The following is a 72,089-nucleotide window of genomic DNA, read 5'->3' on the forward strand; positions in this document are numbered from 1 at the left end:
CAGAAAAGAAAAAATAGCTATTGTCCATGTCCCCAGGCACCAAAAAGCCTGTCTTTCAAAAGTCAAGAAAATAACCTAGCAAATCAGATAAGCTGGACCAGCTGCCGTTTCTCCTGGGAACTCAAAGAAATGTTATTCAAACCTTTTATAAAGAAAGTCCTATCCCACCTACATTAGAGGACTCATTAAAGACCCCAAGCCATGTATAGTATAGTCAAAGTTTATACCTGTATAGGAATTTATACCCTTAGCCAAACAAGTCTGGAGACTTGGTTGCCAAAAATCAAATATCTTCTGACTTCCTATTACCCTAGTAAGAATCCAAACTACCTCTCAAAGCAATCCAACATTCCTACGTACTTGGTTTATCTTCCACTTTCTCTTCCTTCAGAACTCATGATTTTCCAGTACAGGCTGCCCCTAGAGTTTCCAGGACATTGACACCAGCCTGAGGAGCCAGCCTAGTGCTTCTAACACACTGAAACCATAGTCCAAATAGGAAGAAAAGATGGACCTATCATACCCGAGTCAAGAAAGCACTGCCATCTCCGAAGTCATTGGTCATTATCCAAGAGAAAAACCTCCTCAAACTAAGGTTAAGAAAAGTTTAACTCTCTTTTATCTATTCTATTACCCTTTCTTTTTTCCTCATTATATTGCTGTCCTTGTTATGAATGTAACTAGGTCAGACTCATTCCAAATCATTACTTTCGATGCTTGCCTTGTCATGCCTTGTCAAAAGGATGAATACTGGCAAAGATATGTCTCTACTTAAGAAAAATACCTCTGCCCCTTCAGAGAAGCCACTGACCACCCCCCCACCTTGCTCGTGGTGGGGGTACCAAGGCACCCCAAGTTAGGAGATAAGTTCTCAATGGGCAGATGTCATCCTAACTACCAGAGCACACAGCGGGACCTCCCCATAAGGCTCTACTGACCTAAAATCTTACCTCTGCCTTACGAAAGGAACTACCCCCTCTAATGGTCAATTTGACCGTTGTAACCCAGTAACTATCTCTATTAATGCCCCTACCTCCACCAACCCTGCGCCCCCTTTAGAATGCCTGTATGGCTTAGGAGCAGAAGTCAATGGATATGACTACATAGGCTTCTTTAAAATTTGCTTTATTGACCCCCCCGCTTCTTCTTCTCCATCTGAACCTTCTACCCTACCTAACAACGTTAAAGTATATATTTTAGAAGTAAAAGATTTAAGACAAATCCTAACATTGAAACAGGATATCAAGATTTAAATGCCTGGTTGAAATGGATTCAATATTCCCACCACACGTTAAACAAAAGCAGTTGTTATGCTTGCGCGCACGGCAGCCCAGAGGCACAGATTGTCCCGTTTCCACTAGGATGGTCCTTCAATCAACCAGGCATAGGCTGTATAGTAGCTCTTTTCCAGGATAATACAGCCTGGGGCAACAAATCTCTCTTTCTGCTATATCCTGAAGTCCAACACCCTGCAGGTCAGTCCCTGAGGGCCATCCAGCTTCCGGTTCCCAACATCAATTTCACCTCATGTCTCTCACAACGGGGAAAATTTGGCGTTCCTTAGAAGCTTAATAGGATGCGGTGAGCTTAAGCCCTTCCAAGAGCTTACCCATCAGTCTCCCCTTAGTCATCTTCAAGCGTATGTATGGTGGTGTTGCGGTGCACCCTTACTGAATACCCTGCCAAGTAACTGGAGCAGCACTTGTGCTCTTGTCCAGTTGGCTATCCCTTTCACCCTGGCATTTCATCAACCAGAAAAAGAAAAACCACAACACCAAAAAATAAGAGAAGTCCCTATGGGTCTTTTGACTCTCAAGTTTACATAGATGCCATTGGAATCCCCCGGGGAGTGCCCAACAGGTTCAAAGCCTGAGACCAAATAGCTGCAGGATTTGAACCCATGTTTCCACGAATAACTATTAATAAAAATATAGCTTGGAGAGATTACATCTATTATAATCAGCAGCAGTTTATTAATTACACCAGGGATGCTATCAAAGGAATAGCTGACCAATTAAGGCCTACTAGCCAAATGGCTTAGGAAAACAGAATAGCTCTAGATATGTTATTAGCCAAAAAAAGTAGAGTTTGTGTTATGATTAAAACCCAACGTTGTAAATTCATCCCAAACAACACTGCCCCCGATGGGAGCATGACAAAGGACTTGCAGGGACTTACTGTTTTATCCAATGAATTAGCTAAAAATTCTGGAGTCAATGACCCCATTTCAGGATGGCTAGGAAAGTAGTTCGGTAAACAGAAAGGAATCGTGGTCCCAATTCTTATTTCCCTTGCAGTTGTAATAGGTGTACTCATTCCCGTCAGGTGTTGTGTCATACCATGCATCCATGGGCTAATACAAAGAATTGTACAAGCAGCACTTACTAAAGCCTCCCTTAGTTCTCCTCCACCTTATTCAAGTAAGCTTTTCCTTTTAGAAGATCAAATCAAACAGCAAATCCAAGACATGTTATAAAAGTTTGAAGAGAAAGAATCATAAGAAAATTAAAAGGGAGGAATTGTAAGATACGATAAATCTTTGAGTTTCTCTTCAAAGGAATTAGCCTGTTAACTTCCTTATCCTTTGTTCTCAAACTCAACTTTCTCGTTCTTCCTTGCCCCTTGTTTATTACCGTAAACAGCCTACCCACTTCCCATCAGTTCTAATCAATAACTAACATCTGTTCTTTTGGTTACCTGTACCCACTGTTCCCCCGAAACTGCACGTCTCACGTGCTCCACCTCTGTACCTCACGTCCCCCTTCCCTTCTCTATTTAGGAAAATATGTACAAGTAGCCAATTGGGTCAGCTCAGATTGTGCAGTACAACTCCAGCCCATGGGGGAGTGACACAGAGATAGGGACTGCATTAAGGATAAAAACCCTCTGGTCTCCTTTGTTCTCTGTGCACTTGTGATCTTGATTGACGTGAGTGGCACCCTTTTGCAAAAGTAAATTGCCTTGCCGAGAGCATTAAACTTTTGCCTGGGTGCTGTTTTTACTTCACTGCACCAAGCATTTTATATCCAACAGATCTCTGACAAATCTTTTATCAGTGCTTGGTACCAGCATGAGCTAATTTTATGGCTGAAACCAATATGACAATTTGCTGAGGTCTGGGAGCACCCCCTCCAGAGAATCCCTAATCTCCCAAAATTTGGTGAAGATCTAAAGTTTATTTTGCTGTGCAGCTCCCATTTTTGGAGTTTTACTTGCTTCCAACAAGGAAAGAAAGATTTTCTGCTTCCATGATGATGGAAGGCAGGTAACTCCTTTACCGGAGTTTGAGCTTGCTCCTAACAAGAAAGACAAATTTGAGTTTTTTCCTGCTTGTAGGATGGTAAAGCAGTCTTCAGCCTGAGACCCATCCCTAGGTAAATAGCTGAATTAGGGTTTTGTCCTGGCTAAATTTAAAAAGCACTTGGTCTTAATTTCTCTTTACCATTAGAGTGCTCAGTGATCATATTGTTGGGTTTTTGGTTGTGGTTTGTTCTGGTCTTTCTCCCATCAGATTTGTCCAACTCTACCTGACTTGGTTAAATCCGAGTGAGAATTCCAAATTATGGATAACAAAGCCTCTCTAATTTGGCTAGAATTCCTCGCAGCTGCAACAGAGGGAAGAAAAACACACAACAAAACAAAACAAAAAATACCATGCACTTGATTTCCATGTTTGCTTCCTGTCCTAAAAACCAAATCTTCTTTCATTTACTTTTCTTCCACCCTATACCTCCTTCCCCCTTTGCCATCTGCAGTACCGAAAAAAATCTAGAGAAGGCTTCTAATAACTTGAACCCCTTTAAAGAATTCAGAACAAAGCCACCACTAACCCTTTTTGGTGTGTTCTGTTTTCTTTGTGGAGTTTCAAGAGTCATGGGCAGACTCTTCTTAGGTCCAAAGCTCTTTTTTCCTGTATTGAATGACCTGACCTCTTTGGCTTTGGGTGTACCAGAGATGACCTTGTACTGTGAGAGGATTTGACCTTGGCATGTGTAATGGCAGATGAGAACTACAATGTTGGGGTGGCTGTGCACAGTTTACAGGAAGTGGTCTTGGCTGTTTTTTGTTTCCTCCTAGGAAGTTGTTGTTTAACAATCCTAATTCTAGTTCAGAGATGCATTCTAAAGGGTCTTCTCTATTGCTTTTTCTCTGAAAATTAATCTTGATTTGGTTTGTTGGTGTACATTTGCATGAGTAACTGAACTATTGTTCAATTCATAGGTAAATGAGACACTGAGTTTTCTCAGCTCAGAAGAGAAAGGGCATTTTGCTTCTCCCAGCCAAAAGGCACCCCTGGGTGACTGGGGGCCTCCTGGGAGTGTCTAGGGGGTTGGCCCCTTGTTGGGAGCTGAAAGCCTGAGGGTCGTGACCAGCACAGCATTCTACTGGAGGCTATATGATCAAACAGCAAACTGCTTATCATGAATGCAGGATGTGGGCAAACTCACATCTGCACCTGCCGCCAGAAGGTATGCTGAGGGCAATCACTCCCTGGCACCATGCTCCTTGAGGTTATCTACTGGGATATCTGGAGCCTACTGTTCAAAGAATGCAGTCATGCAGGCCTGCCCTAAGTAAAGCAGCTGACTGACAACCACCCTCTTCTCCCTATCTGCTTTACTCAATAAATATGAAGGGCTCTAGAAGCTCAGGGCCCTATTCACTAGAAGCAAGGAACCCCCTGACCCTTTCTTCCAAATATACACTTTTGTCTTTGTCTTTATTCCTGCATTTGTCCTCCTTTGTTCAGTCCACCAGGGTCCGCGGCAGCCCCTCACAACATGCAGTGGCCCTACAGGGAAATCCACAACAAAAATTAATTTTAAAAAAGGCAGCCAGGTGCAACGGCTCACACCTGTAATCCCAGCAATTTGGGAGGCTGAGGTGGGTGGATCACGAGGTCAGGAGTTTGAGATCAGCCTGGCCAATATGGTGAAACTCCTTGTATACTAAAAACAACAACAACAACAACAACAACAAATCCAAAAATTAGTCAGGCATTGTGGCATGCACCTGTAGTCCCAACTATTTGGAAGGATAAGGCAGAGGAATCACTTGAACCCGGGAGGCAGAGGCTGCAGTGAGCTGAGATCATGCCATTGCACTCCAGCCTGGGTGACAGAGACAAAAAAAGACTTGTCCAGGAAAAGCATGTAAGGACTGATCACCCAACATTTTGAGCCCTCACCTCGGGAGAGAGAAACTGAGACATATAAGGGGTAGAAACAACTCAGTGGTGACACACTGTGGAGTCCTGCCCATAAGCAGCATACATTGATCCACCATACAAAAACTGTAATCCAGGGCCAGGCACGGTGGTTCACACCTGTAATCCCAGCACTTTGGGAGGCCAAAGCAGGTGGATCACCTGAGGTCAGGAGTTCAAGACCAGCCTGACAAACATGGAGAAACCCCGTCTGTACTAAAAATACAAAATTAGCCGGGCATGATGGTGCATGCCTGTAATCCCAGCTACTCAGGAGGCTGAGGCAGGAGAATTGCTTGAACCCAGGAGGCAGAGGTTGTGGTGAGCTGAGATTGCGCCATTGCACTCCAGCCTGGGCAACAAGAATGAAACTCCATCTCAAAACAACAACAACAACAACAACAACAAAAAAACCCTAAGCCACAGCTCAGTTCTTCCTTTTAAGAAAAAAAGTAGGGCCAGGTGCAGTGGCTCACGCCTATAATCCCAGCACTTTGGGAGGCTGAGACGGATGGATCACCTGAGGTTGGGAGTTCGATACCAGCTTGACCAACATGGAGAAACCCTGTCTCTGCTAAAAATACAAAATTAGCCAGGCATGGTGGTGCATGCCTGTAATCCCAGTTACTTGGGAGGCTGAGGCAGAAGAATCACTTTGAACTGGGAGGCAAGAATGATTCAACATTTGCAAATTAATAAATGCCATATATCACTTCAACAGAATGAAGGACAAAAACCATTTGATCATCTAAATAGATGCAGAAAAAGCTTTTGATGAAAACTTCAACATCCCTGCATGATAAAAACTTTTAATAAATTGGGTATAGAAGGAAATAACTTTAATGTAATAATAGCTATATACAACAAACCCATAGCTAGCATCTTACTGAATGAGGAAAACCTCAAAGCTTTTCCTCCAAGAACTGAAACAAAAACAAGGATTCCCAGCCTTACCACTTTCACTCAACATAGTACTGGATGTCCCAGCTGGAGCAATTAGGCAAGACGAAGAAATAAATGGCATGCAAATTGGAAAGGAGGGCATTAAATTGTCCCTGTTTGCAGATGACATAATCTTATATATACAGAAAAACCTAAAGACTCTACCAAAAAAACTCTTAAAACTAATAAAGGAATTTGGTAAACTTGTAGGATACAAAGTTAATATATAAAAATCAGTAGCATTTCTATTCACAAACAGTGAGCAAGCTGAAAATAAATTAAGAAGGCAACCCCATTTAGCTATAAAAATAAGATAAAATGCCTAGGAATAAATTTAACCAAGGGAATAATAGACCTCTATAAGAAAAACTGTAAAACAATGATGAAAAAAATTAGAGGGTACAAACAAATGAAAAAACATCCCATGCTTATGGATTGGAATTATTAATATTGTTCAAATGACAATACTACCCAAAGTAACCTACAGATTCAATGCAATTCTTATTAAAATACCAATGACATTCTTAACAGAAATAGAAAAAAAAATTCTAAAATTCATTATGAACTAGAAAAGACCCTGAAGAGCCAAAGCAATTCTGAGGAAAAAATAATAAAACTGGAGGTGCCAAACTACCAGATCTCAAATTTTGCTACAAGATATAGTAACAAAAACAGCATGACACTGGCATAAAAATAGAAATATAGACTAGTGAAACAGAATAGAGAATCCAGAAATTAATCCACATACCCACAGCCAGCTGATTTTTGACAAAGCTGCCAAGAAGAGTCATTGGGAAAAGAACAGTCTTTTCAATAAATGGTACTGTGAAAACCAGATATCCATATGCAGAAGCATGAAACTAGACCCCCACCTCTCACCTTAAAAATCAACTCAAAACAGATGAAAGACTTAAATGTAAGACCCTAAATGATAAAACTATTATTAATAGAAAAAAAAATAGGGGAAACATTTCAGGACATTGGTATGGGAAAAGATTTTATGAATAAAACATTAAAAGCACAAACAACAAAAACAAAAGTAAACAAATGGGATTATATCTAACTAAAAATTTTCTGCACAACAAATGAAACAGAGAGTGAAAAGAAAATGTACGGGATAGGAGAAAATGTCTGCAAACTGCTTATCTGACAAGGGATTAACATCCAGAATACATAAGGCACCAAACATTTTAACAGCAAAAAACCCAAACAATCTGATTTTTAAATGGACAAATAATATGAACAAACATTTCTCAAAAGACAACATGCAAATGGCCAAAAAATATTTGAAAAAAAAAAAGTTCAACATCACCCATCATGAGGGAAATGCAAATCAAAACCACAATAAAGTATCATCTCACTCCTGTTAAGAGGACTATTATTAAAAAGACAAACAGTAACAAATGCTGGAGAGGATGCAGATAATTGAATTTAAGATTATCCATTTTGACCAACTGCTATCCCCAAGCAACTGCAGCTAGAAGAACAACATAGAAATCCTTTTTGAGAGAGAGAGAGAGAAAAAAAAAAACAACCTTCAACACAGGACTAAAGAATTATTGGCTGGGCGCGGTGGCTCACGCCTGTAATCCTAGCACTTTGGGAGGCTGACGCAGGTGGAACAGTTGAGCCCAGGAGTTCAAGACCAGTCTGGGCAACATGACAAAACCTTGTCTTTACAAAAAATGCAAAAAAAAAAAAAAAAAAAAAAAATGCAGGTATGGTGGCACCTCTAGTCCCAGCTACTAGAAGGCTGAGGCAGGAGAATCACTTAAATCCAGGAGGTAGAGGTTGCAGTGAGCAGAGGTTGAATCGTTGCACTCCAGCCTGGGTGACAAAAAATTTAAAAAAAAAAAGGATTCCCACAGATAAAAGTCCAAGGGGAAAAAAATAAATGAGTTCATAGAAAAAAATTACAGGCCAGGCATAGTAGCTCACGCTTGTAATCCCAGCACTTTGGGGGTTGAAGTGGGCAGATCACCTGAGGTCAGGAGTTCGAGACCAGCCTGGCCAACATGGTGAAACCCCATGTCTACCAAAAATATAAAAATTAGCTGGGCATGGTGGTGGGTGCCTGTAATCCCAGCTACTTGAGAGGCTGAGGCAGGAGAATCACTTGAACCCTGGAGGCAGAGGTTGCAGTGAGCCAGGATTGTGCCACTGCATAAGACTCCATCTCAAATATAAAAAAAAGAGTAGAATAGTGAGGTTACCAGAAGCTAGGGACAGTAGGGAAGATGGGAAAATGGGGAGAGGTTGGTTAATGTACAAAATTACAGTTAGAAGTTCTATTTATTGCACAGTATGGTGATTATAGTTAACAATAACGGATTGTATATTTCAAAATAACTAGAAGAGAGGATTTTGAATGTTCTCACCACAAAGAATTGATAAGTATCTGAGGTAATAAGTATACTAATTATCCTGTCTTGATCATTACACAATGTATACATGTATCAAAACATCACACTGTCAAAATTTAAAAATGAACTTGAATGCAACCAAACAATCCAACCATTCCAGGGCACAAGAAGTTTGCTCCTTTAGACTTTGCCTTTCTCACCTCCACTGCATTTTCAACTGCTGTCTACTTTTTTGCACATTTTTCCCTGTGCTCTGACCACAGCCTTCTCCCAGTGTCAGCTTCCATGTGCATAGTAAAAACAGGCATGGTGGCACCTCTAGTCCCAGCTACCGTCTCTTGTATGTAACTTAGATGTTACTACCATGACCCTGGATTAAAATAATTGGTAGAATGGGCCTGGACGATCCAGAAACTTTAGAGAAAGAACTGAAAAATATGTGGCCATCCATATGGCAAGCCATCCAGTGCCTTAATTTTAGAGAAAATATAAAATGTTGATTACGTTCTTCTTGCAAAGTATGGGAGGCAGAAAACCATTTTGTTTTTCAAAGTCAACTACTAACTTGCATTAGTGTGGTTTCTCTGAGAAGCAGATGCCAAGAAAGGATTAAACGATCAAAGATTTTATTAGGAGAAACACCTGAGAGAGAAAATGGAGGTAGCTAGGTAAGGTTGAGAGGGCCACCAGTCAGTCATACAAGTTTGATCCTGAGTGAAAAAGAGAGGGAAAGAAGAGTTGGTGAAAGCATCCTATACTGCCTTTCCCTCTCCAGAAGTTTTGGCAAGGCCACTGGGGAGTTCTTGAGCCAAAGTCAGATATCAAAGTCTGACGACTCTCAGGAACAGACCTATATCCCTGCAGGACTTAGTCATTGACTGGGAGTGGCCCATGGAAAGACCATTCTCAGAGAAAATGCAGAGATGGATCAGACCACAGCCGGTCAACCCCTTTGTCAACTAAAATCCCCTGTAGTTGGCCAGCCAGGTGTAGTCTCCTGGTTACCATCCAAGCAAACATCTGGGCTTTGAAGGAGGAGATTTCTATACATATGTAAAAGAAGAAATTTCAGCCTGGTGATATCATTATTGATCAGTTCATTGACAGGACAATCATAAGTTCTCAGATCTTCTATGACAGGAGCCATTCCTATGACATATTCCCATGACTAAACGAAGCTGCCCCCAAACTAAAGAGGTTCTCTACAACTGCCAAGAAGCTAGGACTGTGATGTCACTCAAAGGGGACAATGGACACAAATGCAGGCCTCTGTTTTAGCTCCTGAGCAGAAATATTCTTGTTCTATACTGAAGGGGTGGATATTATATGACTACAATTCCAGAGGTGGAATTCTAAAAGTGATAAGCTGGAATTTACTATACCAACATCGCCATGGCTACAGATAGGGATTGCTATAAGGAGCATGAATATGCAGTTAATAGAGTTTTGAAGACCCTGATAGAAAATGCAAGTAAGATCTTAAATTTACTCTTCACTATCATATCACATATAGGGTTCATGGAATATTCAAAACCTCTTTATTATGTGAAGAATAAGAGCTAATTTTGTTAGATTACAAGACTAAAATAACATGGCTGCCCAGGAGAAAATATTATAATTTCAGTCACATTGGGATACTTAACTTGAAATAATGTGATAAACACACACAGTTTCATGTCTTGCTCATTTAGGAAGAACTAATGATATGACAAGAAATTGCTTATGTTGGAAGCTCCTACAAGATCTGCACTGCTTAAAATGTACAGAAAAGCAAAGCAAATCAGCTGTAAACATATGGAAAAAGATCATACTTCATTAATTATCAGAGAAAAAGTCCAAAATTAAGATAAGGAGATAATATTTTACCTCTATTAAAATTTGTAATAATAAAAGTTTGAGAAGTAACATCTACTATTCTCTTTGGGCAAGGGATATGAAAAAAATGGACATTTCTGGGACATTCATTGGTATGACTATAAATAAGTACAATCTTTCTGTAATTTACTAAAATGTATCAAAAATTTAAAAATAGCTATACTCTTTGAATTGGTAACTCTCTTCCCATAATTATCTTGAATTATTAGCAATAGTTATGTATAAAAATTATAGTCATAAAAATTTACAATAGCAAAAATTTAAAACAATCTGAAATAACAAATATTTGGAGATAAAGTATGGTACAGCTATAATTAGACTCTGATGTAAACAATGAAACTGAAGATCGTGTTTTCAAAGAATACTTACTGTCCTCAAGAAATGGTTACTCCAAAATGTGAAAAATCAGGATATAATTTTACAGTATTTTGTTTTTAAAGTTCTATATATCCACATAAAAGGACTAGAAATGAATACACAAATCTTTCGTTGTTTGGGGGATAATGGGATAATGGGTATTTTCTATTTTAGCATTCTTCTGCATCTTTACATTTTCCATAATAAATGTAATCAAATAGTAAAGTCGATCATTTTAAAGAATGAAAACAACCTGAGAAAGTTCCAGTTCTTGAAAACACACAGATTCTGGTGAGGCAAAATTTGAGGCTGGAGTATTATGAAAAGTTGTTTTCTTCTTAAAAATTAACTCTATGCACCATAGAAAGAGGATTATTAATGTCTATATCCCACAATCATATTTGTATATATGATAGTCTATAAACTATTTTAAGACTATATACACAACGTAACTTTTTTTTCAGATTATTTCCACTCCTTTCACACCGTATCATTCTTCAAGTACCAAAGTCCCTAGCTAGTCTTTTTCTCTCTGCTCTAATGTTTAAGAATTATTACCAGAGTTTTTAGGTGTACTTAGTGGGAAGAATACGAAAAAATATGTATGCTCCATTTGTTTAGAACCAGAAGTCACTTCTCTCAAATATCGTTTCATATATTTTAATGCTATGTTATTAGGTATACATAGGCTTAGAATTGGTGTATCTTCCTGATCGGTCAAATCTTTTATTATTTAGCAGGGTCCCCCTTTATTATCTAGTAGTCACTTTTTGCCTTAAATGTTTCATTATAATATAGACATACCAATTTTCTTATGGCTAATATTTGCCATTATATCTTTTCCATCTTCTGTCAACCTTTTAATGTCTTTTGAATACGACTTTTGGAAACAGTATGGTGCTAGATTTTTTAAAAATTTGAACTGACAATTTTTGCTTTTTAATGTTTTGCCACAAATTATATACATATTTACATTTATTTCTCATCAATTTTTTATGTTTTGTATTTACCTTTTCCTCCTTTCTTGCCTTGAGATTGAATTCATTTTATCTCCTTCAAAGGCATATACTCTATCGCTAGTCTATTCTTTCAGTGGCTACCCTATTTTGACAAGCATTCTTAACACAGTCATCAGTTAATCATTTATTTTTACCTTGAACCTTAAGACTACAAGGACCTTAGAAAATTTTAATTCTGATGATCTTCTTCCAATTTATATCTATTGTTCCTTATTTTAATACTAGGATTAACATTTCCCAAAAGATTAGCCATTCATGTTTTATAAGTCTGGATTATTTTTTTTTACAATTAGCAAATTACATGGAAAGTAATTTCATAGATCTAAACACATTAACTTTTCAGACTCTTTTTTTTTTTTGAGATGGGAGTTTCGCTCTTTTCATCCGGGGTGGAGTGCAATGGCGTGATCTCGGCTCACTGCAATCTCTGCCTCTCGGGTTCAAGAGATTCTCATGCCTCAGCCTCCTGAGTAGCTGGGATTACAGGTGCCCACCAACACGCCCAACTAATTTTTGTATTTTTAGTAGAGATGGGGTTTCACCATGTTGGCCAGGCTGGTCTTGAACTCTTGACCTCAGACAATCTGCCTGACTCGGCCTCCTGGGATTACAGTGCTGGGATTACAGGCCTGAGCCACTGCACCCAGCCTTCAGACTCTTTTAAGTAGGCACAAGGTAAATCACTTTAAAACACTCTGTAACAGAGCACAGTGAAAAAAAAAAAAAAACATAGTTCTTCCTGTAGAAGACTTCCAAGAATAAAACAAATGGCATTCTCATGAAATTAACAATAATGAATATACAGACGAAAAACAAGCTTCTAATTTCTATTTATTTTATTAAAAAACCTCGTAAACTCACGTAAATCATTGGCTCATAAAAGGAGTGGAAATAAAATATTAATCTTAAAAATAAACCATCCTACCTAGTATGTGTATAGATTTTTTTTTTTTTTTTTGAGATGGAGTCCTGCTCTGTTGCCCAGGCTGGAGTGCAGTAGTGCGACCTCGGCTCACTGCAACCTCCCGCTCCCAGGTTCCAGCAATTCTCCTGCCTCAGCCTCCTGAGTAGCTGGGATTACAGGTGCCCACCACCACGCCTGCCTAATTTTTGTGTATTTAGTACAGACAGGGTTTCGCCATGTTGGTCAGGCTGATCTTGAACTGACCTCAGGCAATCCACCTGCCTCGGCCTCCCAAAGTGCTGGGATTATAGGCATGAGCCACTGTGCCCGGCATGTATATAGTTTTAAATAGTTTAAGTTTACAGACTAACAGTATTAAACACCCATCATAAGAAGTTGTTGCAAACAAATATCATTCTGGGATATAGATAGTGATAGTTATTTTTTTTATGGTACAAAGACAGAGTTGACTTTTAAGAAAGAAACAGAACTTTTCTCAGTACTACCATCTCAAATTTTGCCTCACCACAATCTCTTAACTGTAATCTGATGTACAGGAATTATACTGTTAAACACAATTATTTATTAAAGGGTGTTTTTAGATTTGACTACAATGATTCAACTTATCATCAGTGTAATGATTTAGGCAAAACGAAAATAAAGTATGTACTTTATTAAGACTTTGCTCTATTAGGTTAATTTATATAAAGATGTTATTTAAAATTTGTGCTGTATGACAATTTCCCAATGTGTTATGGTATGTCAGTAGTATACTAAAGTATGCCTAAAAGGAAATTTTTAACTAATACATGCTCAATTTTAACAATGAATGAACACATTTGCATTTTAATGACTAAAGGCATAAAACATAAACTACTAAAATTAACAAAAATATTATATAAGAAATTAGAGAAGTATGAGCATAGTCATAATTTTACTTATGAAACTGAAAAGAAAAATATTTAGGATTATAGAGTGATAGCAAATTTTGGGGGCTTTTTTCCTTGATAGAAATATCAAACAACAGCCGGGCGCGGTGGCTCAAGCCTGTAATCCCAGCACTTTGGGAGGCCGAGACGGGCGGATCACAAGGTCAGGAGATCGAGACCATCCTGGCTAACCCGGTGAAACCCCGTCTCTACTAAAAAATACAAAAAACTAGCCGGGCGAGGTGGCGGGCGCCTGCAGTCCCAGCTACTCGGGAGGCTGAGGCAGGAGAATGGCGTAAACCCGGGAGGCGGAGCTTGCAGTGAGCTGAGATCCGGCCACTGCACTCCAGCCTGGGTGACAGAGCGAGACCCCGTCTCAAAAAAAAAAAAAAAAAAGAAATATCAAACAACAGATGTGAGTTAAGATTTTATATTCTTATAAACTTCAAACCTAACTTTTATAAAAACAGATTGTTTAAATTCTAGAATAAAAATGCTAAAGCTGATTTTTAATGGTACAATTAAAACAGAAACAACTGAATTATTAAGATGTTGCTCAAAAACACCCATCAGCTGTCTAACAAATTCTGAGACAATGTATCATTCTGGTTTGGAGAATACTAAATGTATTTTTCTAAATGTCCCAAAAAAGCTGAGCAGAGTTTTCTCCAAGGACTCTCCAGCTTTAGAATGTTAGTCTTGGAGATAGATGAAGCTGTCTGTGGGAAAGGAGAGCAGAAATATGCCACATTAAGAAGTTAAAGAGAATGGTCAATATGATATCTGATGAATATTAAGAATGTAATATAGAAAAGATACATTCTATAAAGAAATTATAACCAAAACAATCATGTACATTAGCAATTTAAAATATTTTTCTCCGAAAATGAACTATTTGATTATTCTTGTCCTTTATCAAAATAATAACTATTTTCTCATAAAAGAGTACCAGTGTAGTTTTGCTTTATTATTTTTAAAGTTTTAATCTAGCTGGCTGTACAACACATTATAAAATTAGAGATAAATTATTTAAACCTTTATTAATATCACCCGAGTACAGTGTTAGTAAAAACTGAGAAATTTTTAACATTATAATGTCTTATAACTAATTATAAGTGACAGAACTGCTCTGCAATCAATCTTGATAAATATAAAAGAATACCTAGCCAACACAAAAACAACTGGGGAAGCGAAATCAGCATATAAGCTTTAAAAAATCAGTATGTTTTAAAGAGTTTTATATTAAATAGACTGTTTCACAATTTACTCACATTGTTGAAAATCAAAATTTTATTCCTAAAAGAGGGACAATATAAAGCTAGGACCTTCATGAACATTCAGGTATCAGAAGAAAGTTGCCAAGGACAGAACTGATTTAACAGCAAGAGATTGGTCTTATGCTTATTACCCAGCACCATTACTAACTGTTAAAACAACCAAAACTAAGCAAATCAAATGCATGGCTATTTATTTTTTGTTGCTTTTCACAGATGAGCCTTTGATGTGGAGTTTATCCCCCAAAACATTTGATCTTCTTCCACGTTCAATGGCTGGACTTTGTTGAGGTTTCTCCCTGAGAAATATACATGTGAATATTAATATGATTTATAAAATGGCCAATGGTTTATAAATCAATAAACATGTTAAAAACCACTGTAACATAAGAAATGTTTTATCTTAAAAGTTCCTTAATAGCTTTGAAAAACAAGGCTGGCCAGGTGTGGTGGCTTATGCCTGTAATCCCAGCACTTTGTGAGGTCGAGGTGGGCAGATCACGAGGTCAAGAGATCGAGACCATTCTGGCGAACATGGTGAAACCCCATCTGTACAAAAAATTAGCTGGGCGTGGTGATGTGCACCTATAGTCCCAGCTACTCAGGAGGCTGAAGCAGAAGGACTGCCCGACCCTGGGAGGTGGAGGTTGCAGTGAGTCGAGATTGCGCCACTGCACTCCAGCCTGGTGACAGAGCCAGACTGTCTCCCCCTCCAAAAAAACAAAAACAAACAAACGGGAAAAACAACGCAGCCTATTTCAGTGAATTTAAAACAGCAACAGCTGTTTTCCTGAGATAGATTTAACTGTTTATAGTTTAAACACTGTTTAATGTTAACGGTATGGTAGCCACTAACCACATTTATATTTGAATTAAACTAAAATAATTCAATACTTCAGTTTTACCAGCAATGGTTCAAATGTGAATCAACAGCCACATGTGGCTAGTAATTACTACACAGGACAGAATAGATATATAGCATTTTTGTCATTACCGAAGTCATTTCAGGAAATGCCATTGGACAGTGCTGGTTAAGAGAAAATGCCACTGTTAGGGCCAGAAATTTATAGGTCATCCATAAAGAGTATGCCTTCTCTAAGTGGGACCTGGATTTCCTATTCAAACTTGGCACTGCTAGGTTTTTAATCAGTACATTTTTCAAATGAGAAAAATATCTGTAATTAATATAGGAGCAAGTTTTCAAGCAATTCAATAGAAAATACCAGGGCTCTAAATTCCTAAACAAGTGTTTTAGAAGAAAAGATCCTAGCATATGAAATTCTCCATAAGGCTTCTGATTTACTTCATACTCACTTGTCCACCGCTAGTTCTGTGAAGCCTTCTACCTTCTGCAGCAATTCTCCACTCTCTTATAGCTTAGAACAGATTTCCATTTAAGGTCTGGTGAGGCCTTTCTCTTTAGTGTAACTTCATAGGAAATAGATATTATTATTCACTTCCCCCTCCGCAGAGAACCACATTAAACTGTAGCTCCAGGGTATGTACAAAATGTATTTTAAAATCGCTATAATACTTATTTATTCATTTTTGAGATAGAGTCTCGGTCTGTCACTCAGGCTGTAGTGCACCGGTGTGATTTTGGCTCACCACAACCTCCGCCTCCTGGGTTCAAGCGATTCTCTTGCCTTAGCCTCCCAAGTAGCTGGGATTATAGGTGTATGCTACCATACCTAGCTAATTCGTATTTTTAGTAGAGACGGGGTTTCACCATGTTGGCCAGGCTGGTGTCAAACTCCTGACCTCAAGTGATCCACCTGCCTCGGCTTCCCGAAGTGCTGGGATTACAGGCATGAGTCACCATGCCCAGCCAGAAATCTCTATAATCCTTAATATGTGGTTTCAGCAAATTTATTTTTCTCAGCTATACTAAAAGGGAATTGTAAAATAAGCTAATGTTCTTGCAAAATTCTTCCAAAACACCTAAAACACATCAAATATGGTATTGCATGTACTGTTACATATTGTACCCGTGTCTGAAATTTCATTTACGATTACATGATAAATTGTGATTTGTTAAGGAAGTTGTTAAGTCTTCCAAATACAGCCCCTCTCCCCTTAACATATCTCTAGGTATCTTTACCAGTGTGAAATGTATGACTCTATAACCATATTAGAATCTGTTTTACAAGAATAACCACTCCGTAGCAAATCAGTTTTCCTGAAGAGGATTTTGGTCTCTGTCTTCTGAGGCATAATTTACTAGTGAATTACTAACCATACAATCCTAAACTATTATTGATTTTTAGATATAAATTTAAATTTGTGCGGAATACTCAGTTTTAGTATAAAATTATAACATCTTTCACAAAAGATACTGTGGATACAACTTGGATGATCATCAAAACTTTCTGATAACAGAAATAAAATTATGTAACTTTACTTCAAATTCTTCTTTAAAAACCAAACTATTTTAGAAACAACTTTTACCTTCTTTTAAGTTCTTGGGAGCCAGGATTCTCATGACCAACACTTCTCATTCTAGTGTTTTCTAGATTGTGTCGTCCTGGTTTGTACTTCAAAACCTCACTTTGCCACTCCTCATCAAAAGCATGAGCATCATCTATGTTAAATAGAAAAATAATGGGAATAAGTATTAAGGTATCAACTGTCAGTAATTGCCTTGCTCCCACATATTTCAGTCTAGTCTGGTGTTTTCATTAGTGTAACCTCAATATAGAGGCAGGAAGCTGCTTCAAATATAAGGCTCTTTGATGAGAGTAGTATTTCTTTTCCTGTCTGTTGCTCTCCTATTCCTACTGATGACCTAGTTATTGATGATCTATTTTTTCACCTGCCTGGATATCATATTATTTTATCCAATGGAACAGCTGACCCAATTATAATAACTAACAGTTTTTCTTCCTGGGTCATCTCACAATGAATATGTTCTTCCTGTATACTGTATACTTCTGTGACTAGCACTTCTATTCACCTAACCATCTTTCTATGTAACTTGACCTCACAAGTTTCTGTTGTCAATTTCCTAAGACAGGTTATTCAGCTAGAATGTCAATTCATGTTGTTATGAAGTAAGTAATCTAACTTCCATAGTAGCAACAATAGAGAATGATAGTACTTCTTCTTTAAGACTGCTTTAAAATATTACGTTCCTTCACTAAATTTTTCATTAAAATGTTGATTATTGTGAAATACTCAGTATATATATAAATGTGATAAAATTACAGAGGTTACAATTAAACACAGGTCACAATATCATGGCTTCTATCTTATTGCATAAGAATAATTTTATCAAACCCCGGCTGGGCGTGATGGCTCACGCCTGTAATCCCAGCACTTTGGGAGGCCGAGGCGTGCAGATCACAAGAGGAGATTGAGACCATCCTGGCTAACATGGCGAAACCTCGTCTCTACCAAAAATACAAAAAATTAGCCGGGCATGGTGGCGGCTGCCTGTAGTCCCAGCTACTCGGGAGGCTGAGGCAGGAGAATGGCATGAACCCGGGAGGCAGAGCTTGTAGTGGGCTGAGATCGCACCACTGCACCACTACACTCCAGCCTGGACAACAGAGCGAGACTCCATCTCAAAAAAAAAAAAAAAAACCAAAAAGGAATAATTTTATCAAATCCCAATGTTAACAGAATTTCTTCTTCCCCTCAACCCAAAACGGAGTCTTGCTCTGCTGCCCAGGCAGGAGTGCAATGGCGTGATCTTGGCTCACTGCAACCTCTGCCTCCCAGGTTCAAGAGATTCTCCTGCCTCAGCCTTCCCAGTAGCTGAGATTACAGGTGTGGGCCACCATGCCCGGCTGAGTTTTGCATTTTTATTTTTACTTTTATTTATTTTTTTTGAGATAGAGTCTCACTCTGTCACCCAGACTGGAGTGTAATGACTCGATCTCGGCTCACTGCAACCTCCACCTCCTGGTTCAAGCGATTCTCCTGTCTCAACCCATGAGTAGCTGGGATTACAGGCACGTGAGCCACCACGCCCGGCTAATTTTTGTATTTTTAGTAGAGACGGGGTTTCACCATGCTGGTCAGGCTGGTCTTGAACTCCTAACCTCGTGATCTGCCCGCCTTGGCTTCCCAAAGTGCCGGGACTACAGGCGTGAGCCACCATGCCTGGCCAGAATTTCTTTTTTAATACAACAATGTAAAATTTGAACACTTTATTATGGAAAAACATTATTTAAACTAGTTTCTGAAACTAGGAGATGAATCCAACTAAATTTTAATATAATTTCATTATTGAATTAATACAATTAATTAAATATAAAAGCTTAATACTGATTTAAAAATTAATAAAAATAAATTTAATGATTAAATTTGTTAATAAATTATAATATTATTAAAAACTACAGGGAGAAAGGACACTAGAAGGACATAAATGCACTGAAGAATAAATATAAAACCTAGAAAAAGAAGATTTACTTGGGAGAGAGAGATATACATGTAATTCAACATACAACAGAAATTAAAATCTTATCTATACAAAAGCCTAAGTACTGAACAGTACAGAATGATTTAAGTAAAAATTATGGCTTATTTACTATAAAAATTTTAGGTAACCACTTAAAATGTTTTTGAAAAATGCATCATAAGTGACTTTACAATTATAATGGTAAATTAAAATAAGCACAATATAAACTATATAAAAGTAAAATAATAATTTGAGGAAAAGCATGTTTATATATATAAAATGATTAGGAAGAAATACATTAAAACATTACTAGTATTTCGATTTTGGATTATGGATGATTTTTGTCTTTACACTTTTCAAATGTACTTTCTTGATAATCAGAAAAAATATTTAAAGAAGCATTTTGCCTACTGATAATATTACTAAATAACAATTCAAAAGATTCCACTTTCCAAGGATAAAATAAAAATAAGTAATATCCCATATTGCCAAAAATCACTACAAAAAAGAGCTCTCCTGTGAAAGGATGAAACCACAATCCTATTTCTTTGACAAGGTATTCTCTACACATATTATTCAAAAACTACCTCTTATAACATGTTTCTACAAAAAATACTAGTCAACTTTAACTGTTATTTTAACTTTATGAGAAAGAATATTATTTTTTTGTGATAACTTACTTTCATTCATATTGATGAACTCCTGGTTGACCTCTTCATCTCCAGTCTTCCTGTTCTTTGACTTTTTAATGACATGAGCTCGGTCATGGATATGATGACCAATAGCCATTTTTTCTAGTCCACTGTCAGAATCTCTCATTGCTTTCCTGGTTTCCTTTATCTGTAAAAATAAAGAAATTTTGTTATTATTTAAATATATATAGAATGTATATAACTCTAAAATTCTCAGGGCCAGCTTACCTACTGAGGTATGGCCATAGATCTACTGCTCTAAAAATAATGTGTACTCAGTTCCACTATTAACTTGTGGTAAAACTGTGGTGATAAGTCTCTGATATTTCCTGAACTCCTTAAAATGAAAATGTCTAGAACAAACAGAACCCATACAATTTAACCTGTTTCCAAATTATAATCAAATATTAAAACAAAAGTAGCAATTATAGTTTAATGCCTTCAAGACTGTTTTAGACAATGTAATAGAAGGAAGTTTATCGTAGCATTCCTACAAGTAAGGGCAACTAATTATTTTTCATGTTGATTGGCTTGAATCTCATCATTCCCGCCTATCAACTCTATGGAAGTGTTACTAGAATATTTATGATAGCTACTAACATGATTTACTGGGGGACATCTACAATTATATTGTTTACATTTAAGATTGTCAGTTTTAGAAAGTTAAAATTAAAATGTCTGAGATTAATTAGCAGAACTATGGCAAGAGCATCATTAAAAGGTTCATCTTCATATGTAAGAACTAAAAAATGTACTACTTCACACTCATTAGATGGGTAAACCTAAATTTTTACTGTAAGTACTAACAAGGAAGTAGTCAAATGGAAACTCACAAGCCACAGTTTGTGGAAGCCAACAATTTCAATCACTGGGATAGCAGCTTGGAAATGCTAGGTAAAGAGGAAAGTACACATACCCTACAACTCAGCAATACCACTCCTAGACTCTTTGTATAAGGAGCCGTGTATAAAGATGAATTAGTGAAAGATTAGACTCACCTACATATCTATCGACAGAAAATGATTTAAAAATAATGGTACATTCATATTTTGGATACTACGTAGAAGTTAAAGAAAACAGGGCCACATGTATCAACTAGAATAAATCTCAGAAGCGTATTAATCATAATATATTCGTATTTTGGATACTATATACAAGTTAAAGAAACCAGGGCCACATGTATCAAGTTGAATAAATCTCAGAAGCATATTACTCAGCAAAGACAAGTTGCAGAGGACACATGCAATATGATACCCTTTATGTAATGTTGGGAAATCTGGAAAATAATCCATTTTTTTAAGATAGAAAGATAAGTAATAAAATTGTAAAAACATGCATGAAAATGATAAACTCCAGATACAGGAAAATGGTAATCTCTGAGAAGGGGAGAAAGGGGAAACAGACCTCAGAGGAATGTATTAGAAGCTTTAACTGCCTCTGTACATTTTTGCTTAAAAAGAAAACAAAGCAAGAGATAATTTGAGGCAAATAGAGAAAAATGTTATGATATGACTAAACTGGGTGGCACGAATATGGGCACTTATTATGTTATTCTCTATATCCTCTCTGTACATTTCAAATATTTCATGAGTTAAAAAATTAATTCACTTCAAATGTAAACTTAAAAATAGACATTATTTCACGAAACAAAGGCTTTTCGTGTTTTTGTTTACCTTGTCAACATGTAAAGGTAATAAACATCCATAGATATTTACATGAAAAAAGGCACCCTCACGGGGGTGGGGGCACGAAAAATCGCCACAAACTGAGTAAATACAGTTGAGTTTTAATGGTTTCCACAGTGAGGACTACCTTACACCCGACCCCCACACCGCCCTCCTGTCCCCCCGCCATCATGTACCAGATTAAATTTTAATAGTTATAATTTGATCTAGACAGTCTATCATCCCCTAACTTTATAAAGCTCTAGGAATGCTTATAGAAAACTTACTCCTCCTGGAGCTCTACGGGTTTGAGTTGAGGCCTGAAAAACCTTTGGTGGTTCATCTCCTATTTTGGAGTAAGTCATAACTGAGGAAGAACAAAATGAATGTCCATTTGGATCCAGTGAAAGTTGACCCTAAAGGTAAACAAATTGTAAATTCGGTCGAGTCAAATATAAATAATTATTGCCAGAGAGTTCAAATAAGTAACACTAGCTGTAAGTTCTACTAAGGATACTAAACTACCAATATGGTATAGTCAAAGGGAACACCCAGGTTCTCAAGTGAGAAGTGACTTGAAAAATTACCTCCACCCAAAAAAAAGGCACCCCTAGAGGGTCCTGATGGTCGTCCATTTTAGGTACCATCATCCCACTCTCATTACAAAGACTAGTAAGTGACTAATTCAGAGATCCTTAAGTCTTTGGGTGCTTGTGGCTTAGATTTCAATGAAGATGCTATGCCCCCAAACCTGTGATACTTCTATAGTCAGTGGTTGACCCTTGTGCGTAATCTTGCCAACGTCAAGCCAATCAGTTAGTTATATATCAAGTTTCATACCTCCTCCTGTAGGTACCAGATTGCTACATTACTAAAACCAATAATGCCCTAGATTATTTGGGCATTCTGAAATGATCCATAGAATTCAAACTGGATGACTAGAATGATATGGGTCTTCTTCAGATCAAATCAAGTGACTGGTTTTGATGTTAATATAGAGAGTACTGTTATAGTACTAGTTTATAAGTATTTGGACTATTAGGGATCTATACCTAAACATCATTCCTAAAATTTCTGTTTTCAGAGTTGTTTATAAAACCCTAAAACTCTTTAGATGTTACAAATCCTTTTAAGTAGACAGGTTATTAATAAAATTACGCAAATTCAAATAAAATGTTCATTTACAATAGTGACTTTCAATAGAATCAATGTTTTTGAGGTTAATTTTTTTCCAATTTTTAAAAAAATTTTGAAAGTTAACATTATTTTTCAAACTTGGAGGTTATGAACTCAATTTATTATTTTTCAAACTTGGAGGTTATGAACTCAATTTAGTGTGTTGTAACCAGGATTTTTAAAACATGAAATAGACTAGAAAATAACTGTATATACTGTAAATAGTATAGTCATTTTTTCATGAAACTTGTGCTTCAAATATATTTATAAAGTATACAAATATTGCTTACTGGGTTAATCATGTAAGATATCTTTTTTAACCACTATGGTTAAAAAAGTGTTTGAAAGCCACTATGAAATAGAATATACCAAAGTATACACAATGTTCTCAATGCTTTGTTTTCAGTACTTACAAAGTTTCTTTCTAATTTCTGCATATAGTTTCTCATATTTGACACCATTTGGTCCACTGTCTGAAAAGGGCTGACATCTGTATGCTACAGAATATCAGAAAGTATGTTATTAACTATAAGTAACAACACAAAAGATGCAAATACATCTTCCAAAACAGCTAAAACATTTTTTTCCAATTCATTTAGTGAAATCTCATGCAGTAATCAACCAGACAAAGATAACTTAAAGAGGATATAATAACAGTGATTAGTTAAGGAGAAAATTGAAGCATACACAAAATCCCAAAAAGACAGCATACAAATAATTAGGGAATTGTAACATTATAAACATATACACACGTGTATATATACACATATATGTGCATGCATAAATACACATACACATACACATCTAATCACTCATTACTCACTTTTTCAAAACACAATTTGGTGTATGTTAAATACTAAGTGATATATTCTTTAGCATATGATCGTTTTCATAATTCTCCTTTTTATCTCTCAATACTCCACCATACAAATAAATAAAACTTGGGTATAAGATGCCAGTGTCACCTCCAGCAGTACCACATGGCTGATAGAAGTTGCCCCTCAAGTAAGTAGCCAGCCTTCCTCTCATCATAGTAGGATCCAGGTGACAGAAGTCAATTCACTTTACTAATAGGCCTTCAATTTGCTGCCTACTGAAGGGTCAGTAGGCTATACCCTTGAAGCACGAGGTATGTGTCTTCAGAAAAACAGTTAAGAATTCCTGTAAACAGTAGTTTCTCAACCAAGATTGATTTTGATTCTCAGGGGACATTTGGCAATAACTATACTCATTTTTGGCTGTCACAGATGAGGAGAGCCTATAACTAGCATCTAGTGGGTGGAGGTCAGGAATGCTGCTTAACAATCTACAACGGATAGGACAGTCTCCCAGAACAAAGAATTACCCAGCCCAAAATGACAATAGTGCTGAAGTTGAGAAACTTTGCTCTAGGAAAATCTACCACTGATTTTAGGTCTTAAAATCTACCATTGATTTTAGGTTTTATCATTGGAAGACTCACCAGAAAATAAAAGTCAAGCACACATTCCAATGTATTACCCAGTAAATCACCTGTTATAAAACAGAATGAGTTGCTTGGTTTAATGAACTTCTCTGTTCAAGCAAGCGGAGCTCTGAATCCTCTAAGTTCTGTTTGTGTCTCTGCCTTTTATTGCTATTGGATTTTTACAGATATTAATAATGTAAAATAGGTGGGAAAACCAAATTCCTCCTTAGAACTTGCACTTAATATAGTAGGGAACAACAAAGGCACATTTAGGAAACACTAATATATATTTGGGTACAAAAAGGACCGAAGTAGAATTAATTCTGCATTTCAGAGAGGCAAACGCAATCCAGGAAATATTCTGAATATTTGCTTTAACACTAGATTGAGAATCCATTCTTATTATCATGAGATATGGAAGGGTTAACCCAAAGAAGGAAAAAAAGAGAGAGGAAAAGATTAGGCATTTGGGTATTTCTGTCCTCTTCTCAATTCACATTCAAATCAACCATCAAAAGATGTATCTGCACTTGCTCTGGGGTGACCCAACACACTGGAGTGACAAAAAGTTGGGGTACAAAATGGAGTCGAGACTTCAGTGGGCCCTTAAGGCCTTCAAAAATTTTGTACACGTTCTCCTCTTTCTGCCTTAAATGTTTCTTCCTGACTTTTAGCCTAGTTAGTTCCTTCTCATGATTCAAGTATCACCACCTGAGAAAGGCCACTGCTGGTCACCTGTCTAATCCCTCCTTCACTTTCCCCCATCTCTATATCATTACCCTGTTTCATCTCCTTCAGGGTACTGTGACTATCTGAAATTATTTTGTTGTTTACTACTGTCTGTCTTCCCACTTTATATAAGTAATCTCTCTGAGGGCAGGGCAATTTTGTCTATTTTATTCACTACAATATCCCCAATACATATATAATAATTCCTGGCACTTAAGAGGGTTTAATAAATATTTGTGGAATGAATGAATGAACAAATTATCTCTAGCTCAGCTCAAATCCATATATCCAACAGTTTACCAGATAAATCTACCTGGAAAACCCACAGATGGCTCAAATGCCAAACACCCAAAACTAAAATGATCGTTTTGACCACCCCACTCCTACATTTGTACTGAATCAATGCCTTATCTCAGTGGCATTCCCATCTACCTTATTCTTCATGCCAGAAAAATGGGTGTGATACTCCCCTTCTCCCTCTCTACTGCTCCTTCAACCCTATCAATCACCAAATTCTATCAATTTACCCTTTTAACTGTCTCAAATGAAGTAATTCATTTTTATCACCACAGACATTACCTAGTAGAAGTAAGCCATCACTAATACTTTACCAAGAATGCTTCAACAGCCTTCTGGCTTCCCTGCCTCCACTACGGTCTCTTCTAATCTTTCAAGAATCTGAACTCTATTACCCCTTTGACATAAGTCATCACTGCTTCCTCTGCTCTTAAGATACTGTTTACTCTACTTACTATGGCCCAAAGAAGTCTCTGGATACCTCTTCTTCCTCATCAATATCTACTGTTCAACTCATACTCTAGGGTTAAGTGACACTAAACATGTTTTAGCTCCCTAGCCTCCAGGTCTTTGCAAATGCTGTTTCCTCTCTGTTGAACAGTATTCCTTTCCCCTCCCTCCTTTTCAGGCTAACTTTTACTAATCCTTAAAGTTCAGGAAGTCTGCTTGGACTGACCCACCCTACCTCAAAAGGTGCTTTTTTCCATCTGTGCTCCCATAGCATGCTGAACTTCCTGATCATTTTATTCATAACTCTGTGTTATAACTGCTTTTTTTGTCATTTGTCTTACTAAGTACACTGGTCAGGAGGGACGAATGTTATACCTTTATGTCAAACTTCAAGGAAACAAATGATTCAATTGTAGCACAAAATAATAATTAAAAAAAAAAATTCGTTTCATGAGACTGTAGATACAAATGTTCCAAATTCATGTTATTTTCTGCTACTCCCCAGAATGCTTTTAGTGTGTTGGAAGCTAGCATCACAGACACAGCACAAAAACCCTAAGAAACAGGTGATAGAAATGCTGGTTGCACAGCAGCCATTCTTAAGTACAGACAAGAAAAAGCTGCACGGGCAAGGTGGCAACACAATCCTAGAGAAAGCAGTCAATCTGTGTTTTTCCAAATGTTGTGCTTATCTATCTACAGTTTAGTACTTTTTTTAAAACCTTTTGGAAAGTAATCATAAGCATGTGGAAGTCCTCAACTTTCAAACACAACTATGAGGATCCCTTTTGTAAATCAAGCAAATATTCATCCAATAAAATCTACTTCTTATTTTTGAAGATGAATTTTATATATGTTGAAATGACTTACTTCAGGAAACATGTGCTTAAACTTTTTAAGGTAAGTTTGATACTTGAAACACAGGTTTTCAGTACAAATATTAAAAAGCCATTATGAAAGTGAGGCTGCAGGCCAATTTAGTCCGCTTGAGTTAATGAAAAATAAGTATTTGTCAGAAAATATTGCTAAAATGATTTGTGTCTTAGGATACGAACCATACCACCAAAACTGCCAAAAGGTACAAGAGAACAACTCATTGCCTGGAAAAATAATATCCAATTCATTTTGATTATGACATTTACTATACAGAAGTTTCTCAATTTACCAATTAAATGTTTACTGAGTTTCAAATATCTACATTTCAATTGCTGAGATTCATCTTTATAGAAACCCCTGAAGGCTTGTTAGCTTAGAACTATTATTCCTGAGGCTGAAAAAGCAACAGAAAAAAAAAAGGGAAAAAAGAATATGGTTATGATATATAAATATCCTGTTTTTTAAAAAATTTTAGTTGAGTATGTTTGTAACCTCTAGCTTTGCTCTAAGGCAAGACATATGAAAATATATTTCAGTTGTAAGGCTTTCGAGGAACAATTAAAGGTTAATCTAAGCTTTGAAGGTCCAGAGGTAAGATTATAGAAGATTAGTGTTTCCTGGTCCAATAAAGACAATCCTTTGTAGCTTTTGATACGATTTTCAAGTATTAAAACAATGAGTATGGGAGAGAAAGGATATTTCCTTGCCTGTTCTCATTTCAGATATTGGAGGAAATTATAAGGTGAGAAACATATACATAAATATAAAAAATAATGGTTTAAGTTTTGCTTCTAATATATAACCCTATGGACCTAAAAGTTTTGGTTAGCACAGTGGAATTCTATATAGCTGACAAGTCACTGTTCAAGAATTCACCTTTCCAAAGTTCCCCCCTTTAATATAATAGTGATTTCTACAACAAGAATATTAGTCATATCCTATCATTATACATATATACTTCTGTAATAATTTTCTTCAAATTCCTACAGGGTCTTCTCACTAACTGTCTTAAAAAAAAGAACTTACAGTCAAAGAATCTTCATCATTATGTCCTCTATGATTACGAGCTCTCCCTCTACCATCAGGGATACTGAGCAAGTCTCTTCCAAAGGGTTCAGATAAACTTCTCATCATCTGTGGCATATTTTCTCGGTGTGCAAGAATGGACTCACTGTTGAAAATATACATAATCATGAAAGATTCAGTGTTGGAATTTAAATAGTAAGTAGGCAGTTAAATACTACAAAGAATTATTTTGGGCTAACATGTTTGTTACATACAAGAAGAGTAGAAGAGAATTCTATTTTATACAAAAATAGAATTATCTCATAAAGATCCACTATTAGATGGTTCCCTACTTACAATGGTTCAAGTTAAGGTTTTTTGACTTTACTGTGGTATGAAAGCACTACACATTCAGTAGAAACAGTACTTCAAGGATCCATACAGCCATGCTGGTTTTCACTTTCAGTATAGTACTCAATAAATTACATGAGATATTCAACACTTTATAATAAAGTAGGCTTTATGTTAGATGATGTTGCCCAACTGTAAACTAATGTATACGTTCTGATGATACTCGGTAGGTTAAGTGTATTAAATGCATTTTGATGTATAATATTTTCAATTTGCGATGGGTTCATTGGAATGTAATCTTCTCATAAGTTGAGAAACATCTGTAGTTATAAATAAAATTAATGAAAACCTGTTTTTATCCAATATAATTCATTTAAAGCATAATAAAAACTACACCTTTATCCCATACTGCATAAAAATAAATATCAACACTCTATAATCTGATATTTACCCTTTTGTCACAAGTCTCATTCAAGAACCCTTTTTTTTTTTTTTTTACTTTATCACAATGGTTTTCCAACTTTGTTCCAGTTGGACAGTTACTGACCCACTCATCAATTCCTTATTCCTTATTCTAGAACTTAAGGTACACCATGATTGAAGCTCACTTTACCAAGGCAATCTTATGCTTTCCTGCAGTCCAATGGAATCCCCTCTCCAATAGTCTGGCCTCCTTTTAGATTCTCCACTTCAGTTACATTCTTCTTAGGTCACCCTTTCCCCTTCTAATTTCAATCCTCTGATGTCATCATAAAGCAGCTAGAAAGTTTTTTAAAAAATTTTCTTGGCCAGGCATGGTGCCTCATGCTTGTAATCTCAGCACTTTGGGAGGCTGAGGCAAGTGGACTGCTTGAGGTCAGGAGTTCAAGACCAGCCTGGCCAACATGGTAAAACCCCGTCTCTACTAAAAACACAAAAATTAGCTGGGCGTGGTAGCATACACCCATAATCCCAGCTACTCGGGAGGCTGAGGCAGGAGAATCGCTCGAACCTGGGAGGCAAAAGTTGCAGTGAGCCAAGATCACACCACTGCACTCCAGCCTGGGTGACAGAGCCAGACTCTGTCTCAAAAAAAAAAAAAAAAAAAAAAAAAAAAAAGGAATTTTCCTTGTAGCCCCAGCTCAGACGAAGCTTAAAAATTCTGTCTTCTGCTCGTAAGTCCAAGTAGAAAGAGCTTTTCCTCTGAATTTCATAGTATTTATATACATAAACCTATTCCAAAAGACCTCAGATTTACTCATACATTACCTTGGAGGTTAAAAAAAGTATAATTGTTCCAAGTGTGAGTTTAAGATTAGCAAACTGCTTAACTGGATTTGTGCTTGTGTGTATAGACAGATGTTTTCATTCGGCCTTGTTTCATTACATTCAATGAAATTTACCAATTTTAGTTGTACAGTTTGATGAATTTTAAAAAGTGCAGTCATAACCTCCACCATAATTAAGATGTAGAACACTTCCATCATTCCAAAAAGTTCCCTCGTCTCTTTGCAGATAATTACCTGCTCTGAGCCCCAGTTACCACGAATAGGCTTTCTGTCATTATAGTTTGGTCTTTTCCAGAATTCATAAAATGGAATCACATAGCATGTCATCTTTTGTGTCTAGCTTCTTTCCCTTAGCATAATGCTTCTGTAATTCATCCATGTTGTTCCCTATTTCAGTTCATTCAGTTTTATTGCTAAGTTCATACATATATCAATATCATAATCACAAAACTGTCTTTAGTTTTTGGCTACTATGAATAAAGCTACTATGAATATTTATGTACTAGTCTTTGCGTATATTTAATTTGTCTTAAGTAAACACCTAAGAGCAAGGACTGCTGGCCTGTATTAGAAGAGTATGTAAATTTTATAAAAACTGTGAACTGAGAGTTACAGTTGTACTGCATTCTTGCTGAAATGTGGGATAGTCAGATGTTTACCTGTAGCCATTTGAGTCGTAGTGTCATAACATCTCATTGTGGTTTTATTTTGTATTATTTGTCATTCATATATGTTCTTTGATAGAACTGTCTTTTCAAATACTTTCCCCATTTTTAAAAATCAGGTTATAAGACTTCTTTATATATTCTGGACACAGACTTTTATCAGATACAGGTTTTAAATTTTTCCCAGTCTTGGACTTGCCTTTTTCATTCTCTTAACATGAATGTATTCAGCCAAACAACCATGAATCTTTGTTAGGCCTTCAGTTTTTACCACATTTTGCTAACGTGATTAAGGATTTTGAGACGGGAAGATTATCCTGGATTATCCCAATGGACCCAAGGTAATCACAAGGATCCTTATGAGAAGGAGATAGTAGTGTCATAATCAGAAGATGTTACACTGCTGGCTTTTAAAATGGAGGAAGAGGCCAAAAGCCAAGGAACACAGCAGTCTCTAGACGCTAGAAAACACAAGGAAACAGATTCACCACTAGAAACTCCAGAAGGAATGTAGCCCTGCCAACACCTTGATTTTAGCCCAGGGAAACCCATTTTGGACTTCTGATCTTCACCATAAGACAATTTGTTGTTTTAAGTCTCTAAAGATGTGGTAATTTGTTATAGCAGCAATAGGAAACTAATGCAAGTTCTTAAATTTTAATTTTAAAATATACAAAAGTCTCACTCCTCTTTTAGAGTATAAGTTCTTCTAGACTAGGAACTGTATCTTCATTCATATTACCAACCTCTGTGCTTGACACACAGTATACATTATAAATGTTTATGGAGGGCTAGGTGCGGTGACTCACGCCTATAATCTCAGCACTTTGGGAGGCCGAGATGGACGGATCACGAGGTCAAGAGTTTGAGACCAGCCTGGCCAACATGGTGAAACCCCGCCTCTACTAAAAGTACAAAAATTAGCTAGGTGTGGTGGCAGGTGCCTGTAATCCTAGCTACTTGGGAGGCTGAGGCAGGAAAATCACTTGAATCCAGGAGGCAGAGGTTGTGATGAGCCAAGATCGCACCACTGCACTCCAGCCTGGGCAATAGGGTGAGACTCCATCTCAAAAAACAAAAAACATTAAAAATAAATAAATAAATAATGTTTATGGAATTTGAACCATCCTATATATCAGATGGTCCCCCCTACCATTTCTTGGCAAAATTACTAACTATTCTTAATTAAAGGCTCACCTTGGCGCTTTCTACAGAGAAAAATCTCCACTGCAACCAATAGCTGCAGTCTTGAAGTTCTTCCTTAGTGGCTTTTGATTTCAGGGGAGGGGAAACTCCTATTTAAACTATACTTGGTTTTCTCTGGCCCAAGTATTTTAGTACATGGGACTTACATGTCCTGACAATAGTTCCAAGGGCTTCTTGTGCTTCAGTTTCAGCTGCTGCAGAGTAAGACCACCTGTATGTCTGAGAAACTACACCTTCAAATGAGGTTTATGCCATAGAAGCTTATGTCTTAATTGAGGCCATCCTGAATGTGGTCTCAAAATTTTGCAAATATCTATAAATATCTGTTTCTTATGATGCAGAAACAGATGTATAAACTTTTTGTAGATTTGTAGTTCATTTTCCTGTCTTTAGATGAAACCATCAAAACTGATGACTTAGAATGAGGGCAGTTTTAAATGTGTTATCCTTGTATTAGTTATCTATTGCTGTTGTAACTTAGCTTAAAATAACATTTGTTATGTCACAATTTCTATTGATTAGGAATCAGGAGCAGTTTAAGTGGGTAGTTCTGACTCAGGGCCTCTCTGTAGGCTGCAATGAAGTTATCAGTTGAGGCTTTAGTCATCTCAAGTCTTGATTGGTGGAGAATCTACTTCCAAGTTCCTTCACATGGCTGTTGGCTAGTCTCAAAAATGTGCTTCTAAGCTCATTCAGGTGGGCCTCTCCACAGTGCTGCTTTACATTATAGTAACTGCTTTCTCCAGCGTAAGCCACCATGTGTGAGAGAACACCTAAGACAGAAGTCATGCGCTTTATTTATTTATTTATTTATTTATTTATTTAGAGACAGAGTCTTGCTCTGTCACCCAGGCCGGAGTGCAGTGGCGCGATCTCAGCTCACTGCAAGCTCTGCCTCCCAGATTCACGCCATTCTCCTGACTCAGCGTCCCCAGCAGCTGGGACTACAGGCACACGCCGCCACGCCTGGCTAGTTTTTTTGTATTTTTAGTAGAGACGGGGTTTCACTGTGTTAGCCAGGATGGTCTCGATCTTCTGACCTCGTGATCTGCCCGCCTCGACCTCCCAAAGTGTTGGGATTACAGGCATGAGCCACCGTGCCTGGCCAAGCCATGCTCTTTTAAAAATGTAATTTTGGGAGTGACATCTTATCTCTTCTTTTGTATTCTGTTTATTAGAAACAAATTAGTAAGTCCTAGCCCATGTTCAAGGGGAGATTACACAAAGGCATGAATACCAGGGAGTGAGGATCACTGGAAGCTATCTTAGTAGCTGTTTACCACACATAAATTTGTGGGTTCATTAGCTTACCAGACACACATATAATCAAGTTTATAATATTCTTAATTAAAATTAAGTTCAACAATATCAGTATATTTTGCAACATGCCATAAACAAATACTGATATCAGATGATATTAAGATAACAAACTTTCAGACAGGAAATTCAGAAGGTACATTAGAATAATCAACATAATTTATTCTTTTTTAAAATTTGTAAAGAAATAAGTGAATGAGCTACAAGGAAGTAAAAGACACATACAGATGACTATTTGAAGATTTTTCAGTGCTAAAGGGAAAAAGATAATAGCTTGCGTATCAGGAAAGTTTTGGGAAGAGGGAGGGAATGTATATGAGAAGCCTTTCTTCGCTAGATTAAAACAGTTCTCCTTGGCATAGATGTCATAAATTCTGATTATTTATTTAATTTTGTAATCTTTCAATAGTCTCAGAAAGAAACTCAAACATTTCCTTGAATTACAACAGGAAATAATAGTTACAAATCAGCCCATTAGTATAGAGAGAATGCTGCCACTGGGGTGGATACTTCTTCAGGTGCTGATGCTTTCAATTTATCTTTTTTTGACTTGTCCTAATTCAAGCTTGTATTCTTCACGCTATCACTCTTAATCATCATTCACAGACATACCATTCAACATAATAGTGCCAGGTTAATAAAAAGCTGTATTTTAACAGCACTTCCAACTTCTGAAACTATGTAGACTGGGCAGTAAGAGCTGGATGGTTTTTCTAGAAATTGCTTTAAATACTGTTATTTTTAAGGAACATATCTGTGGTAAGCAGAATGGTTCCCCTAAAGATGTCTATGTCCTAATCCCCAGAACCTGTGAATGTTACATTACATGGTAAGGGGGAATTAACATTACAGATGTAATTAAGATTGTTGTTCTGGTAACTTTGATTAGCCGTGATTATCCAAGAGGGCTCCTTTAATTAAAGATCCTTTAAATCTGGAAGAAAGAGGCATGAGTCAGAATGACGTGATGATGCCTTTTTCCTTCCCTTCACCTGTGCATTAAAACTGCAAGGATTCCCTTGACCTTCCAACTACTGAAACCCAAAGGTCATTCCTCTTCCTCCTTGAATTTCAGCAGCATGTATCTCTAACTTTGATGTATCTCTAACTTTGAACTCTGACTGATAAACTTCTTAATCGTTCCTTTTCCTTCTTGCCCTTTACAGAGCTTCTGAGTGTTACAGATAGGTGTCTGGTGTCTCAAAATGTTGACACTCTCATCTTGGGGTAGCCAGTGAGGACTGAGCCCTGGAGCTGGTTACTTAAGCTCCCATCAGTGTCTGTCCCTTCTTGAACCCCAAGTACATGGGCAAACATCTTTTTAAAATGAATGACATTAAAATGTTGAAAGTACTGCCCCCTAAAGACATGCTTTCTCCAGTTTTAATCCGTTATCTCTTCTCTTCTCTTCCCTGTCCTCTAAGGACTACTTCAACTTGAACATGCTTAAAAAATCACTAGAGGTACTTATTAAAATTACAGATTTCTGAGACATACACCTGGAATTTTGATTCAGTATACACTAAGCATGGCCCATTAATCTCCATTTTAGCAAGCATTCAATCTATTCAACAATATTGTCAGGAATCTGCATTCAATTTCTTCTTGTTTTAATGCAAACTGTCTCCTTTATTTAACAAATACTTAATGAACACATATGTAAAAGGCACAGTTCCAGGTAGTGGGGATAGAGCCCTGAACTTTGGAGGTCTAAAGCTAATTTTCAATGTCCTATTGGCCAAGAAGTTGACATACTTTCCAAAGTACTCAGAATATAAATTACAAATAATGATAAAGCTATGATTAAATATTTGCCTTTTTACATTCTAGTAACTCGAAACCTTATTATATTTCCACATTTTTTCCTTAGTCAGCTTTTCCTTTTCATGTCTCTATTTCTATTAAAGGCACAACCATTATACTCCAAGTCATCCAGGTTCAAAACTTCAGGTATGAGCTATTTGGGGTTTTTAATCTGTCCTGTGCTAGCTCCAAGGAATGGAAAAATGGTGAAAAAACAATTCCATTGAAAGAATAGGGGAAGAGATAGCGCTCTAGAGTTCAGTCTCTTTCCATCAAGAAAAGTTGAGGATGGTTTACTTCTGAATTACCACTGCTTCTTGTATCTTATTATTTCCTTCCTGGATTCTAACATCTAGTAATTTGTACACAAATTAGTATCTTACGTCTAAATTCATTTCATACTCAAACTTAAACAATGGCTTGCTTGGGTATATAAATCTCCATTATTTTCTCTCAGTATTTTGATAATATTGCTCCATCATCCTCCTACATCTAGTGTAGCTAAACAGAAGTCTGATGACAATCTGGTTCTCATTCTTTCTAAGACATCTACTCTCTGGATGCTTTATGGTTATTTTGTTTACATATATTTCAATGTATCAAAATTGCATTTTCATGCGCCAAGTGTAGATTAAAAAAAATTATCCCAACAACCACCAAATTGCCCTTTTTTCTTTCTCTCTCTTTTTTTTTTTTTTTTTTTTTGAGACGAAGTTTCACTCTTGCTGCTCAGGCTGGAGTACAATGGCACAATCTTGGCTCACTGCAAACTCCGCCTCCCAGGTTTAAGCAATTCTCCTGCCTCAGCCTCCCTAGTAGCTGGGATTACAGGCATCTGCCACCATGCCATACAAATTTTTTTTGTATTTTTAGTAGAGATGGGTTTTACTATGTTGGCCTGGCTGGTCTCTAACTCTTGACCTCAGGCAATCCACCCACCTCAGCATCCCAAAGTGTTGGGATTACAGGCATGAGCCACCACGCCTGGCTTAAATTGCTCTTTTCAATCTGAGTTCCAAAACAGTTCAGTCTTTCATTAATTCTAGAAATTGTTCTTAAATTACTTCCTTGGGTATTTACTATTACCTTGTTTCTATGTGTTTGCCTTCCTTGTCAAACTTTTCTTACAGCATATTTTTCTCATCCTCTGTGATTCTGTGTTGAATGTTGGAAGAAATACCTTGGCTCAATTTCCAAGCTTATTAATTTACTTGTTGCTTGTGAACATTCTGCTTAACTCATTTTCTAAACAAATTTAATTTTCTGTATCTCTGGTTCTTCGTTAAATGGCTGCACTACCCTCTGACATCTCTAAAGATAATATCGTCTCCCAACTCTGAAGATATGTCTTAGTTAATTTTTGTGTTGTTATAGAGGAATACCTGAGGCTGTGTAATTTACAAAGAAAAGAGGTTTATTTGGGTCATGGTTCTGAAGACTGAGAAGAAGCATGGAGCCAGCATCATCTTCTGATGAGAGCTTCAGGATGCTTCCACTTATGGAGGAAGGTGAAGGGGAGCCAGTATGTGCAGAGATCACATGGTAAGAGTGGAAGCAAGAGAGGGTTGGAGAGGTAAAAGGCTCTTTTTAACAACCAGCTCTCTGGGGAAGCAATAAAGTGAGAACTCACTTATTACCTCACCCTAGCCCCCAGGGAAGGTATTAATCTATTAATGAAGGATCCACCCTCCCATGTCCCAAACACCTCTCATTTGCTCCCACTACCAACATTAGGGATCAGATTCCAACATGACATTTTGAGGGTCAAACATCTGAGCTACAGCAAGATCTTTTCTTTTTTCTTTTTTTCTTTTTTTTGAGGCAGAGTCTTGCTCTGTCGCCCAGGATGGAGAGCAGTGGCATGATCTCGACTCACTGCAACCTTAAACACCCAGGCTCAAGTGATCCTCCCACCTCAGCCTCCTGAGTAGCTGAAACTACAGATGTACATGACTGTGCCTGGCTAATTTTTGTATTTTTTGTAGAGATGGGTACCACTATGTTGCTTAGGCTGGTCTTGAACTCCTGGGCTCAAGAAATTCATCCATCTTGGCCTCCCAAAGAGCTGGGATTACAGGTGTGAGCCACCACACCTGGCAAGATATTTCATATATATTCACATATTTAACATTTTCAAGGTTGTTCTTTCCTTCTTTAATGTCCAAATTGCTATCTAATTTCCCTTCATGGAAGAACAACTTTAACATTTCTTGTTCTGTAGATATGATTGCAATAAATTCTCTGTTTTCTTTTACCTGAAAATATTTTATTTCATTCATAATTCTTAAAGGAAATTTTCACAAGATAAACCCAGGTTGACAGTTTTTTTTTGTTGTTTGTTTTTCTTTCTGCAGATGTTATTGCTTTATCTACTGGCCTCTTGCTTGGTGATAAGTCAAAGGTAATTCAAATGTTTTCGTCTTGTATCCAATGTATCATATTATCTGACTGTTTTCAAGATTGTTCTTTTTATCATTTGCTTTCAGAGGTTTGACTATGATGAACTTAAGCATGGTTTTCTTCATATTTATTCAGCTTAGGTTTACTCACACCTTCTTAATTCTTCAGAGTTTTATCTTTTACCATACTGGGTAATTTCCATTATTATTTTTCAACTAATTTTATGCCATTTCTCTCCCTCTTCTCCAATTACACCAAACATTAGACATTTCAATATTTTCATATAGATTTCTAAAGGGTTTCCCCCAATTTTTTTCTGGTTTTCAGATTAACTTTCATTTATCTGTCTTCAATTTTAATGACTCACCTGTCATCTCCATTTTGCTGTTAAGCCTATCCAGTGAATTTTCTCTTTCAAATATTGTATTATTCTAGACCAAGCTTGTCTAATCTGTGGCCTGTGGGTCACATGCAGCCCAGGACAGCTTTGAATACGGCCCAAGCCAAATTCATAAACTTTTTAAAAACTTTATGAGATTTTGTTTTTCAGCTCATTAGCTATCATTAGTATTAAGTGTATTTTCTGTGTGGCCCAAGACAGTTCTTCCAATGTGGTCCAGAGAAGCCAAAAGACTGGACATTTCTGTTAGACTTTCTATGGGTGGGGGGGTATATACCTAAAAAAGTATACATAAACACACACACACACACACACACACTCTTTCTCTTTCTCTATGGAGATTCAATATCCTTTCATTCCTTGCAAGCATATTTTCCTTTACTTCACTGGGCAAAATTATAACAACTGCTTTAAAATTCTTGTCTTTTAATTCTAACATATGGGTCTTTTTAGGTGTCTTATTTTTTAATCTGGAGAATGGGTGACATTTTCCTGTTAAGTAATTTTGGGTTGTACCCATACATTGTGGATATTATGTTGTATAGGGTCTGGATTTTGATATATTCCTCCAGAGTGGTTTTTTTTTTTTTTTTTTTTTGAGACGGAGTCTTGCTCTGTCACCCGGGCTGGAGTGCAATGGCCGGATCTCAGCTCTCTGCAACCTCTGCCTCCCGAGTTTATGCCATTCTCCTGCCTCAGCCTCCTAAGTGACTGGGACTACAGGCGCCCGCCACCACGCCCGGCTAATTTTTTGTATTTTTTAGTAGAGACAGGGTTTCACCGTGTTACCCAGGTTGGTCTCGATCTCCTGACCTCGTGATCCGCCCGTCTCAGCCTCCCGAAGTGCTGGGATTACAGGCTTGAGCCACCGCGCCCGGCCCAGAGTGTTGTTTTTTTTAAAGTAGGTAATTAATCTGGTTGTCCTTAAAGGTCAAATTCTGTCTCTCGTGTGGTAGCTCAAATCTCCATTTAGTTCATTTATCCTTATTAGCTGAACTGCTCTGAGTCTGTCTTATGCATATGTGGTTAAGCCTTAGACAGAAATTTGTACAGAATTTATTCACAGTATTTGGTGCTTACTCTTCTCTGGCTTTCTCCTTTTGGGGACTCCTCTCCCTCCCTTTCCAGTGACTGTGGTTATACTGAACTCTGTCTTTGGTGTTAGGTCAAAAAGACTTTAAAGGTCTTCAAACAGTTCTAGTCACTCTACATGTAAGAGACGGGGCCTGCCTTTAGGCTAGACTTGTAACTTTCCTTTTGTTCAACTGTTGAGACCTCTCCAGCAAGTATCTGCTTTTTGGTCATTCTCTAGTGTCTTCTCCAGTAAGTTGTTTTTGTATTTCATCCTGGGCTTATAAAGTTAACTGCAAGACAGCTGGTCCAGTTGGAGCTCTGTTGGTCACAGTAGAAATGAAAAGTCTCCTCAAGATTTTAATTACACTGTTTTCTATAATCTTCTTTGTTTCATTAACTTTGATTCCTTAAGTGTTGGTTCTTCTGTTTGGTTAGCATAGCTTCTGTCTTTCATGGTGTCAGTTTTTATAAAATGTCTGAAATAATATATTTAGAATAAAATAAATTAATGAATGTTAGGAAATGAATAAAAGTAAAGCTACTTCCATAGATATGAACTGGGGGGAGTAGCTGTATGTGTACTTGGTCCTACAGTTTGGTTCAGTATCTGAGACTTCCATTTTCCATCTCTGTCTCTCAGACCTTGCATTGCCCTTTTTTTTTTTTTAAGTAGCTTTCCTGCTTTTACATGCTTCCCAAACTCTTATATTATAAGGGCGAATAGACTTACATCTTTTTTCTATCAAATTAGCTTCTCTAGCTAATTTTCTTGTTTTTCCCTTTGTTTCTTTCCCTTTATTTTTTTTTAAACATTTATTGTCTCACAGTTCTGGCGGCTGGAAGTCTGAGATCAAAGTGTCAGCAGAGTTGGTTTCTCTTGAGGCCTCTTCTCTCCTTGACCTGCAGATGGTGACCATCTCCATGTGTCCTCACATTATCCTTTCTGTTGATTCCTTCATTTCTCAGATTCCCTGCAGCAAAATAGCACCTGGGGGCAATAATCTATCATCCAAAAGGGAAGTGAGGGGAAGAGTGGAGTGACTGCAAATTAGTTCCTCCCCTGTCACATACAGTCATTTTCAACTACTGCTTTAAACTAGCAACACAAAGGAGAAAAGAACATTTTGCTGCTGGAAATTACTGAGCAGACTTAAGGCCGGAAGGGAGATACAGTTGGGGGAAAGGGAAGAAGACTATAAGACGTAGATTGGCATTCCATCCATTAAATGTGTGTGTGCCTATTATTATTTGAACAAACTGTTCTCTATTAGATCCATTAGGAATAAGAAAAATAAACGTGTTCATTTTACCTTAACTTATTCTCTGATGCTCTTGCTTTCTTTATGTACATCAGAGTTTCTGACTCGTATGATTTTCCTTCTCTCTGAAGAACTTTTAACATTTCTTGCAAGGTAGGTCTACTGTCAACAAATTCACCAAATTTTTGTTTGTCTGAGAAAGTCTATTTCTTCTTGACTTTTAAAGGATAATTTTGCAGGGTACAGAATTCTAGGTTAGTGAGTTTTTTTTTTCCCCTCTCAACACTTTATATATTTCATGCCATTCTCCTCTTGCTTGCATGGTTTCTGAAGAGAAGTCAGACATAATTATTTTCTTTGCTCTTCTACAGGTTTTTCCACGCCCCCCGCCCCAGCTTCTTTCAAGATTTCTTCTTTAATTTTGATTTTCTACAGTTTAAATATGACATGCCTAGGCTTAGTTGTTTTTTTGTTTGTTTTGCATTTATTCTGCTTGGTGTTTTCTAAACTTCTGAGATCTGTGGTTTGGTGTATGATATTAATTTGGCGCTAATTCTTAGTCTTCATTTCTTCAGATATTGCTCCTGTTCCTTTGTACTCTGGTACTCCCATTACACCTGTTACACCTTTCGTAGTTGCCTTACAGTTCTTGGATACTGTGGGGTTTTTTTTCAGTCTTTTTTTCTCTCTGATTTTCAGTTTTGGAAGTTTCTACTGTCATATGCCCAAGCTCAGAGATTCTCTCCTAAGCTGTTCATAGTCCACTGATAAGCCCATAAAAGGAATCCTTCATTTCTTTTACCCTTTTTTTTTTGGACACAGAGTTTCCCTCTGTTGCCCAGGCTGGAGTGCAATGGCACCATCTCGGCTCACTGCAACCTCTGCCTCCTGGGTTCAAGCGATTCTCCCGCTTCAGCCTCCCGAGTAGCTGGGATTACAGGCATGCGCCACCACACCTGGCTAATTTTTGTATTTTTAGTAGAGACAGGATTTTGCCATGTTGATCAGGCTGGTCTTGAACTCCTGACCTCAGGTGATCCATCTGCCTTGGCCTCCCAAAGTGTTGGGATTACAGCCGAGAGTCACCACACACTGCACTTCTGTTACAATGTTTTTAGTCTCTAGCATTTTATTTTATTTTTACAATTTCCATTTCTCTGCTTATATCTGTTCTGGCATGTTGTCTGCTTTTCCCATTAAAGCCCTTAGCATATTAATCATAGTTTAAAAACATTCCTGGTCTGATAATTCCAATATTCCTTGCTAGAAATATGGTTTGGATACTTGTTCAGTTTCTTCAAACTGTTTTTTTTTTGCCTTTTAGTATGCCTCGTAATTTTTTGTTGGAAGTAGTACATAGTTACTGGGTAAAGGGAACTGCAGTAAATAGACCTTTAGTAATGTAGTGATAAGGTGCTGGGGGAGGCAAAGTGTTCTGTAGGCATAAGATTAACTCACAGTCTTTTGCTTAGCCTGACCTTGGGTGGTAAACCTCAGCAGTATGCCTTAGTCCTCCTCCAGTGTGATCAGATGGCTGGAGGAGCTGGAGTTGGGTATTTCCCTTCCCTCAGGAAGACTGGGCTTTGGTAAAAAAGTTTCTCTTGACTGCAGGCCTTGCCAAGAAAAACAGAACGCTCTGGCATATTTAATGGTTACTTTCCATCCCCCTCTGTTCTGCTGGAAGCATGAGAAGATATTCTCCAATATTCACTGTGAGAACGTGGTAGAGCTCCTGCAGGTAAAACCCACAAAATTATGAGGGACCATGGAGTTTTTAACTCTGACACTTGTCCACTCTGAGTCTCCAGTAATTTGTCAACTACAGGTCAGGTTTTCCTACTACCCTCTGGTTCCTGAGGAGGTTTCTGCATCAGTTAAGTTGTGATTCTCTGGATCTGCCTATCTTCAATTATGGGGGCAGAGATTTGCCCAGTGACTTCATTTCTCTGCTAGATATAAGAAAAGTTGTTGTTTTCTCAGGTTGTTCAGTTTTTAATTTGTTACTAGCATGAAGTGGTATCCTTAAGCTTCTTACATTGAATATTATTATTATTATTTTGAGACAGAGTTTCATTCTGTCAGCTGGAGTGCAGTGGCATGTTCATGGCTCACTGCAGCCTTGACCTCCCAAGCTCAATCGATCCTCCCACTTCAGCCTCCTTAGCTGGGACTACAGGCATGCACAGCCATTCCTGGAAATTTTTTTTTTTTTTTTTTTTTTTTTTGTAGAGACAGGATTTTGACATGTTGCTCACGTTGGTCTTAAACTCCTGGGCTCAAGCAATCTGCCCATTTCAGCCTCCCAAAGTGCTGGGATTACAGATGTGAGCAACTGTGCCCAGCCACATACCAGACTCTTGTAGGATTTTTAATATGAATTTTTGTCTTGAGGGGCAAAGGAAATTTAAGACTATCATTCCTAGATTTCCTACTTGTTAAAAGTTTGAGAATCACTATTCTAGCAGAATTATATGCAATGAGCACTATGAAGAAGTTGTGACAATTTAAAAATTAATTTTGATTTATAATCTCAGTGTGTACAGATCAATAGTACACACTGAGCAGCTCATGTTTTAACACACTAGAAGGCAGAAAGGGAGTTGTTATGTGTTTTCCAAAATCAAATCATGAAGAACAAAAGTTACTTTAAAATTAAGAATTCAAAATTTGGTGTATGTATCACTTTACTTTTTTTTTCCACCTCACAAAATCTTTTCTTTTTCCTTTTTTTTTTTTTTTTAAAGTTCCAGGGTACATATGCAGGATGTGCAGGTTTGTTACATAGGTGAACATGTGCCACGGTGGTTTGCTACACCTATCAACCCATCATCTAGGTATTAAGTCCAGCATGCATTAGCCATTTTTCCTAATGCTCTCCCTCCCTCTTCCCCACTCTACTTTCTATTTGAAGGTACAGAGTTTCAAGTAGTTCTAAGATGCATAAATGAGTTACCTATGCAACATTTTCTAACTCCTACCTCAAAAAAACAGATTTTCTAAAGTATTTGTTACACCTTTACAGTATGTTTGAAATATTTCATAATAAATATAACTGCATGAGGTTAAAGGATTTCATACGATCTGATGTTTTAAAATAGGCATTTCAAAAGGAGGAGCTCCAAACTCACTGGACATTTACAGCTTAGAGTATGGTTAAAGTATGCAGACTAAAACGCTTGTTTCCATTAATATACACTTACTTAAGAAAACCAGTCAACTTTTTCTTTAGATATGTGGATGTGATTTGACTACAATGAAGAAAAGTATTTCAAGAAATACTAAATTTGTTCTTTGAATAAGGAAGTGCTAAACAGCTATTACTTTTCTACAGAAACAAAATTTAGTAAATCAATTTTTCTCATTGCATTATAATTGGGCTAAAAATTAATCAACTAAATATGGCTCATTTAAAATTTGCCCAGGTTTTTCTTTCTTTCTTATAGAGGTAGGGGAATATTTAAATGTTTACTTGAATATGCATATGTTCAGCAAATGCTAAAAATTTTATTTGAGTGACATGAACAAATGACTGCCTGTTGGAAGATGCATTAAACAAAAGTGAGCCTATAGTTTGGTGTTTGCACCTGTCTGAACCATTCAGGAATAAATCTGGCTGAGACTTCTAGTGAGTTTAATTCATGTCTACCCAGAACAGCAGATGCTTGGAGATATGGCTTTAATGTTTCTTTTGTCCAAGTTTGAATTCACTTTGATCAAAGCTAAAAAAACCTCTATGGTAGCACAGAGTTGTTTTAACATTTTTAAAATTAACCTAGGCTTTTCTTCTCAAATGAAAAATTTTAGCCCATTCATAATGTTCTCTTTTGAAAATAAACATTTCATTCTTCTAGGAAAATAAATTGGAAATAGGTTTTAAAAAGCCCATACTATACAAGCTAGTCATTTCATGTACACGAAAGAGTCTAAGGTAATAATTTGAAAATGTTGTTAAATATTTATGTGAGAAATATGCTTTGTATGTTCATAGGATGCAATATTTTGCAGACTCTAAAGTCACGCTTTAGTGAATATCTGAAGACTAGGAAAACGTTCATGGTATATGTTGCAGAAAAGCACTGAATAATTAACCATAAAGTGTGGTCCTAATTTTGGAAAATAAAAATCCACATGTGGACATTTGAAACAAAATACATCAAAATAATGGGCTGTATTATTTCTGCTACCAAACTTTCTATACTTTTCAGATTTTCCATGAGGATGTATTTTCATTTAGGTCAAGAAAAATGTACTTTTACTTACTATGATAATGACTATATACTACCTCTTTTAGAATTGCTGACACAAACCACAGCCAAACTGAATAAACTTTGGTCTCAAACATACTTTTTCTATTCTATATTATTTACCTGTAGCATATATCACGAGCTAGGAAAAATAAATTGTTGCCTACTTCCCCTTCAAAAGTGTTTATGTCTTAACTCTTAGATTGATTCCAGGTCACTTGGGAATGATTTCAACGTAGTGTATGTACGTACGTACGTGTGTTTAAGGGCTGGTAATATCTCCCTTTAGAATAATGTTTTTAAAACTCTTTCTCTCTCTCTCTCTCTCTCTCACACACACACACACACACACTTATTCTGCCTAAGTTACACTTCTCTTTCATCTATGTAAGAATAAAGATACTTGTGCTTCTAAGTAAAAAGCATTACCTATGACATAAGGTTCTCAGATAACTGACATGGCAGGTTCATTCATTAAGGGAAATTCCTCCCTTCCATTATACATGGTAGTGGCAAAAGCTTTAGCCAGCAGATGGTTATGGTTCTCTTGATCGTAAAGAAATGTTCCCTAGTTTCAATGAGGTCTATAAGGAAAATAGACCAGAAGATCCAAGTTTTGATACTAGAAATAATGCATGTAACATTTAAAGAAGGCTCTTGAGGGTAGGGGCCAAGACATCTAAAAATTTAAACGAGAACCCACAGGGTTGGGCCTATAGTAGAAACTGAAGAAATACTTAAAGAATGAATTACATTTCTATTAAGCAATTCTATTTTTCCATTGTCTTGAAGTTCAAAGTGTTGTGTTGGTGTGGCAGAAGCCTTTGATATCAAAAGAATTGTGGAAATGATTATGCTCCCCTGATATTTTATAAATATTTCGCTCCTTTTACGTGGATATTTACAATATTAATTGGCACAAGTAGGCATTATCTTGTGGGTACATGCTACTGTACGGCATTTTTGACCAAGCAACCATGTCCTAATCATGTTGTGTTCCCTGGCTCCTAATTCAGTGGTGTTTACCTCATGAACCAAAGAATGCCCCAAATGAATAGTATACCTTTGTAATCCTTTCAGCTCAAGGCTTACAGTGTCATTCTTTCAAATATGATCTTATAATTTGCAAAGTTCATTTATAAGAAATTTATATATTAAAATATTCCTAAGAACAATTACAGTAGGTAATTTCACAGTAGGTATTCAGGGTCTTAGAATAAAGTGGGACCTTGAAAAATCAGTAACTTAAATTTTAGCTGAGTATTCTCAAGCTACTTTTATTAACAATATGTTTAGAATGAGAGGTATACGTGGCAGAATATTAACTAGTCAAGTTGTGACAATTTGGCGAAGACTCTACCTCAGACTGTATGTCTGAAACAAATATTTAAGTATTTAAGTAGTAACCTTGAATACTGTTTCCAAAAGCTTAACATGGTGGTTTTATTTCCTACAATGAGAATGTTTTCCATCAATAAAAAAGTTAATCCACATCTTGTACACAGAATACATTCACTTTGAACTCCACCAGTGGATAGGACAAAGCAATGTCCTTTAATAAATCCAACTACTTCCAGGTATAAAATACAAATTTGTAAAAATTTTTAGAATTGAGATTATACATATAAGGAGACAGAAGAAGTAACATCCTGTGAATACATGCAGTATTTTAACCAAATACTGGTCATCAGATATATGATGCTCACATGGAGAGTTGAGAGGCTTAAAGAAGAGACAATAATTTATGATTAAACATTAAGGTTGGCTGGGTGCGGTGGCTCATGCCTGTAATCCCAGCATTTTGGGAGGCTGAGGTGGGCGCATCACGAGATCAGGAATTCGAGACCAGTTTGGCCAACACAGTGAAACCCCGTCTCTACTAAAAATACAAAAAATTAGCCGGGTGTGGTGGCAGGCGCCTGTAAACCCAGCTACTCGGGAGGCCGAGGCAGGAGAATCATGTGAACCTGGGAGGCAGAGGTTGCAGTAAGCCAAGATCATGCTACTGCACTCCAGCCTGGCTGACAGTGCCAGACTCCGTCTCAAAAAAAAAAAAAAAAAAAAGAATTAAGGTTGACAGATTTGCCAGCCTGCTTCTGAGCTTTCTATCTCCAATAGCTGGTAAGTGGTAACATAGTTATTCTTTGTAGACTTGCCAGATCAGAATTATATTTTTGTAGCTCAGAAGATTCAAAGTTCCTGTTTCGTACCAAATAGAAAATTCTGGACCATACTACATATTTATAAACTTTCATACTACATAATCAATGTTTTTTAGGGTATAGGATGCCAAAACCATTTAACCTCAAAATCCTCTTGTCTATACATATTTACTTAACAATATGCATATTGTTAGCAAATACAGATGTGAGAGAAAGGTAGTATTCTTGAGAAAACTGCATGCCAGGAAGTGCTAGCTTTTAACCTTTGTGTTTTTAACCAAGTAACAGATATTGTTTAAGAAAGTATATCTGAATATACTGTGATGTAAATTTTCAATGAAATAACTTCAGCCTTGAGACACAATAAGATACCAAAGTTTAAAAATCCCAAGTATGGAACAAAACACCAAATTTTAAAATATCACTTTTAACATTTCCTTTTACTTTTCTGAAGAAACATTTAAGATGCACTGTTATAATAAGGTAAACATTGAAACTGAATATATTTGAATTCAAAACTACAGATTTTAATTACTTTTTACTTAAATATTTTAAGCAATTAACAATTTAACCACAGCTTCTTATCAGTCTAGTATTTAGTAATTCTATTTTTATATCAAAGAAGTATATTTTTTTGGTCCATTTTTGAATAATTAGTAAATCAGTGGAGTTTGCTTATATTCAATAACCTTGATTGTGAACAATATAAGCAACTCTAATGGACTATTTAGAAAATGGTAATGTTCTGATTAGAAAATACCATTATCAACAATGCTATTTGTTGAATGCAATTAATAATTACTTTCAGCAATCAACTAAATACCAGATTGACTACAAGAAAGAGAATAAAGGACACCAACTCACCATCAAACAATATTTACTCTTTTCCATGACCTGACACAATGTTAGCAACAGGGATAATATTTATATAAAAGAGAGTGGGCATGGGCTATGTGTTTCACATCTCTATGTTCCTAAGGTCAGGGGATGATTCATTAACGAGTTTGTCACCTTTATGAATTCTTTATGTTTGACTTAAGAAATGGATACTCATTTTGTTTGGGAGTTGAGGTAAAAGGTGGGGGGGATCAAATAGATTACCTGAAATAAACATAAACTCACATTCTTTTTCTCCCTTATCCCCAAAAGTGTGTTAAATATAATTCATTGTGGAGAAAAGAAATTGTTAAGGGTGAATCAATTTTATAAAGTCAACTGTAATATGGTGATAATGAAAGATGGTAGTCTGTAAGCAGAGTTCTGGCCACTGTTTTGGATATTTAAAAGGTCTATGCAAAAGCTTTGTGATGAATAAAGGAGATTAGGCTTTAAAAAAGTTAACTGCAACAATTTTACCTTAAATTTTTATGATATGGCTCCCTGCATTTGAAAAAGGCTTTAGATAGTGATAACTGAAAGAGTAACTGATGGTCCTTTCCATCCTAAGCATGGAGGAAGAGTTCTTCTGTATGCTTACTATTTGTAGTCTATTACTATTTCTGACCCTGACTCTTGAATTCATTGCCTTTGCTAAGAAAGAATCACCCAAGAGTTTAAATTACACTTCCGCTAGACATTTTAAAGAACATATTATACTCATTACACATTCAGTTTTGTTAAGGATAGAATCCTTAACTATAACAATGAAGGATATAAAACAACTTTTGGTATAATCAAGGATATAATACAACTCAAAAATTGTCGATCATAATCTTCTTAGCTGTTACCCATTGTACGATGTCATATTTACATATGAACGACTTCAACAGCTCAGTAATCTATGGATTTGTAGTACTGTGATTCTCTTGAAAGCCAGAGCTTATATAATACAAAATAATAAAATTATGGGTTTTACAAAATAATATTCTCTGGCTCAAATATTCTTTTTTTTTTTTTTTTTTGAGATAGTGTTTCGCTCTTGTTGCCCAGGCTGGAATGCAATGGCGCAATCTCGACTCACTACAACCTCTGCCTCCTGGGTTCAAGTGATTCTCCTGCCTCAGCCTCTCAAGTAGTTGGGAGTTTGTGTCACCACGCCTGGCTAATTTTGTATTTTTTTTTTTTTTCTTTTTTAGTAAAGATGGGGTTTCACCATGTTGGTCAGGCTGGTCTCGAACTATGGACCTCAGGTGATCCACCCACCTCAGCCTCCCAAAGTGCTGGGATTATAAGTGTGAGCCATCATGCCTGGCCTCTGGCTTTCCAAAGAGAGAATCACAATAATACAAAAATTTGAACTTGTTAAAATAACACTGTCCATATCCCAACAGCTCCTAAACAAGTTAACTAAAATGGCACAACAAATTTGCCTGAGTTCCTGTATGCCTTAATAAATAATCTTCAGAAAAAAAGTTATTATTTTATTTTTCTATATTAATCATTTCATTTCCCACTGTTCATTATCTTTTTAATTATTAATGTTATTTTGCTTTAAATCAGTACTAACACATTTAAGTCAATCATTTATTTAAACAACAACATTGGCTAGGCACAGTGGTACATGCCTGTAATCCCAGCATTTTGGGAGGCTGAGGCAGGCAGATCACTTAAGCTCAAGAGTTTGAGACCAGTCTGGGTAACATGGCGAAAACTTGTCTCTACAAAAAAAATTAGCAGGGTGTGATGGCTCCCTCCTGTGGTCCCAGCTACTTGTGAGGCTGAGGCAGAAGGATGAGCCTGGGAGGCTGCGTGAGCCCCTGCACTCTAGCCTGGGCAACAGAGTGAGACCCTGTCTCAAACAAACAAACGAACAAACACACACAAAACACCCCCCACAGATATTGTTTGAAAAATATGTGCAATAAACTGTGATTTTAAAACCTTTTAAAAAAAATGCTCTCCAAATTGCAAACCTAGAAAATTTAAGGGATCAAAATAAACTAGACATGAATTCAAAATTCAAACTGGCAAAAAACACTTGGGCTAAAAAGTATTACAAATTTCCCCTCTTAGGGATACAACTAGACTATGTCAATATGTTTGTAACAATGGCCAAAGTTAGAATTAAGAAAAAAAACCCAAAAACCCACTACTCAAAAATAAATCATAGTGAAACTAATTTCTGGATGCCTTCTTCCTAGGGCATCACATTAATTCACTGGGAACCTTTATAAGGCAATGAATGGCACTTGCTTACCTGAGGTGTTAAACTATCAGCTCCCTGTACTATTTTTAGTTTTGACAGAAAGAGGAGTCCCTTCACAAACAAGGTTAGCTCTGTAACAAAGCGAGCAAAGAAAACAGTGCACTTGGCAACGTCCAACAACTTCGAAGAGAGAGTACAACTCTCCAACTTTGTTGTGCTCTCATAGACACATTCCCCACTCACATGGAAAATGCTGTTTTAAAAACTTCCCCTTTTCAATGAACTGTCATGCTATAAAATATTACCTGCTCTTATTTGCAATTTTAAGGGGAGCTATAAAATATTCCCTGATCCCATTTGAAATTATGTGAGCATAATTCTCACCATAAGTTTCACCGAGATGGTAGTTGTCACCTGCAAAGCCCTTGCAGGGGCAAAGGCCAACTCTGCACACAGGAAGCCATGGCGGACACCCAAAGTCCGGCCAAGTGGAGAGCAGCACGCACCTCGGGAGTGTGAGGGAGGGAGGCTACTAGGACTTCTTTCCACCTCCTGTTCCCAAATCCTCCTCCCCGCACCTGGGGCCCTCAACTCTGTCTACCTCACGTCCTCAACCCTCCTCCTCCGACCTCACGCCCCCAAACCCTCCCCCCCGCACTGCACGCCATCAACTCTCCTCTGTCCACCTCACACCCTCAACCCTCCTACCCCTACACCTCATGCCCTCAAACCCTCCTTCCTCTGCCTCACGCCCCCCAACCCTCCCCCCACTACCTCTCACTCTCACCCTCAGCGCTCTTCCCCCTACCTCACGCTCTCAACCCTCCTCCCACATCACGCTCTCAAAACCTCCCCACCAACTCACGCCCTCAACCCTCCTCCCCCACCCTCTTCTCACATCTCACGCCCCCAAATCCTCCTCAGCCCCTAAATCCTCCTTGTCCACCTCACACCCTCAACCCTCCTACACCCTCCCGACACTCCCAAACCATCCCCAACCAACTCATGCCCTTAACCCTCCTCCCTGCATTTCAAGTTCTCAACCCTCCCCTGCACCTCACACTCCCAAACCCTCCCCACCAACTCACTCCCTCAACCCTCCTCCTTGCACTTCAAGCTCTCAACCCTCCCCCGCACCTCGTGCTCCCAAACCCTCCCCCACCTCACACCCTCAATCCTCCTCCCCCTACCTCACGCCTTCAACTCTCTCCCTCACCTCATGCTCCCAAACCGTCTCCCCACTTCATGCCCTCAACCCTCCTCCCCCCACCTCGCGCTCCAAAACCCTCCTCCCCCGACCTCATGCCCTCAACCCTCCCCCACACCTCATGCTCCCAAATCCTCCTCCCACCTCACACCCTCAACCCTCCTCCCCCTACCTCATGCCTTCAACTATCCCCCACACCTCAGGCTCCCAAACCCTTCCCCCACCTCACGACCCAAATCCTCCTTCGTCCATCTCACACCCTCAACCCTCCCCTCTCCACCTTACTCCCCCAAACCCTCCTCCTCCCACCTCACACTCCCAACCCTCCTCTCCCCACCTCATGCTTTCAAACCCTCCCCCACCTCACATGCTCAACCATTCTCCCCCCACCTCAAGCTTTCAACCCTCCTCCCCCCACCTCACGCTTTCAAACCCTTTCCCCGCCTCACGCGCTCAACCCTCCTCCCTCCACCTCACGCTTTCAAACCATTTCCCCGCCTCACGTGCTCAACCCTCCTCCCCCCACCTCACGCTTTCAAATCCTTCCCCTCACCTCACGCCCTCAACCCTCCTCCCCGCACCTCATGCTCCCAAACCCTTCCCTCACCTCACACCCTCAACCCTCCTCCCACACCTCAGGCCCTCAAGCTCCTCCCCCCCCACCTCATGCTCTCAACTCTCCTCCCCCCACCTCACGTCCCCAAACTTCCCTCTGCCCACCTCACGCGTCCAAACCCTCCTCTCTTCACCTCATGCGCCCAAATCCTTCTCTTCCCTCTCTCACACACCCCTAACTCCTCCTCTCCCTTCCCTCCTCGTCTCCTTCAAACCGCCCCGAATTCTCTCTCGTCCTCTAAAACTCGCTCTTTTCCCTTAAAATAGGTCCCCTCAAAATTCCTTAATTCCCGCGCGACCGCGGACTCCTGGCTCCCATAACTCACGAGAAGAAGGGGTCATCCTCAAAACTGCTGCTCAGCATCCTGAACATTCTGGCTCTGTCTTGGGCGGCGGCAGCCGCGGACAGATTGGAAAACCGATGTTAACTAGCCGCGGCCGCGACCGGAGCCTGCCTCCAGCACTGACGACGCCTCACTCGCTGCGCAGGCGGTGCCCGCCGGGAAAGGAGGTGCGTGACGCCGAGGTGCTTTCCCATTGGACATTGCTCTGTGACGTCACCAGGACGAGGCGGAGAGCAATGCGCGGCTGCCCTGGCAACCACAATCAACACAGTGGAGGCGAGAAGTTTGGCCTTGCGCCGGCCGGGCAGCTTTTCACCAAGGCTCCCGTGGGATGGGAGAGCTTGTTCTCTGGGCTGCAGGAACCAAAACATTAGACCACCCTTTCTGTGACCTTGGGCATGCCGCCCTCGGTTCCGAGCCACAAGTCTTTTTTTTCGGGGAAAATGAAAAGGGGTCAAGATTTGGACCAGATGACACCCAATGTCCCATTCAACGGTCGCATTCTGTCATCCACAGGAATTAGTCCTGTATCCGAAACATTCTCTGGTAGTCAAAAGCTGTGAACAAATAATGAGAAAAAAATGTGCAAAACGTTTTTTAGTACAGTTAGCAAATAGTTCTTGAAGGAAATGGGATGAAGCCTATTAGATTTCAACAAACTTTTTTTACCTCTTGTGAGTTTGAAACTCAAAGCAATAATGTTTCCCAAAGTGGGAAACGCTTAAATAATATGTAGACGTAGTATTAAAAAATAAACGAGAAAGCTGCTCTCTTTTCGGTTGTCTTTCTGTGTCTCTCTTTCAAAGATCAAGTCTCACTTTGATTCTGATATGTTTTTAACACTTCTCCAGCATTTCTTAACAGCAGGATTCAGGCACAGGCCTGCAGCAAGCAGCCGTATCCAACTAAAATTCCACTACCATGTATTTTTGTTTGCATTACATTTAGCAGGGAGCTTTCCATTTATGGCAAGGAGACTGATTTTAAATTTAAAGCAGTGCTATACATTAAGAGCTAGATTCTGCATTTTTAAGTGAAAAAGTAAGCTATCGAATAGAACAGGTGGGATTTGGATATGGTGGGGCAGGGGGTTAGGCAGAGCAGGGGAGGGGAACATCATGATAGTGGTACTCAAATTACTACGTTTTAGAAAACACTATCACGGGGCCTTTCAGGAGCCTGGAGACAGATGGAGGAGAAGACAGAAGAGAGATTAAGTAAGGAGAAGAACGGTAAGAGTTTAAGAAAAGAGAAAATACATCTTGCATGTCCACCCTTAATTCAGTGGGCTCCCCAGCTTCTCTACAGGGCTGTCTTGCAGAGATAAAGGGGCATCCATAGCTCATCAGGGCCCCCTGGGATCAGGCCAGAGGGGTGGCACTTTGCCAGCATAAAGAAGTGTGCAGGGCCTGATTTGGAGGTGACAGGAGTAGTCAGGGGTTATTTTGAGAGCTGGAAATTTAATCCTTTGGACCTTTTACTCCCCACCCCCGCTTTTTAGCCAAGTTCTCTGCCAGCTTCCTTCCCCTGAGACTAGTAGCACGAGGTAGGGCAGACTTCACAGCCCAAGATGAGATGGCACAGCCCATCCAGGGAAGAGGATATTTTCTTTTCCTCTGGACTCAGAATAAAGCTCTGAGAGCATAGATACACAATTTCTAAAATTTCTAAATAAATTTCAAGGCAAACAAAATTGTTTTACAAGACCTTAAATTGTTTTCCTCTTTAAAATAGTACAAGCACAAGATGTGAAGGAGGCCATACTTAAAAAAACTTGAAATGGAGTAAGTTATGTGATAAAAGATAGTATTACAATAGTTCTGGATTAAGGCCAAGTAAATTTGTAATGTTACCCTCTAGTTTCTATGGGAATTTTTTTAGAATCATATTGTTACAAAAGCTTTAGTCCAGGCACAGATTAGTTAGGGAATTAGCTGAAGCCTGTGAAAGCAGTTTGGATCTAACGACAAATGCAAAAAAAATAGGAGGGCACAGGAGAGTTGGCACTGAAGAGACCTTGACATCATTTTCAGAACTGATGGGTAAGAGGTGGAAATGAAAGAAAGGGTGGGTCAGGAGAGAATGAATACTCCAGCATGGGAGGAATAGAGAAGCAGAACAGGACTGAGAGGAGAGGGTCCTGGACTTGGCTGTAAATATCATCATAATAGCTAATATTTATTGAATGTGTGCCAGGCACTGTTGTAGGCACTCCAAATGCATTACCTCATTGAATCCTCATTAACAGTTTTATGTAGTAGAGATGGCTTTTATCCCCATGTATAGATGATACATTCAAGACACAAAGAAGCTGAATAAATTGCCAGGGTTCACACAGCTAGTGATTGAACTGAGCTGGGTACCTGGAGCTTTCCTCGGTGAGTGCTGGGTATATGGTATGTGAGTCAGGAGTCATACTTAAAAGATGCAGGATGAAAGCTGGTAATCATTTTTCAAAATCATGCTGACAAGCTAAGCGGACCCAAACTAAAAAGTACAAAATTCAGTGGGAATATATTCAAATCACATAAATTCAATTCCACAAATATTTATTGAGTGACTACCCAGTATTGGGGACTGATCTACAATCTTAGGCATCATTGAACAAAATGGACAAAAATCTCCTTCTTGGAGTTTATGTTCTTGTAAGGACAGACTCAAAACAAACAAAATAGAAAATAGTATATTGTAAGGTGATAAGTGTTAGGCAGAAAAGCTGATCAGGGTAAGGAGTATGGAGAAGTGCAACTATAAATAGCAAGTTTTGTGTATGCCTTACTAAGGGGAATTTAAGCAAAGACCCATAAGAAGGAAGTGGATGTCTAGTGGAAAAGCATTCCAGACCAGTGAAATCCTAAAGTAGCATTTGAGCATTTTCCTGGTATATATAATGTACAGTTCTACTCATATGTCTTAAAACTCACCTTCCGAGTGAGGAATGAGATGAGCGAAGTAAATTGAAAAATTGCCTAATAGTATAATAGCTCTCATTTACACTTCATATGTTACAAGCATTGCACTAAGTGCTTTACATATGTTTTCTCATTTAACCTTTATAGCCACCATGTCCAATATTATGTTTGTCCGTATATTACATATAAAAAAGCTGGAACCCAGAGAAATTTGATAATTGAATTTTGATAATTGATTTGAAAGTTGATAATTTGATTAAATTTTAATAATTAAAATTCGATGTCAATTCAAACCCAGATTTGTCTTACCTTAAAGCCTATATTCTCACTACCATCCATACTTTGCCTCCCTATTTTAAAAATTAACTATTTATGGAGCAAATATTTGCAGTAAACACTTTTACATATATAATCTGTAACTACACTGTTGCTTAGGTTTCATTTGGAAGGACACTGACTAAGGAAATACAGAGAAAAGCATGAAACCCAAGCCAAGTCTGCAACTCTATTAAAAACACCAAGACTTCAATATGTAAGTGATTTCATGTTTCTTTCATTGATTTATCAAATACTTATTAAGGACTAGTAATATCCCAGACATTATTCTAGACATTGAGGTTACAAAACTGCCTGGCCTTTTGGAACTTACATTCTAGTGGACAGCTCTTTCCCCAGCTAATTTTACAAATACTGTTGTTACAGCACCTCAGAATTTTCATAATGTTTCTGAAGACATTATCTCATGTGCCCAAAAGAAAATAAACAGGCTCTTGAGTGCTGAACTTTTAACTTAATTATAGCTTTCCAGAGCCATGAGTATTAGGCCATTACAAACACCTTTACCACAATTAAGTTCAATGTGTCTAGGGTTTCCTTGTCCTAATCCCTTTGTCTTAAACAGTGCATAGAGGTCCTCTGAGAATGAGATGCCACAGCGAACTCACAAGGGGTTATGGGACAAATTTTGAGAGAAACTTGGCATGCGTTAGACATTGTGCAATGTGCTAGTTTAGGGCAGTTCGTGTATTTCAATATTAGATTGCACTACATTGTTTTAGATGATGTCATATCATTGGAAAGGTAGGTTTTTGAAAGTTACTATGATGAAAATGAAGTGCCTGTCAAAGTGTAACAGGAAAGATTGGCGGCAACATTCGGTCTGTTTCTAAGATTTGAAAAATTGTGCTGTGCTAGGCAGGCACCCATCTGTTAGTATGATTATTTAAGAGTTATACAAAAATATGTTTCTTTCAATTTATGTGCATTATTTTTTGAAGTTACTAAGTTTTTAGGTCGGAAATATGCTGTTTGTATCTAAATTATACAACAATGGACCTATTCAGTATTTCTTTAGACCTAGGGGGCACAATGAAAAAATTACTGAGGAACTAAGGGTTCATGAACTAAGATAGTTTGGGGACCTCTGTCTAACCCCACAATCTTTCTTTCAAATTAAAAAGAAATTTAAAATATCATGCATTCATTTTCTAAGAAATATATGTTTCATTTTATTTTTCATGTTTATCTTCTTTCCAGTCAGCTGACTTACCAGACTTCTAATAGCTTTGCTTTATATCCTTTTGAGAGATGGGAAAATGGTGCATAGCAATTAAGTGACCTATAAGAGCATAGATCCCAAGGTCCTCAAACTCCCAATAGGGCTGCCTCTAGTCCATATGGCATCTTTGCTCAAATTAGAAAAAGTGCCTCCCTCTCATGATACTTCTATTAATGAGAAATTTGTCTTAATAAATATACAAGGCTGTAATGTATATGATTTGACTGGTGCTCTCTTAGGTGTTGTATACACGTCCATGGCAGCACTGTTCCTAATCTTGAATTCTTTCCACTACATACGTTTTAATTGAGTGCCAAGCTTCACCCCCAAACTCATGTGCAAGAAATGTAATTTTATTTTCCTGCAATCAACCTTAACTTACCTTCTGGGCTTACATTCCACTGGGAGTCATTCCCATTTCCTCTTCCAGGGAGACAATGCCAAGGTGTAGTTGGTTGCTAGCCATGCTGCATTCCTAAAGTCATCCTTATTGCCCTCACTGGGTAGGGCCAAGGGCACTAAACATCTCACTCACAGTCTGGCACAATGAATTGTCCTTCCCTAAATAGCAATCCTCTCCTTTTAAGAAATATACTCTCTAGAGCAAATGTTTCCTCCAGTGAAGCAAAAATTTAAAGAAGAATTGAGTTAACAAAGGAAAAAAGTGGCAGACTTTTAAAGTCGTATTTACTTTTGCAGCTTTTATCTGTAGATGTGTATGCCTATGACTAGTGGTTTATTTTGCACAAATTATAATTCAGGCATATTTTAGTTTGAAAACTATTGAGTAAATACCACTTTTGAGGGGGCTGGTAAAAAGAGATCGGCTTTAGTGAAAAGATGCTAGAGGCAAGAAGCTGGGGCTTTGGGCCCTGGAGTTGGGTCCTAGAATTCAGGTGGTAGTGAGGGAGTTGTAAGAATTCAGGCGGTATGAGGGTGTATGTAAGCAGAGGAATGATCTGTTTCAGTGATGGATGGGCAGAGTGGGTGAGGATGACAGAAAAATCTGGAGAGGAAGTCAAGATCTGCTACTGGGTTATGGCTGAGCCAAAGATTATACTGTTGTTTAATAAGCATAGGCAAAAGTTTTGGCCTTTCCCTCATTTCTTTGATGTGTATCTTTGAGGCTTGGATACTTAGGGATGTATTTCATAATCTTTAAAAAATAATCCTTTACTTTCTACCATAAAGACACATACACATGTATGTTCATTGCAGCCCTATTTACGGTAGCAAAAACATGGAATCAACCTAGACACCCATAAACGATGGACTAGATAAAGAAAATTTGGTACATATACACAATGGAATACTACACAGCCATAAAAAAGAATGAGATGGCGTCCTTTGCAGCAACATGAATCCAGCTGGAGGTCATTATCCTAAGGTCATTAATGCAGGAACAGAAAATCAAATACTGCATGTTCTCACTTACAAGTGGGAGCTAAACATGAAATACACGTGGACACAAAGAAGAGAACAATAGACACTGGGGCCCACTTGAGGTTGGAAGGTGGGAGGAGGGTGAGGATTGAAAAACTACCCACTGGATACTATGCTTATTACCTGGGAGATAAAATAATTTGTACAACAAACCCCCGTGACACACAATTTATCCATGTAACAAACATGTACCCCATGAACATAAAATAAAATTTGAAAAGAATAAATAAAATAATGATTTAGGTAAGTGCTAATTTCTATTCAGTAATAGTTCCTGTTTAAAAAGTATCTACTGGGCTGCATGCGGTCGCTCACGTCTGTAGTCCCAGCACTTTGGGAGGCCGAGTCAGGCAGATCACAAGGTCAGGAGTTTAAGACCTGCCTGACCAATAGGATGAAACCCTGTCTCTACTAAAAATACAAAAATTAGCCTAGTGTGGTAGCATGTGCCTGTAGTCCCAGCTACTTGGGAGGCTGAGGGAGAAGAATTGCTTGAACCCAGGAGGCAGAGGTTGCAGTGAGCTGAGATCATGCCACTGCACTCCAGCCTGGGTGACAGAGCAAGACTCCATGCCCCCACCCCCCCAAAAAAAAGAAAAGAAAAGAAAAAGAAAAAAAAAAAGTATCCACCAAGAGTTTTGTAAACTTTTATCCCAACTAATTCTCTCAATAATGCTATGAGGGAGGCATTATTTATATTTTGCATGTGCCAACACAGAGGTTCAGGTGGGGGAAATGATTTTTAGCTTGCATGGTTCAACTATAAGTGGTCTTCTAGCTGGTGAGTGGTTTAATGTGAATTCTGATCCAGACCTGATGATTTTGAAGGCCGTTCCCTTCTCACTGCACCCATAGCCAACTCTCATGATGACAAAAAGGCCTTGATGCTGTGGAATTACATAAATGTAAAGCTGCTGGGAGTATCCAAACTTAGGTTGTTTGGTTTAAGTACATAAAGAGGTTTTTCAATTTTCCTGAAAAACGAAACAACACTGAAACTGTCATTCAATGAATAAAACAAAGGTTGTTACTTTAAAGACAAATAATTTGAATGGCAATGTAAAATACAAATATACCAATTATTTTGGTGACAAAACTCCAACTTTCCACACAGCCCGTAATGGATTCATGAGCAGTTGATGAATGAAAGTCCACATCCAAAGCTTGCTTAGTCTTTACAATTTACGCTTTAAATTGAGGTGTAACTTAAACATGATAAAGTCTACTACACTTCAATGTATAGCTCAATAGTTTTTTACATATGTGTAAACCTATGTAAACAACACCCAGTTGAAGATATAAAGTATTTCCAATACTCAAGAAAATTCCCTTATGTTCCTTTCCTATCCATGTCCCTCTAGGGTAACCAGTATTCTGAGATTTCTTTCTTTCACTTAACATTATGTCTGCAAAATTCGTCCTTGTCATTGTGTGTAGCAACAGTTTATTCTTTTTCTTTGTTGTATTCTAGTATATGAATTTGCCACAAGTAATTTACCCATCTACTGTTGATGGATTTTTGGATTGTTCTTTTTTTTTGGCTTAAAACACAAGGCTACTATGATCATGCTTGTGTTTTTCCTGATTAAGTTTTAAAAATCAACTTAACATTCAGCTATTCTTGAATCTTATTGTCATTGAGATTCTGAAAGCTCTTTTCTACAGACAATAATTTTATAAGAAAGATTTTTGTGTTGAGTCAACACCTTGATAGTTGCTACTGTCTTAGAAACACTTCTTTTAAAAAATAAAAAAATCTTAGAATTATAGAGTCTAAAACAAGTTGAATAGTAGAAAGCACTCTTCAGAAAATACTGTTGAGGTCATCTGTTCTCAGGAACACTTTAATGTGGCTGTCTAGAGTGTTATTTTTAAATCCTTGATAAGATTTGAAGAGAGTTCACACTGTAGTTTGGAGGCCCCACTGCCAAGGCAATCAATTGAAGTCTGTTCAGAGGACAAGTAAATTATTTTGGAAAACATTAAGGACCTGGAATGACTTCATCTCTTTGTCATATGCTTAGATGTCTTTACTATTTGAAATTGGAGGAATAATCACATAAGAATTGTTTTTAATTTCAAGAAGCTAGAAAGGACACAATAGTCATTATAAGGCCATGTGAGTTTTAATGCCATTTGTGGTATATATTCTGGGGTAACAAGGTAAAGGGGAGCTAGGGAATTGAGAATGAGTGGCTCCAAGCTATACCTGATTTCCTCCCAATTCATATCTCCCAAAGACCTAGAAATTCCCTTGGGAAACAGCCTCCAGGAAGGCTCACACTGCTGAATGGCACTGGCAGTCTGTTGGGAGAAATAAGACAGCCGAGGCCAGAGGTTGCCAGGCAGGGGGTAGGGGTGGGGGGTGGAGAATGCTGGGGTTTGCTGCAGGTTGTTAATAATAAAAGCTAAAACCTGTTTACTAGGCACATTAATTCACAACAGTTTTTTTTTTTTTTTTTTTTTTTTTTTTTTACTCCTTCTTTAAGTTCCAGGGTAATGTGCAGGATGTGCAGGTTTGTTAAATAGGTAAACGTGTGCCATGGTGGTCTGCTGCACAAATCAACCCATCACCTATCCTCAGCAAACTAATGCAGGAAAAGAAAACCAAACACCACATGTTCTCACTTGTAAGTGGGAGCTGAATAACAGGGACACAGGGAGGGGAGCAACACACACTGGGGCCTATTGGGGGTGTAGGGGGAGGGAGAGCATCAAGATAAATAGCTAATGCACGCAGGGCTTAATACCTAGGTGATGGGTTGATTTGCATCCTTTTTAGCTTTTCTTCCTGATGCTCTCCCTCCCGTCGCAGCCTTCCACCAGCCCCATTGTGTGTTGTTGCCCCCAACGTGTCCATGTGTTCTTATCGTTCAGCTCCCGCTTATAAGTGAGAACATGTGTTGTCTGGTTTTCTGTTCCTGCAATTCACAACAGTTTTATTACTATTTTACATAAGTGAACACAGGTTTTAGAGAATTAACTAATTTGCCGAAGGCTGTATTGCCAGAAAGTGGAAGAACTGGGACTGGAACTCAGGCTGTCTGACTGTAGAATCTGGGCTCTTAATCACTGAGTATAACCTCAGCTGGGACACTCACTGGCTAACACACAGGAGACTAGCTGTCTCCTTCACCTCCAGTTGAGGGTAGGGCTTTACCTAGAGTTGGAGTCAAAAACACAACACCAATAGGGATCAGGCAAGTAAAAATGTGAGGCAAGTGAACTAGGTAAGATGATAAGGAGAATAAGAATTAATTATAATAATAATGCCGGGCATAGTGGCTCATACCTAATCCCAACACTTTGGGAGGCCGAGGCGGGCAGATCACCTGAGGTTGGGAGTTTGAGACCAGCCTGACCAAAATGGAGAAACCCCGTCTCTACTGAAGATAAAAAAAAATAATAATAAATAAAATAAAAAAAAAATTAACCTGACGTGGTGGTGCAGGTCTGTAATCCCAGCTACTTGGGAGACTGAGGCAGGAGAATCGCTTGAACCTGGGAGGCAGAGGTTGCAGTGAGCCGAGATCACGCCATTGCACTCCAGACTGGGCAACAAGAGTGAAACTCCATCTCAAAAAAAAAGAGTTAATAATAATAAAAATAAAAACTAACATTTGTTGAGTTTCTACTGTGTGCCAGGCACTGCTCTAAGTGCTTTACAAATTTTAACTCTCTTAATCCCTCAAATGATATAATGAGATAAACACTATAAGGATGCCCATTGTATATAAGAGGATGATACAGGTCAGAGAAGAAAAACTGCTTGCTCAAGGTCAAACAGCCAGAGGACCCCAGCTCTTATCACTGTGTTGTATATTCACAGGAACCTGGCATGGTGGGCACAGTCGGGCACTGAGGCAGCTTGCCTCCAGCAGGAGGAATACTGCTACTCAGCTCTAGATGATTGCCCTGAAGAAATTCATGCCCACTGGTAATATGGAATTGTTTACGAAATCTAATTTTTTAAAGTTAACAATTAATTAAAAACAAAATAGCAGGCCAAGCCAATCTTTGGGTGAACCTGGCCCATAGACTGCAAGCCTATGATCTAGTTAGAGTGAGTTTTCATGGCATGAAAGAGAAACATGATCCTGGTAACATTCACATACTGCCTTTTGAGTGTAACTCAAAACTATGTTGATGGCAGGTCTTGTGTTGTGAGAGCTGAGAAGCAAAGCACCCTGACTCCTAGCAGTAGGTCTTTGTGAGTGGACACCAGTTACCAACCATATCAATGAAGGGTCACATTTTAAAATTCCAGGGCCATGAGAGAGTTGTTTTATTTCTGCAGGATATTTAGATTACAGATTAACTTTTTCATTTGGACCACAAAAGGTTAGCACAACTTTATCAGGTTCTGGGTATTACATTACCCTTTTAATTCTCGTTAGTCAGTCTTAAAATAGATTGACATCATTTTGGTCTCTGCTTTAAAGTGCCTGCCTTTCAATTTCTTATTTATGAAGACAGTCCTCCCTGTATAGCTTTGCAAAATTAGACTCTAATAATGTATATAATACAATATCAAAAGCCCATATTTCCATATAAAAACAATCTATTAAACTAAAGGTGACTGCTTCCAAATTTTTTTCTCATAACATTAGTCATTTGTTTACTTGTTACTTGTTTTGTCACCTATTGTAGAGTCATAGGCGTTAAACAAAAAACTTACTAGGCAATATTTTTAGGAGAGTCTTTCTTTTACCTTATTTTCTCCCCTTCAAACCTTTATATTTATATTGAATATGTACTCTAGGTTCTCAGGAAAAAAAAATGTTTAAGCATTTTATTAGTCTCTTAGGGAGTACCACAACCTGGTGGCTTAAAACAACACAAATTTATTCTTTCACAGTTCTGAAGGTTAAAAGTCTGAAATCAAGCTGTTGCAGGGCTGTGCTTCCTCTGGAAGCTCTAGGGAGGAATCCTTCCTTGCCTCTTCCTAGCTTCTCATGGTTGTTGATACTTGGCTTGCCTTGCATCACTCCAATCTCTTCCTCCGTCATTACATGGCCTTCTCCCCCCGTGTGTCTCTGAGTCCAGTTCTCCTTCTCCTTATAAAGACACCAGTCACTGGATTTAGGACCCACTCTGATACACTATGACCTCATCTTAAGTTGATTATATCTGCAAAGACATTATTTCCAAATAAGGTCATATTCACATTTTTCATGTGGATGTGCATTTTAAGGGAGGGTACTATTTAACCCAGTATGAGTATCTATTAGTAACTTGCACAAAAATAATCAGAATAGCTAGAGAACAAAATTATCAGTGTTAACTGTTATATAAGACTTGAAATATGACCCAACAATCAGCTGGCAAACTTGAAAGTATATGACTTTACAAAATTTTACAGTATGCATTGTGGAGATTAACCTCATTCCTTCTAACTTCTTACCTGTTTGTATTAGTCTGTTTTCACACTGCTATAAAGATCCTACCTGAGACTGGGTAATTTTTAAAGGAAAGAGGTTTAATTGACTCACAGTTCTGCATGACTGGGGAGGTCTCAGAAAACTTACAATCATGGTGGAAGGCAAAGGGGAAGCGAGGCATGTATTACACGGTGGCAGGCAAGAGAGAATAAGGGGGAAAGCACCAGAGACTTATCAAACAACCAGATCTTGAGAGAACATACTCACTATCATGAGAACAGCATGGGGGAAACCACCCTCATGATCCAATCATCAGTTCCACAGATCTTTAGGGCAGGGGCAAAATGCCACCACTTTCTTTGCTAAAGCATAGCAAGAATGACCTTTACTCCAGTTCCCAATAAGTTCCTCATCTCCATCTGAGACCACCTCAGCCTAGACTTCATTGTCCATATCACTATCAGCATTTTGGTTAAAGCCATTCAACGAGTCTCTAGGAAGCTCCAAACTTTCCCTCATCTTCCTGTCTTCTTCTGAGACCTCCAAATTGCTCCAACCTCTGCCAGTTACCAGTTCCAAAGTTGTCTCCATGTTCTTGGATATCTCATAAGAATGTGCCACTACTTGGTACCAATGTTCTGTATTAGTCTGTTTTCACACTACTATAAAGATACTACCGGAGGTTTCAGGAAACTTACGATCATGGTGGAAGGCCAAGGGGAAGGAGGGTATGTCTTACATGGTGGTGGGTGGGAGACAGAGAGAGAAGGGGGAAGCACCAGACACTTATCAAACAACCAGATCTTGTGTGAACTCACTCACTATCATGAGAACAGCATGGGGGAATCTCCCCCTACAATCCAGTCACCTTCCATCAGGTCCCTCCCTTGACATGTGGGGATTACAACTCACATTACAATCGGAGGTGAGATTTGGGTAGGGACACAGCCAAACCCTATCACTATTCTACTTTCATTCTTTCTTTTGTCCCATTTTATCCACTGGCTTGCTGAAATTTCTGTTTCATCTGGTCATATTCTATGAATTTTGATAAAACACCTGGAGGTTTTCTGAAACAAAGATTGGTAGGAATAAATAAATAATAAAATAACCACTGTTAATTTTATGGTAATGTTGAAATATTGGCCTGCTTCTGAGAGCAAATTTACTATGAGATGCTTGCTAACATGATAAAGTACCAGTGTAGATCTCAAAGTGAAGGCTGTAATTGCCCAGACCTTTTCACATTAGGTATCTGCATGAGTTATAACTCTTTTGTGAAGATAAAAAGAGTTCTGCAAGAAATTGCCCCAGTGCTGTAAGGACTGTCAGACAGGAGGGCATCTCAAATGAGATTAATGATGTTTGCCTTAATATAAGAAAATTTAGCATAACCAAGATTACAAATTCTGCAGAAACCTGCCAGCACTCATTTATTTTGAATAAATATTATTTTTAATTAAAGTCCTAAGGTAGGTTATTCCTGAAATAATGAGATGTACAGTGATTTCCTTTGGGAATTAATGTTCTTTCTTAATTTTCAGTCATTCTGATGATCACAGCTCATTCAGTCTTACTCATGGCAGTCAGCTTGGTAGGACACGCTGATTTCCAGCTAAAGGCACTAATAACCCTGTATTTGTTTTTCATGGCACTCTCATTTTCTAATTATATTTATCATTGAACCCAAACACTCTTTATAGGTATGTCCATCCATAGCAGTATATAGTGAGTATGATTCATAAAATTAGGAAATCACTCACAAAATAAAGCTTCATAAAATAAAAGGAACATAAAATCAGAAAATTATAGTATTGTTATTTTAACTATTTAAAAAATTGGTTCTGCTTCTTTGTGAGGCATTTTGCTAGGTGTTTTATGCACATCAACTCTAATCCACATGAGAACTCTGCATGACAGAAATTGCTATTCCTGTTTACTAGATCATGACATGGAGGTTCAGGAGGTAGCTTGCCAAAATTTAGCTCTATACCTCATGTTTGTAGCATCATGCTATGTAGCCTCTTTACTAATGGTAGTGATCACCCAGCTTTAAGAAGCTTTAAGAAGCTAGGTGATCACTACCATTAGTAGAGAGGCTACATAGCATGTACATAGAATTTATATGAACATCAGTATTTATCAGTATGTGGTTCAACCAGATTTTCAGGGATTCAACAGAGTTGGTGTTTTGGTTACTGTTGTGTGTAACAAACTACCCCCGAAACTTTGTGGTATAAGAGAGCCATTTTATTATGCTCACAGATTCCGTGGGTTAGAAATCTAGCTAGGGAAATGATGATGGCTTATCTCTAGAGCCTCAGTTGGGAAGACTCTATGGCTAGAGGGGTTTTCACTCACATGTCTGGTGGTTGATTCTGGTTATTCATTAGAAGCTCAGTTGGGACTGTTAGCTAGAACACTAAAATCCACACTGTCTATAGTGCATGGGTTTTCTCAGGATGTGGCAGCCTCAGAGTAGGTGGTGATCTTATATGAAAGCTCAGGGCTCCAGGAGTGAGCATCTATATTAGTCCATTTTCACACTGCTTATAAAAACATACCCAAGACTGGGTAATTTATAAGAAAAGAGATTTAATTGACTCACAGTTCTCTCCATGGTTGGGGAGGGCTCACAATCATGGCAAAAGGCAAGAAGGAACAAGTCACACCTTACATGGCAGCAGGGAAGACAGACAGTGTGTGCAGGGAAACTCCCCTTCTTAAAACCATCAGATCTTGTGAGACTTACTCACTATCACAAGAACAGCACAGGAAAGACCTGCCCTCATGATTCAATTACCTCCCACTGGGTCCCTCCCATGACACGTGGTAATTGTGGGAGCTGCAATTCAAGCTGAGATTTGGGTGGGGACACAGCCAAATCATATCATTCTGCTCTGACCCTCCCAAATCTCATGTCCTTACATTTCAAACCCAATCATACCTTCCCAACAGTCTCCCAAAGTCTTAACTCATTTCAGCATTAACTCAAAGTCCATAGTCTAGCATTAACTCCAAAAGTCCACAGTCCAAAGTCTCATCTGAGACAAGGCAAGTCCCTTCCACCTATGAGCCTGTAAAGTCAGAAACAAGTTAGTTACTTCCTAGATACAATGGGGGTATAGGCACTGGATAAATACAGCCATTCCAAATGGGAGAAAGTGGCCAAAACAAAGGGGCTAAAGGTCCCATGCAAGTCCAAAATCCAGCAGGGCAGTCAAATCTTAAAGCTCCAAAATAATCTCCTTTGACTCCATGTCTCGCATCCAGGTTACACTGATGCAGGAGATGGGTTTCCATACCTTGGGCAGCTTTGCCCCTGTGGCTTTGCAGGATACAGCACCCTCCTGGCTCCTTTCATGGGCTGAGTGTCTGCTTTTCCAGGTGCACAGTGCAAGCTGTCATTGAATCTACCATTCTGGGAAATGGAGGATGGTGGCCCTCTTCTCAAAGCTCCACTAGGCAGTGCCCCAGTGGGGACTCTGTGTAGGGGCTCACATCTGACATTTCCCTTCTCCACTGCCCTAGCAGTGGTTCTCCATGAGGGCCCCACTCCTGCAGCAGACTTTTGCCTGGGCATCCAGGCATTTCTATACATTTTCTGAAATTTAGGTGGAGGTTCCCAAACCTTAATTCTTGACTTCTGTACACCCACAGGTCCAAAACCACATGGAAGCTGCCAAGGCTTGGGGCTTGCACTCACTAAAGCCACAGGTCAAGCTGTACCTTGGCCCATTTTAGCTACAACTAGAGTGGCTGGATGCAGTGTATCAAGTTCCTAGGCTGCACAGAGCAGGGGAGCCCTGGGCCTCACCCACAAAAGCATTTTTTTCTCCTAGGTCTCTGGGCCTCTAATGGGAGGGGCTGCTGTAAAGGTCGCTGACATGCCCTGGAGACATCTCTCCCATTGTCTTGGTGATTAACATTTGGCTCCTTGTTACTTATGCAGATTTCTGCGGCTGGCTTGAATTTCCCCTCAGAAAATGGGTTTTTCTTTTCTATCACATTATCAGGCTGCACATTTTCTGAATTTTTTTGCTGTTTCCCTTTTAAAACTGAATGCTTTTAACAGCACCCAAGTCACATCTTGAATGCTTTGCTGCTTAGAAATTTCTTCTGCCAGATACCCTAAATCATCTCCCTCAAGTTCAAAGTTCCACAAATCTCTAGGGCAGGGGCAAAATGCCACCAGTTTCTTTGCTAAAACATAGCAAGAGTCACCTTTACTTCAGTTCCCAACAAGTTCTTCATCTCCATCTGAGACCCCCTCAGCCTGGATTTCATTGTCCATATCATTATCAGCATTTTGGTCAAAAGCATTCAACAAGTCTCAGGAAGTTCCAAACTTTCCCATATTTTCCTGTTTTCTGAGCCCTCCAAACTGTTCCAACCTCTGCCTGTTACCCAGTTCCAAAGTCACTTCCACATTTTCGGGTATCTTTACAGCACTGCCTCACTCTACTGGTACCAATTTACTCTATGAGTCTGTTTTCACACAGCCAAACCATATCAGCATCCCAAGAACTAGGCACAAACCTTTACTGAACTAGCTTTGGAAATTATGCTGTGTCACTTTGGATGTATTCTGTTGGCTACAACCAAGTTACTAAGATTGACACAGAGTCATGTAAGAGGACATAGCTATTCACCTCTCAATGGGAGAAGCATCAAAAATTTGCAGACATGTTTTATAACACCATTACAGAGTATCAACTCTACTATATATTGTTACTTCTTCGTGCAGGGTTCTTACCTAGTTCCCTTTTTTTTGGATCCACTTTCTCTCCAGCTGCTTCCTGATTACCTGTTTGATTCCCAGGAAAATAAGAAGCAAGGAGAAGCTCCAGCCAAATGCACCTCTATTATCAGCTGGAGCTTCTGCCACTAATTTCTAGCTGGTCTGCTGCCTTGATAAGTTGGCCAGAGAAGAATAGGAAACATCAGCAGACCCTTTTCAACCTTTTCTCCGGAGGACAGAGGGAGCCAGATTATACCTTTTGTTTCCCGTAGATCATTTCTCTTGGCTCTTCAGGACCAAGTGCAAGCTGAAAAAATTCATATTTATTGCTTCACTCACAGGAGTTCATGCACCTGGTATCTAATCCTTTGTAAATTAAAAGATTTGTTGATAGGAAGCGTCTGCTGGTGGAGACTGAAATCATGGCTCAAAGAATGGTTGGTAAATACAGAATTAGAGTAGAATTAGCCATTTCCATGTGCTTCGAATATAAGATGAATGAAAGGCTTTTTTTTCTTTAAAGGAGGAAATGTTTAGTTGAGTAAAGATGTAGAAATTAATTAGATTGGCAAGGAGGTGATCAGGCACCAGAATTAAATTGATGATTTGGTGCCTTCCTTCCCTTGAGTCCACTCCTTAAGAGATCACACCATTATGACATAAAGTCAAGCTGAAACATTCATGCCAGATCTCTCTAAATGGGATACATTCAGTTTCAGAGAGGTACTCTTAACTGACTAGCATTGGCTTGGAATAGAGAGCTGAGGAGCAATGATAATTAGGAATTCTCAGGGACTATATGTACTCGTTCACTTCATGTTTGAAATGTTTCTACATAAAGCTATTCTTGCTATTACAATATAACTTTGTGAAAAGAGTGCTTGTCTACTAGCCTTAGAAGAGCTAGGAAAGGAATTATGCCATCTAGCAGTATTCCATGAGTTAATGGAAATTTGAATTGGTAGATGTGCTATATGGCCAGATTCTTTTCCAGGATTTAAATATTTTCTAAAGCTTCATAATTATCAGGGTATTTTCTGCTATGGATGAACTGAAATACTACCTTTCCAAATATCTCTTGCAACAGGAGAGCAGTCAGTTGACTCAGTTGTAGCCAATGAGGTATAAATTTTAATATATATATATCTTTGAATTTTAATTTCGGAATCTCCTTAAAGGGAGGCAGTGCATTTTTCACAGCTAGAGCTTCAGCAGCTATCTAGAACTATATGGTGGAAGCCACTTACTGAGACCTGTGAAACAAGAGTCCGGGTCCCTGACATATGAAGCCAGCATACCTACCTTAAAATGTCTTTCACTTGAGGGAAAACTACATCTTTCTTATGTAAGCCACTGTTCATTGTTTCTGTTGTGTTATCAAAACTAATTGATAGACTTACTCCTAAATGACACAATGCCTTTGAAGATAATTTTATCAGCTTTGGTCCCAGCAGGAAAAGATGACATACTCAAAACTTTAATGAAGTCATTATATACAGAGATGTGGACAGGGTTAAAGGAACCAATTTGGGAGTGGTAGCTACAAGAAACTATTTCAGCATCTAGGTCTGAAGAGGTATAAGGAGGGAGCTGTTGATTCAACATGGTGAGAGCTGTATCCTTGAGAGAGAGGCTAGCCTACAAGGGTTAGAAAAGCAGCCACACCGGCCCAGTATGGTGGCACATGCCTATAATCCCAGCACTTTGGAAGGCTGAGGCAGGCGGATCATTTGAGGTCAGAAGATCGAGACCAGCCTGACTAATATGGTTAAACACCCTCTCTACTAAAAATACAAATATTAGCTGGGTATGGTGGTGCACACCTGTAGTCCCAGCCTCTCAGGGAGGCTAAGGCAGGAGAATCACTTGAATCCAGGAGGCAGAGGTCACAGTGAGCTGAGATTGTGCCACTGCACTCCAGCCTGGGGGACAGAATGAGACTCCATCTTAAAAAAAAAAAAAAAAAAAAAAAAAAAAAAAGGCAGCAACACTGAAACATGGCCCCCAGGGGTACAGATACCCAATTCTTTCTCCTCCTTCCTTTTAATTTCCTGACAGTCCCTCCCATTGGCCAAATGCAACCAGAAGCCAGAGGGCAAGGGAAACTGGATGATGCAGTCTGTGAAAGTCAGCCTCTTGGGACACTGCAGGGAAAGAGGAGTCCAGAGTGATTGTGAAGGGATGATGGAGAATACTAGCATATATGCAATTTTTCCTAATTACAAATTGACTTTTTAGCTCTTTTTTTTTTTTAATTATTTTTTTGGAGACAGAGTTTCACTCTTGTTGCCCAGGCTGGAGTGCAATGGCGTGATCTCGGCTCACTGCAAACTCCACCTCCTGGGTTCAAATGATTCTCCTGTCTCAGCCTCCTGAATAGCTGGGATTATAGGCTAATCTTTGTATTTTTAGTAGAGACGGGTTTTCGCCATATTGACCAGGCTGGTCTCGAACTCCTGACCTCAGGTGATCTGCCTGCCTCGGCCTCCCAAAGTGCTAATATTACAGGCGTGAGTCACCACACCCGGCCCACTTTTTAGTTTTTAAGTGGCTTGAAGAAGAGACTGATATAATCTTAATTTGCATGAAATAACATAATTTGAAAGTTTATTGCTGCTGTTCATTTATTGTTTACTAGTTTAGATGTGAAAGGTACATACCCTATGGCTCAGCAATTCCACTTTTAGGAATCTGTGTATCCACTAAAAAGAATGAGGCATATAGCTGTACTGCTTTGGAAAGTTATTCCATGTATATAACCAGGGAAAAAAGTTAACTGCAGACCAATATGTTTCTCATGGTCCTCAGTATGTTGTTATGGTCTGAAAACCAAGCCCATGTGTAAATACCTCTATACAGATGCATTTGTTTAGGCACAGTGCAAAGAACTGTTCAGAATGGTCACCTGGTCAGGAGAAAAAAGCAGCAGCAGAATAGGAGGGACAGACTTTCTTTACATTACACAGTTGGTTGCCTATGGATGACTTTCCTTTCCTTTTATGGTTTTTAGTATTTTCCAATAAAAAAAACCCAAATCACAAAAATATGGAAGATCTCACTTAAGAAAAAGCTTAATTCAGGATATAACTTTCATTTTGTATATCCTTTTATCAGGCAGTTTCCTCTATATAAGGTTAGCAAATCAGCAGATTTACTAAAGTATATGTGGCCATTTGGTAGCTTGGATACTTACATTATATAATTTACAGAAAAAATATAAATATTGAGAAAATTTTTAAGTACTTAGCAGAAAGATAATTACTTTAGTAAAATGTTGGTCAGTCATATTTAATTTACAAATTCCATATTAAGGCCGGGCGCGGTGGCTCAAGCCTGTAATCCCAGCACTTTGGGAGGCCGAGACGGGTGGATCACGAGGTCAGGAGATCGAGACCATCCTGGCTAACACGGTGAAACCCCGTCTCTACTAAAAAATACAAAAAAACTAGCCGGGCGAGGTGGCGGGTGCCTGTAGTCCCAGCTACTTGGGAGGCTGAGGCAGGAGAATGGCCTGAACCCGGGAGGCGGAGCTTGCAGTGAGCTGAGATCCGGCCACTGCACTCCAGCCAGGGGGACAGAGTGAGACTCCGTCTCAAAAAAAAAAAAAAAAAAAAAAAAAAAATTCCATATTAAAACTAGAATCCAATATTTAAATCCCAATTGAAGACATTTAAACATTAGATTAAAAAAGAAATTCCCAAAGTAAAACTACATTTCAAATCTATGCTGCCTTTGTTAGTAAAAGGACAGAAATTTTTGCCACAGATTGTGGTAATTCTGAAACAGTTTTTTTCAAAAAATAAGAGAAGCAGTATATATTTTTATAATTCTTACTTTCAAAGATCTCCAAGTTCTGTGTAAGTATCTTTCCAAGGAAGTAAGAAATCAATTGAATGATTTCTCTGGATAATTATATTGCAGTTATTATAGTAAGGTAAAAATACTTAAAAATTGGAACTTCAAGTTAAAGACCTCCAAAAGAAACAGAGTCTCTGGCATTCTCTAGGCTGTGGTGAACCATAACCTGTTATCAATCACTTGTCACCTTCTCATATTGTTAATTATAAATAAGATACATTAAAATTCTCTGAGCACTTTGCTGAAAATGGGTAACATGACCTTTGAAACACAGGTATGATTATGGGATAACAAGTATTAATGTGAAAATACATTTTTCTTAAAGGTTCAAGTGTTTTTGATGGAGTAGCTATTAAGTAATACAGGGCTTGAGCTGCTACTTACGCGCTATAATAGGCATATAAAAAATTGTTTTTTGGCCAGACGCAGTGGCTCACGCCTGTAATCCCAGCACTTTGGGAGGCCGAGGCGGGTGGATCACGATGTCAGGAGATCAAGACCATCCTGGCTAACACGGTGAAACCCCGTCTCTACTAAAAATACAAAAAAAATTAGCCAGGTGTGGTGGCAGGCGCCTGTAGTCCCAGCTACTCGGGAGGCTGAGGCAGGAGAATGGCCTGAACCCATGAGGTGGAGCTTGCAGTGAGCCGAGATCGGGCCACTGCACTCTAGCCTGGGCGACAGAGCGAGACTCCATCTCAAAAAAAAAAAAAAAATTGTTTTTTAAAAAACACTTCAAGCATGAAATGTATATATCTCAGACATTACAATTTTGGATGAACTTCCATTTTCACCTCGTGTAATTAGACTGCAGATGATTCAAGTATACAGAATTTTGAGAAAAAACTTTTTTTTCAAATTTTTAATAAATCAGTTATCATCTGCCTTATCTTCTCCAGATCAATTAAGACTTACCATAGCAGAAAAAGTGAAGAGAAAAGCTATAATATGGCTAAACAATCTAGTTATATAATTTGTTTCAAAAATCTACCCAATCTTTAATATGGTCACTCAATCCATTGTGCTATTTTAAAAAAGATTTATTTTTCAATTACTTATGATTTTCAATTCAAGTTTATAACACAATTTTCATAGAACATTTATAGAATCACAGACTGCAGCTATGGATTTTACTCAAGACATGGGATTTTAGCAGTTCATTTTCATTTATTTATTTATTGTTTAGAGA

General features: G+C 38.3%; 1 protein-coding gene across 3 annotated transcripts; it reads right to left on the reverse strand.

The window, feature by feature from the left end:
• Positions 1–14,867: 14,867 nt before the first annotated feature.
• On the reverse strand, positions 14,868–51,202 carry MLF1 (myeloid leukemia factor 1). Of its 3 annotated transcripts, XM_025375516.1 has the most exons (9): positions 50,990–51,120; positions 39,402–39,677; positions 27,629–27,773; positions 26,782–26,826; positions 23,217–23,300; positions 21,915–22,043; positions 19,952–20,111; positions 17,318–17,450; positions 14,868–15,168 (listed from the first exon to the last, which is right to left on the reverse strand). In XM_025375516.1, the coding sequence occupies exons 2-9, from the start codon at positions 39,491–39,493 to the stop codon at positions 15,063–15,065; spliced, it is 894 nt and encodes a 297-aa protein (XP_025231301.1). In that variant the 5' UTR covers positions 39,494–39,677; positions 50,990–51,120; the 3' UTR covers positions 14,868–15,062. The 3 variants fall into 3 exon arrangements, with proteins under 3 accessions (XP_025231301.1, XP_025231302.1, XP_025231303.1); XM_025375517.1 differs by lacking the exon at positions 39,402–39,677 and having other exon boundaries at positions 50,990–51,145; XM_025375518.1 differs by lacking the exons at positions 26,782–26,826; positions 39,402–39,677 and having other exon boundaries at positions 50,990–51,202.
• Between the last annotated feature and the right edge of the window lie 20,887 nt (positions 51,203–72,089).

This window comes from Theropithecus gelada, chromosome 2 (assembly GCF_003255815.1).
Source record: "Theropithecus gelada isolate Dixy chromosome 2, Tgel_1.0, whole genome shotgun sequence".
NCBI lineage: Eukaryota > Metazoa > Chordata > Mammalia > Primates > Cercopithecidae > Theropithecus > Theropithecus gelada.

Bases quoted from the DNA above. Each gene is read 5' to 3' on its own strand.
- MLF1 (XM_025375516.1), bottom strand. From the start codon at position 39,493: ATGTTAAAAGTTCTTCAGAGAGAAGGAAAATCATACGAGTCAGAAACT. The intron at 27,774-39,401 runs GTAAAATGAACA...TATTTTCAACAG, and splicing joins GCATCAGAGAATAAGTTAAG to TGAGTCCATTCTTGCACACC. The intron at 20,112-21,914 runs GTAAGTTTTCTA...TTATTTTTACAG, and splicing joins CCCGTAGAGCTCCAGGAGGA to ATAAAGGAAACCAGGAAAGC.